General features: G+C 40.8%; 2 protein-coding genes across 2 annotated transcripts; both read left to right on the top strand.

The window, feature by feature from the left end:
- The first annotated feature begins 23,428 nt into the window (after nucleotides 1–23,428).
- colec10 (collectin sub-family member 10 (C-type lectin)) lies at nucleotides 23,429–30,586 on the top strand. The gene is made up of 6 exons (XM_048184692.1): nucleotides 23,429–23,613; nucleotides 25,151–25,222; nucleotides 27,451–27,522; nucleotides 27,947–28,000; nucleotides 28,137–28,232; nucleotides 28,729–30,586. Exons 1-6 carry the CDS (start codon nucleotides 23,499–23,501, stop codon nucleotides 29,133–29,135), a joined length of 816 nt encoding a protein of 271 aa, XP_048040649.1. The 5' UTR covers nucleotides 23,429–23,498; the 3' UTR covers nucleotides 29,136–30,586.
- Nucleotides 30,587–30,978: 392 nt separating this feature from the next.
- On the top strand, nucleotides 30,979–61,828 carry mal2 (mal, T cell differentiation protein 2). Its single transcript, XM_048184693.1, has 4 exons — nucleotides 30,979–31,121; nucleotides 31,400–31,570; nucleotides 33,765–33,938; nucleotides 61,591–61,828. The coding sequence occupies exons 1-4, from the start codon at nucleotides 31,002–31,004 to the stop codon at nucleotides 61,660–61,662; spliced, it is 537 nt and encodes a 178-aa protein (XP_048040650.1). The 5' UTR covers nucleotides 30,979–31,001; the 3' UTR covers nucleotides 61,663–61,828.
- The last annotated feature ends 10,261 nt before the right edge of the window (nucleotides 61,829–72,089 follow it).

Raw genomic sequence — 72,089 nt, 5'->3', positions numbered from 1 at the left:
TGTTGTAGTCCTGGTGTTGTCCCGTTGTTTCTCGTGTTTCTTGTTCCTGGACTGGATTCTCGTCGCTGTTTCCTGTTACCTGTCTGTCTCGTTGGATTACTCGTTCTGGATTTCATTCACGGATACTCACACGGACACACGGACTCACCATTCAGGACCATCATTCATCACGGACACTTCATCGCCCATCGAAGTCCCTGTGTTACCCCTCTCCTGCTGTCTGTGTTGCTGCTGTGTGTTTTGTGGTCTACTTACCTGGCGTGAAGCTCTATTAAAGAGATATTAACTTGCAATTGTATCCAGTCTTCTTTTCCGTGACAGAACGATCTGACCAACCATGGATGCAGCAAGTTCAGCAGCTATCACGGAGTTCATTAACCACAGTATTTCTCGCATGGATCAGCAGCAGGAGAGCATCTCTTCCACCGGACGCGCTGTTCAGGCATTGGTAACACAGGTGTCCGAGCTCTCCCAGCAGCTGCAACAACTTCGCGCTCCCACTGCGCCAGCCCCGCCGCCTGTTCCCCCACCATCACCGGAGCAGAGAGACCTGCCTGAGCCCCGCCTTCCCGTCCCACAGAGCTATGCTGGTGAGCCAGATTTTTGTCGAGCGTTTCTGAACAAGTGTTCTCTTCACTTTGCTCTGCAGCCACGCACCTTCGAGAAGGAAGAATCTAAGGTAGCGTTTGTTCTAACCCTCCTGACCGGAAAGGCGGCACTCTGGGGAACGGCGGTGTGGGAAAATCAAGATCAATGCTGCTCCTCGTTCCCGGCACTCTCCGCCGAGATGAGGAGGGTGTTCGACCGTGCGGTGGCAGGAAAGGAGGCCGCCCGTCAACTCACCGCCCTGAAACAGGGCAACCGCACGGTCGCCGACTATACCATTCAGTTCCGCACCCTCGCGGCGGAGTGCCGGTGGAACGAGGAGGCTCAGTGGGATGTGTTCCTGCATGGGCTGGCCGATCGTATCCACCGTGAAATCTACACACTGGACCTACCTAAGACCTTCAATGGACTGGTTGAACTCGCTCTACGTGTGGACTCTCGTTTAAAGAGGTTAGAGCTTTTAGAAGAATCTGGAGAGAAACACAGCGGAGGCGGCAGTCGTTTTTCCTCCGTGGTGGATACGGTCGGTCCTGTTTCCGATCCTGAGCCCATGCAGGTGGGGAGAGCTCGGCTTTCCCGGGAGGAGAGAGAGAGGCGGAGGTCCCAGGGTCTCTGTCTGTACTGCGGGGCGTCAGGACATATCATCAGGACCTGCCCGGTAAAAGACCAAGCCCGATAGTAAATTCGAGGCTACTATCGGGCGGGATCTCCGCCGAGAAGTCCTCGCCAGCCACCCTCCTCCCGGTAAGACTGAGATGGGCAACGCATAACATCACCTGCGACGCACTTCTGGACTCTGGGGCGGAGGGCAACTTCATGGACATTTCTTTCGCACGACAACACGGTTTACCCACATCACCTCTGACGCACTCCATATCAGTCAACGCTCTCAATGGACAGTCTCTTCCCAGTGTTTCCCATACTACGGACTTCATCACCCTCGTCACATCTGGTAATCACACTGACAAGTCCCAATTTCTGCTCATGGACTCACCTCATGCACCTGTTGTTCTTGGACATCCCTGGCTCACTAAACACAATCCCCGCATCGACTGGCAACAAGGAACCATCACTGAGTGGAGCACCCAGTGTCACAAGTCTTGTCTTTTGTCTGCTTGTCCCACGGTGTCTGTTTCTGTTTTGCAGGAGGAGGCGGAGGATTTGTCTAACGTGCCCATGGAGTACATCGATCTGAAGGAAGTGTTCAGTAAGTCCCGGGCTGCTTCTCTTCCTCCTCATCGTCCCTATGACTGTGCGATAGATTTAGTTCCCGGTAAGTCTCCGCCTAAAGGCAAACTTTACTCTCTGTCTGTTCCCGAGAGGGAGGCCATGGAGAAATATATTTCTGATTCTCTAGCGGCTAAGTTCATCTGCCCTTCCTCATCTCCAGCGGGGGCGGGGTTCTTTTTTGTGGGGAAGAAGGACGGATCTTTGCGACCTTGTATTGATTACCGAGGGCTGAACAACATCACGGTAAAGAATACCTACCCTTTGCCGTTGATGTCTTCAGCCTTCGAGAGGTTGCAAGGAGCGTCCGTTTTCACTAAATTGGACTTAAGGAACGCTTATCATTTGGTCCGCATCAGGAAGGGGGATGAGTGGAAGACCGCTTTTAACACCCCCAGAGGGCACTTTGAATACTTGGTCATGCCCTTCGGGCTGTCCAACTCGCCTGCGGTCTTCCAGGCACTCGTCAATGACGTGTTGAGAGACATGGTTGACCAGTTCATATATGTCTACCTGGACGACATATAGATTTTTTCGTCGTCTCTCCAGGAGCACGTTCAACACGTCAGACGAGTGCTTCAGCGGCTGCTAGAGAATGGGCTTTTTGTCAAGGCGGAGAAATGCGAATTTCATGCACAGTCTGTTTCTTTTCTAGGGTACATCGTCTCGTCTGAGGGAATTCGCATGGATCCTGACAAGGTTAAGGCTGTGGTGGATTGGCCAAACCCAGATTCCCGTAAGGCCCTACAGCGGTTTCTGGGTTTCGCTAATTTTTACCGGCGTTTTATTCGCAATTTCAGCCAACTAGCCGCGCCTCTGACCGCCTTGACCTCCCCCAGAACGACCTTCAGGTGGTCAGATGCAGCCCACGCTGCATTTGCCAAACTGAAGAGCCGCTTCGTTTCGGCTCCCATTTTGATTGCCCCTGATCCTTCGCGTCAGTTCGTGGTGGAGGTCGATGCGTCAGAGGTGGGGGTAGGTGCAGTTCTTTCCCAGCGATCTCCCTCAGACGACAAGATGCATCCATGCGCGTATTTTTCGCATCGTTTATCTCCCGCCGAACGCAATTACGACATTGGTAACAGAGAGTTGTTGGCAGTCAAATTAGCGTTGGAAGAATGGCGTCACTGGTTAGAGGGATCGGGGGTTCCCTTTATTGTTTGGACTGATCACAAGAATTTAGAGTATATACGATTGGCTAAAAGGCTCAACTCTAGGCAGGCTCGGTGGGCACTTTTTTTCGGACGTTTTGACTTTACTCTATCGTACCGCCCGGGCTCCAAAAACATCAAGCCCGATTCTCTTTCTCGTATTTTTGACCCTTCCGAACGCCCGTCCACTCCCGAGTGTATTCTTCCCGAGACGTTAGTGGTCTCCACTCTTACATGGGAGGTCGAATCGAAGGTCCTAGCGGCCTTAGAAGGGGTAACGCCTCCGCCCGTATGCCCACCGAACCGTTTGTTTGTGCCGGAGGGGCTAAGGTCCTGCGTTATCAAGTGGGGTCATTGTTCCAACGTGGCTTGCCATCCAGGGGTTAATCGAACTAGATTTTTGGTCAAGCAACGATTCTGGTGGCCAGCTATGGCTCGTGATATTCGCAGTTTTGTTTTGGCTTGTTCAGTTTGTGCCACTGGTAAGACTTCCAACCGACCTCCAGATGGGTTACTCCAACCTCTGTCTGTCCCTTCGAGACCCTGGTCCCATATCGCACTAGATTTTGTTACCGCCCTCCCACCCTCCCAAGGGTATACGGTTGTTTTGACCGTGGTGGACCGATTCTCGAAGGCGACCCATTTTATACCCTTAGCCAAATTACCCTCTGCTAAGGAGACAGCGGTTGCGGTCATTGATCACATCTTCCGGTTACATGGCCTCCCGGTGGATGTGGTTTCTGACAGGGGTCCCCAATTTGTGTCCAAATTCTGGCAGGAGTTTTGTAAGTTACTGGGGGCGACGGCTAGTCTTTCCTCTGGGTTCCATCCCCAGACCAATGGTCAGACTGAGAGGGCCAACCAAGATTTAGAGCGAATGTTGCGATGTTTGGCGTCCAAGAATCCTTCCTCCTGGAGTCAACAACTCTCTATGATTGAGTACGCTCACAATTCTTTGCCAGTGTCTTCTACGGGCCTTTCTCCATTTGAATGTAGTCTAGGTTACCAGCCACCTGTGTTTCCCAGTCTGGAGTCCGAGGTCGCGGTCCCCTCCGCTCACGCCTTCGTCCAGAGGTGCCGCCACACTTGGAACAGAGCCCGCGAGACTCTGCTGCAAGTGAGGGCGCGTACCAAGGCTAAGACCGACCGCCACCGGTCGAAGCCTCCCGTATACGTCGTGGGTCAAAAAGTGTGGCTTTCTACTAAGAACATTCCGCTCCGCTCCGTTGCCAATAAGCTTGCTCCCAAATTCATTGGCCCGTTTACTGTCACTAAAATTATTAGTCCAGTGGCAGTCCGCCTCAAATTGCCTCCGGCGTACAGGAGGATTCATCCCGCCTTTCATGTGTCCAAAATTAAACCTGTTTACCGTTCTCATCTTAATCCGCCTACTCCGGTTCCTCCTCCGCCGCGACTCGTAGACGGGGAACCAACCTATTCGGTTAATCGTATTCTGGACTCTAGGCGGAGGGGACGCGGATTCCAGTACTTGGTGGACTGGGAAGGTTACGGTCCGGAGGAGAGAAGTTGGGTTCCTGCTAGGGACATTCTGGATCACTCCCTTATTGATGATTACAATCAACAGGTAAGGAGTTAGGAGGGAGGGTACTGTCACGGTTCACTAATCCGCTGTCTCATACTGTTGTCTGTGTGTAGGTTTTGGGATGTGTCACTTGATTGTTCTGTGTGGGCGTCGCCGCTGATTGCTGATCAGCGGCAGCTGTGGATCATTACACCTGCCTATATAACGCCTTGTCTTTCGTCTCATGTTTGTCAGATCGTTTGTTGTAGTCCTGGTGTTGTCCCGTTGTTTCTCGTGTTTCTTGTTCCTGGACTGGATTCTCGTCGCTGTTTCCTGTTACCTGTCTGTCTCGTTGGATTACTCGTTCTGGATTTCATTCATGGATACTCACACGGACACACGGACTCACCATTCAGGACCATCATTCATCACGGACACTTCATCGCCCATCGAAGTCCCTGTGTTACCCCTCTCCTGCTGTCTGTGTTGCTGCTGTGTGTTTTGTGGTCTACTTACCTGGCGTGAAGCTCTATTAAAGAGATATTAACTTGCAATTGTATCCAGTCTTCTTTTCCGTGACAATAATGGGTTCTATTATCTTTTGACGCGTCGTGTCGCACCGCTCCGGGGGCGCCGGGGGCAGTGTTTATGTTAATAGCAAGGGTTTATGATGTCACCAACCCAGGAAGAAGCTTGTTGTAGTCCAAACTGGCCATTTTTGTAGGCAATAAACTGACATAACTTTAAAAGAGAATATCTCCGTTTGCATTAAACGTTCAGCGCTGTAACTTTGCAGATACTGTTTATGCTCAAGCAGCAACATTACACACTGACTAAAGTTAAAAAAGTGAAATCACATTGAACCATCCCTTTAAATCGTGTAAGTCAAATCGAAAACAAAAAATATCTGTTTATGTAATCTGTATGAAAAGAGATACAAGTCAGACGCCCGTGATTCAGCTCATTACCCGCTAATGTGGCCATGCCCACGGAGCCAGCACTATTCAGATGCAAATTCTGAGGCAACACATGCATAAATCGTCTCAATCGTGTATTTATTGTATTGAAAAGTATTTATCTGGATGTTAAAGCCATGGTTAGCGACCTCTAGAAGACATGCCGTTAGTTCCTGGTTCCTGTTCTTCTTTAGATGAATTTGTGGACTAAATATGCACAGAGCGCCCTCCGGCTGCAAGTATGAATTGAAAACACAGTATCCAGCGCTCATAGTAATGACAATAAATATTGAATAAATATTACTCCTCTGTATAGAAAATTGACATAAACATATGAGAATCCATCAATATTTCTCCAAATGTTCATGCTTTTAAGCTAAAAGCCTATATGAAATGCTATAGAGGTAACATAATTGTTCAGACACTTTGCATCACAGAAATACATTATATTTTAAAGTATATAATAGAATACCATTATTTTAAATTGTAATAATATTTCACAGTATTGCTGTTTTTTCTGTATGTTTGATATACACCATGATGAACTTGAGACATGATCACAGAGGGTTTTTTCATAGCCTACCTGACTGAAAGGCCTCATTATTATGCAGCTCATTAGAGGTTTTTTATGCGAATCTTTTGTCTTTTCAGGTGTAAATGACCCATTACTCATGGTGATTCACGCCTCCACGCATACTGTATTTCTTGACAAAAAGTGTCTTACACAAACTAAATCAATATATTGTTTTATATAGGAGTAGGCAGGATCATTTTTACATAATTTTGAAGCAAAAACTCTAGTCTACAGCCATCAATACCCAGAAGTCTTGTGAACACAGATTTAATATACTTTTTTTGGCCTTATTTCAGTGACTTAAGTTTTTTGTTTTTTCAATAACCACGCATAAACGTTATTCCTTCAAAAACACAAACATGTACATACAAGTTCCTCACATATTATGGTAGCCTAGTTTGTGCCGAATACAGTGTAATGACACTTGTGTCATTAATATGTTTATGAACAACTGAAAAAAGAACAAAATGTCAGGGCATGTCAAAACTTCTCCAGGCCCCAAATTAGCCTCAGACTCCAGAGGGTTAAAACCAGGGGCGGATCTACCGGGGTGGCACGGGGTGGCAACTGCCACCCTAAGAAAAAGCTTTGCCATCCCATCTGCCACCCCAAAATTATCAGAGAATAAAATATAAATGTTAGCAGTGTTTCAAGTTGTAGCGATAGACATCTCTGCAGCAGTCACTCGCGTGTCACAGTCACCAAAGTTATTAACTTATTCACGGGAGAAAAATCAGACAGACCACCATCGTCTCTTGAACTCACAGCATCAGCGCCTTTTTTTATTATGCGCATGCTCATAACATACACAGTGCACGGGACATGCACGTTTCAATGACATCACTGCGTAGACTATAACATGACTTTGCCACTTATACTTATTCAAATATGCTTAACACTCCCAAAGACATGTTTATAGCATTCTATAGTGACAAACAAAAACAAAACAATACATAACTCCAAAATAAAACATTTGGTATACTGGCAGTAATCTAAAAACCTCTCAAAAATAAAAACACCTGCCAGTTCACATTATTCTCCAAACAAATACCTCTTGAAGTTCTCAAACTTAGCTTTTGTCACCGGCTTGGTAAGGACATCAGCTATCATGTTCACAGTAGGGCAATATTCTATAGATATTTTCCCTTCTGTGTGTGCAGACCGTACAAAGTGATATTTTATATCAACGTGTTTACTTCTCTGTCTGCATACTGGGTTCTTAGACAAAGCTATCGCCCCCTGGTTGTCCTCATATATCTTGACTGGTACATGCTGGTTACTACTATCAATTCCTTTAAGTAGTTGTACAAGATACATACTCTCTTGAGTAGTGGCAGCTAGTGCCATATACTCGGCTTCACAGGTGGATAAAGCCACCGTTGGCTGTTTCCTACTCTTCCACGATATGACTGGACCATTCTCAGTTAAGCTGAAACAATATCCAGTTGTGCTCCTCCTATCATTTTTATCGGCTGCCCAATCAGCATCACTGTATCCCTCAAGCTGTAGGCTTTCCTCACATTTTCGGAAGTGTAGTTCTTGATCTATAGTACCCTTTAAGTACCTCAGTAGGTGTTTTGCTGTAGCCCAATGCTGTTGTTTTGGTTCTGCTAGGTGTTGTGAAAGTTTACTAACAACCCAGCTCAGGTCAGGTCGAGTACATGTCATAATGTATATCAAACTACCTACTATCTCTCTATATCCTGTTGAGTCAATGACTTCACCTTCATTGTCAAAGTTTAACTTTTGTTCACATGGGGTGGATCTCGGTTTACATTCGGACATTCCAAATTTTGCTAACATCTTCTTTGTGTCTCTTTTGGGTCATTTTGATCTCTCCATCACTCTGTATAAAATCAATACCCAGGAAGTGTTTAAGTGGACCCATATCTTTCATCTTAAACCTTCTCTTCAACATTTCTTTTACGTCACTGAGTAAGGTGTTGTTACTCACTGCTATGATTAAGTCATCTACCCATACTAACAAAATCACTTTCTCGTTCTCAAATTCTCTGCTGTAGACACAATGATCAGCATCATTTTGTATAAAACTATTCTCTGTAAGGTGATCATGCAGTAACTTGTTCCAGTTACGTCCGGACTGTTTTAAGCCATATAATGACTTATTGAGTTTACACACTAAGTGTTTTCCTGTTTTAGATTTGATCTCAAAACCTTCCGGTTGCTCCATATATACCTCACAGTCCATCGGAGCATGGAGGTAAGCAGTCTTTACATCCATTTGATGTAGGGTAAGATCCTCCTGTACAGCCACTTGCATTAATGCTCGGACAGAAGTCATGTTGACTGTCGGTGAAAAGGTCTCTTTATAGTCAATCCCTTCCACTTGACCATACCCTTTTGCAACATATCTGGCTTTACAAGTTTCAGATCCATCTGGGCTCTCTTTTACTGTATATACCCAGCGACCTCCCACTGCTTGTTTGCCTTTTGGCAGTGGCGTCAGAGTGAAAGTCTCATTCTCTGTCAAAGAGTTCATCTCCTCTTTCATCGCATCAGTCAACATTTTTGACTTCTTAGAGTCCATAGCCTCTCTAAATGTTTTAGGTACATCGTAAGCCACTCTGTAGAAATAATCTACATTTTCACTTTCATCATTATTACACTCAGCTTTACACTGGTAATCATTAAGGTATTCTGGAGCTTTTCTCTGTCTTGTAGGATACCTTCTTTCTCCCTGTTCATTCTGAGTACTATTTGTCTGGGTTGGACCCTCCTCAGTACTGGACTCTTTACTCTCTTTAGGCTGTTCCTGACCTTGGTTGACTATTTTTGGTGATGTATCTCCATAACTCTCAATTTCGTCCCCCATGTCATAATCTGTCTGAGTCTGGTTATCTGCGCTACCTTTGGTGATGAATTTGACCAGCCTATGTTTTAGGACTTTTCCTGTCTCGGGATAATACACATTATATGCTGGACTATATTTATCATAGCCTACAAAGATCCCTTTTTCGCATCTAGAATCCAGCTTCTTCTTATCCTGCTTATATACGTAGCATTCAGAGCCAAAAATCCTCATGTTAGACAGGTTAGGTGTTTTTCCTGTGAAAACATGGAAAGGTGTCTGCTCTAGCCGCTTACTGTAACACCTGTTGTGGATTTGAGCTGCTGTCTGTACAGCATAGATCCATAATTGCTTTGGGAGGTTACTCTCCAATAGCATGCATCGTGACATCTCAAATAAGGTTCTCCAACCTCTTTCGGCAGTTCCGTTCTGATGAGGTGAGTAGGGTGCACTGGTCTCGTGCCTTATCCCGTTACTCCTAATTAGAGACTGGAATTCCTGCCCGGTAAATTCTGTACCGTTATCAGATCTTATACACTTTATTTTTCCATATGGAGCTACGTCTGCTATGAATTTTTCTGTAGCCTTTGTCGTGTCACTCTTTGCTTTGATAAAGTATGGAAAAATCATTCCAGTGTAATCATCAGTAAATGCTATCGCATACTTGTATCCATCTTTATCTGCTGGTTCTATAGGGCCGCATAGGTCTGTGTGTACTAGCTCCAGTACGGTTGTAGCTTTAGCGTCTGCCTGTCTGTTTCTACTTTGTGTAAATTTGCCCTGTATGCATATTTCACAGTTTTGATTGGACCTGTCATGTTTCCCTCTTATCGTCATCCCTTCAACTACCTTTTCTAATTTTGCAACATCATCAAAATTACAGTGACCAAGTATCCTATGCCACGTTTGAATGTCATGACTACCATACACTTCATCAACATTTTCATTTTCTACTGTGTTAAGGTAATAAAGCCTACCATGCACGTCCATTTTAAATTTGGTACCGTCCTTGTGAATCAGCCAGTTATCGCCATCTTTAAAGTGCATCTCGGCTCCGTTAGCTGTAGCTGCTTTGACTGAAAAGATGTTTTGTGGAAACGATGGGATGTATAGTGCTTGCTTTAGCCTCGTTTTCACTTGTCGTCCCTCGCTGTCCAGCAAGTAGACTTTGGCTTCTCCCCTCATCTTCGCCATCCCGCTCACCTTGGTTCCGTCGGCAAGCTCGATCATGTGATCCTCGGGCCTGAAGCTCTTGTCAACTGTTATGAACTTTGTGGCGTCATTGATCATGTGTGATGTGGCGCCGCAGTCGACCATGAGACCCTTCTTGTTTCCTCTTTGAATAGGACAGTCACTCATCTTGAAGAAACAGAAAGATGTAGGCTCTGCCTCTGTCTCTCCATCTGCTTTCTTCACGTGATCACGGCCTCGTCCTCGGCCCTTTCCTCGCTGTGGTGTGTCCCATTTTCGATCATCTCTTCTCGCCTGGGATTCGTCGGGACATGTCCTGGCCATATGTCCCTTTTTACCGCAGGTGTAACACTCAATATCAGTCAAATCCAATTTCTTTCCTCTCCCTCTTCCACGTGATCTCGTTGTCCCGCTACTCTTCATCACGTTGTCTTCTTCTACATTCACGTCACTTTTCCCGTATTTTTCAGTACTCTCGTAACTTCGTAGTTTTGTTTTAAACTCGACGAACGTTACAGCGTCATTAGTCTGAGTGATGTGCACAACAAACGGCTTGTATGAATCAGGTAGCCCCTTTACTACCATAGCTATCTGAAGTTCATCACTAATATGCTCATCTGCTCTTCTCAATGATGTAAATATAGACTCTGCTCGAATAATGTAGTCAGTGACCGTTTCATTGCTAGCCTAATGGAGTGAGGAAAGTTCACAATACAAACTCACAACGCGGGGTTTGTCCTTTCCGGCGTAATGCTCGCGAAGAATCTCCAGTGCTTTTCTTCCATCACGTTTCGCGTCCCTCATTATCAACGACAAACTTTTGTTATCTAGGCATTGTACCAGCTCTGCATATGCCTCTCCTTCTTCGTCTCCCTCGTCTATCTGCGGGTCCTCCAAAATAACTTCTCTGAGGCCACGCAACTCCATGTGCGCAAGGAATCTCGTTTCCCAGAGTTCATAATTTTTCTCATCACCGTCGAATAAAAGTCTGAACCACCTTTGTCCTGAATGACTGGGCCCATAACCTGTAGCGATAGACATCTCTGCAGCAGTCACTCGCGTGTCACAGTCACCAAAGTGATTAACTTATTCATGGGAGAAAAATCAGACAGACCACCATCGTCTCTTGAACTCACAGCATCAGCACCTTTTTTTATTATGCGCATGCTCATAACATACACAGTGCGCGGGACATGCACGTTTCAATGGCGTCACTGCGTAGACTATAACATGACTTTGCCACTTATACTTATTCAAATATGCTTAACACAAGTACTACTGCTTTTCAGCAGCGGCGCTTCAATGTGATGACATAAAAAAGACAGCATATTGCAAATTAATGGCAAGAAAACACGTCTTTCAATAAGCTGCATGACGGTTGCACGTGCACGCAGCGCGCTCAATGTAGTCAGCTTCATTAACAAATGACTCTTATGAACCGGTTCTTTGGGAGTCAAAAGCACAGCGCAGCCAAGTTCACTTATGAATTGTTTTCCATTTGTTCATGAATCTGAAAATTACTGCCTCTCGGCTAACTCAGAAGTCCTCGAATTTTCGTATTTTTTTGCAAGCTGATTCACCGACCGCCCGCTCTAATTTCATCATGGATAAAGGTCTTTTTGCCATCCGACAAAACGGTAACATGAAATCAATAAGAAGATCCCGATCACAGAAACTAGTTAGGTAAGAATCTAAATGTAGTTTAGCTTTTCCCGATTGCTAACACATTATAAGTGATTCAGTTGGCCCAGTTTCCCAAACCATTCGCTCAGTTCTCAAAACAAAGACACATTTCTCAAAACGTTTAACAATGACTACATTAGGTAGCAAAACTGATGACACACCAGTCAAAATCTGAGAGAGAGCTGAATGAATAATTTACAGGGGTTTTAAACTTACACAGTACCCGTACTTTAGATGAGGGAAATTTCACTATGTACAGTAAACTGTAGCACGTTGTACACTCTCAAACTTGTGATTGTCAACTTTCTCTGTAGGATACTGTATTGTGGTCATAGATTGTGGTGCATACCAAGTTCATACATATCTACTGCCAAATCAATTTACAATAGTAAAATGAAAAAAAAAAAAAAAATCACTGCTGTATTTTACTGTATCTGTAAATTTATTTTTGTATAGTGTAGTAGACAGTGAGCTGCAAAATAATTCCTGAATCCCAGTAAGCGGTATTTTTGTTACAGTGTTATATGAATTGATCTCACTAGTGTTCACTGGGCAGTGCAGTAGTCTGTGTATTTGTTATATTTTGTGTGTCATCTGAGGCCAAAGTTTGATTTTGTCAGACAAGAATAAGTTTTTGACTAAAACATTTTATTTTGACCTGGAAGTTTGAGGTTTGTACAAGTTGGTGCATAGTTTTGAGATTGTGTTTATAGTAGTAAGAAAATGTTGAATTGTTTCATTTTAACTAGATTAAAGTTGCCCTAGATTCAAAAATTGAATTTACCTCGGCATAGTTAAATAACAAGTACATGGAAAAGACATACAGTGAGTGTCAAACTCCATTGTTTCCTCCTTCTTCCTCCTCCTCCCTCAGAAGAACAGGCGAATCTCAACATAACACCGACTGTTACGTAACAGTCGGGGTGTACGCCCCCAATATTTGCATATGCCAGCCCATGTTCCCAACATTATGAAAGCCATTAGACAAGGGCAGAACGTCTGGATGTGCACAGCTGAATCAACAGACTAGGTAAGCAAGCAAGGACAATAGCAAAAAATGGCAGATGGAGCAATAATAACTGACATGATTCATGATAACATAATATTTTTAGTGATATTTGTAAATTGTCTTTCTAGATGTTTCGTTAGCATGTTGCTAATGTACTGTTAAATGTGATTAAAGTTACCATCATTTCTTACTGTATTCACGGAGACAAGAGCCGTTGCCATTTTCATTTTTAAACACTTGCAGTCTGTATAATTCATAAACACAACTTCATTCTTTATAAATCTCTCCAACAGTGTAGCATTAGCCGTTAGCCACGTACCATAGCCTCAAACTCATTCAGAATCAATGTAAACATCAAAATAAACACTGTACTTACGCGATTAGACATGCTGCATGACGAACACTTTGTAAAGATCCATTTTGAGAGTTATATTAGCTGTTTGAACTTTTTTTATGTTGTTTAAGGCAAGTGCGAGCTCTTGGGGCATGGAGCATGAGATTTAAAGGGCCACACACCCTGAATCGGCTCATTTCTAATTATGCCCCAAAATAGGCAGTTAAAAAAATGAATAAAAAAATCTATGGGGTATTTTGAGCTGAAACTTCACAGACACATTCAGGGGACACCTTAGACTTATATTACATCTTTTAAAAAAAAGTTCTAGGGCACCTTTAAAAGTTTGAAAGACAAATCTATGCTAATCTATTTTATCGCATCAGTCAACATTTTTGACTTCTTAGAGTCCATAGCCTCTCTAAATGTTTTAGGTACATCGTAAGCCACTCTGTAGAAATAATCTACATTTTCACTTTCATCATTATTTCACTCAGCTTTACACTGGTAATCATTAAGGTATTCTGGAGCTTTTCTCTGTCTTGTAGGATACCTTCTTTCTCCCTGTTCATTCTGAGTACTATTTGTCTGGGTTGGACCCTCCTCAGTACTGGACTCTTTACTCTCTTTAGGCTGTTCCTGACCTTGGTTGACTATTTTTGGTGATGTATCTCCATAACTCTCAATTTCGTCCCCCATGTCATAATCTGTCTGAGTCTGGTTATCTGCGCTACCTTTGGTGATGAATTTGACCAGCCTATGTTTTAGGACTTTTCCTGTCTCGGGATAATACACATTATATGCTGGACTATATTTATCATAGCCTACAAAGATCCCTTTTTCGCATCTAGAATCCAGCTTCTTCTTAACCTGCTTATATATGTAGCATTCAGAGCCAAAAATCCTCATGTTAGACAGGTTAGGTGTTTTCCTGTGAAAACATGGAAAGGTGTCTGCTCTAGCCGCTTACTGTAACACCTGTTGTGGATTTGAGCTGCTGTCTGTACAGCATAGATCCATAATTGCTTTGGGAGGTTACTCTCCAATAGCATGCATCGTGACATCTCAAATAAGGTTCTCCAACCTCTTTCGGCAGTTCCGTTCTGATGAGGTGAGTAGGGTGCACTGGTCTCGTGCCTTATCCCGTTACTCCTAATTAGAGACTGGAATTCCTGCCCGGTAAATTCTGTACCGTTATCAGATCTTATACACTTTATTTTTCCATATGGAGCTACGTCTGCTATGAATTTTTCTGTAGCCTTTGTCGTGTCACTCTTTGCTTTGATAAAGTATGGAAAAATCATTCCAGTGTAATCATCAGTAAATGCTATCGCATACTTGTATCCATCTTTATCTGCTGGTTCTATAGGGCCGCATAGGTCTGTGTGTACTAGCTCTAGTACGGTTGTAGCTTTAGCGTCTGCCTGTCTGTTTCTACTTTGTGTAAATTTGCCCTGTATGCATATTTCACAGTTTTGATTGGACCTGTCATGTTTCCCTCTTATCGTCATCCCTTCAACTACCTTTTCTAATTTTGCAACATCATCAAAATTACAGTGACCAAGTATCCTATGCCACGTTTGAATGTCATGACTACCATACACTTCATCAACATTTTCATTTTCTACTGTGTTAAGGTAATAAAGCCTACCATGCACGTCCATTTTAAATTTGGTACCGTCCTTGTGAATCAGCCAGTTATCGCCATCTTTAAAGTGCATCTCGGTTCGCCTGGCTTGTCATAAAGCCAACTTAAAGTCTTGTTTAAAAAACATAAATAGTTTGGTCAGTTAAGCCAGAATATAGATGTTCTGGGTGATTGCTAAAGTGTTGCTAGGTGGTTGCTAGGAGATTCTGGGTGGTTGCTAGGCTCTTGCTGCAATTGCTGGGGTGTTGCTAGAGTATGTGGTTGATAGGGTGTTCTGGGTGAACACACATAGACATTCCCACCTCTGTTAATAACAGAAGCTCAAAAATTGTTTGCAAAAAAACAAGTTTTTGTTGTTCTTTAATTTGCACTAAAACATGTGATTTATGCCATCGAAGTAACCTGTGTAATATTAATAAAACTGCTCATCTCCTTTAGTGATACAAGGTCAGAGTCATTTTAAATCTGTTGATGTTTTTCATATAATGCCTTTACTTGGTGCCATAATGGATATTGAAATCTTGTTATTTATTTTGGTAATGCAATGTTTGTGAACACAATTGTGTATGTCAGGCCATAAATCTCCAAAAACTATGCGTGGGCACTTGCTTTGGTGTTGCCACCCCTTTGCCACCCTAGAAAATCATTTTCTAGATCCGCCCCTGGTTAAAACACCTGGTATCCTTTCCTCTTCAGTGCCCTCAGGGGGCCGTTCTGCCAACCCTGCCACCCAGCGTCAGGGCACAGCGGTCTCCACTGACCCTCCGAAGAGGGCCGGTCATCACTTGATTCGTTTGTTCTCCGCCAGTGTGCCCCGTCAGAGCAACGAGCCAAGTGCTCAAAAAAACACCAGAGGCCAGTCTCGAGAGACTGGTTCCCTTAGTAGATTTTCTGGCAGAATGGAAACTTCTCCCGAACATTTCGAAATGGGTGCTGCTCATTATAGAACAGGGTTACAAAATACAATTCAGCTCTCGCCCACCCAGGTTCGATGGGGTCCTTTCCACAGTGGTGACCCCACAGCAGTCTCTGGTTATGGCACAAGAGGTTTACGACGCTCTAGCAAAAAGGAGCTATAGAAAGGGTTCCTTCAAGCTGTCAGGGTTTTACAGCCGCTACTTCATTGTTCCAAAGAAGGATGGAGGGTTGCGTCCGATCATAGATTTACGTGTGCTAAATCGATCTGTAAAAAAGCTGAAGTTCAAGATGCTTACACTCAAACAGATTATCCTACATATCAGGTCCGAGGACTGGTTTGTGGCGATAGACCTGAAAGACGCATACTTTCATGTATCCATCCATCCTCATCACAGTAAGTTCCTCAGGTTTGCTTTCGGGGGCGAAGCTTACCAATACAAGGTTCTTCCCTTCGGCCTATCACTATCACCCCGCACATTCACAAAGTGCATGGATGCAGCTCTGGCTCCGCTGAGACTCCAGGGCATCCGCGTACTGAACTATATCGACGACTGGTTGATTTTAGCTCAAACAGAACACTTGGCAGTTCAACATCGAGATGTTGTTCTGTCACACATGAAGAGGCTTGGGCTGAGGCTCAATGTCAAGAAAAGTGTGCTGGTTCCGAGTCAAATTACCAACTACTTAGGGGTAGTTTGGGACTCCACCACGATGCAGACATATCTGTCCCCTGCTCGTGTGAGTTCCATTCTCGGAGCCATGAATGGGGTGAAGTTAGGCCAGTCACTTACTGTCAAACAGTTTCAGAGACTGTTGGGTCTCATGGCAGCTGCGTCCAACGTGATAACTTTTGGCCTTCTGCACATGAGACCCTTACAGTGGTAGCTCAGGACCAAGGGGTTTTCTCCGAGGGGAAATCCTTTTCGCATGATCAAAGTCACGCGGCGATGCCTTCATGCTCTGGTCATGTGGAAAAAGCCTTGGTTCCTGTCCCAGGGACCTGTGCTGGGGACTTCTCGTCGTCGCGTAATGCTTACTACGGATGCTTCCCTCACGGGCTGGGGAGCGATCATGAGTGGTCGCTCAGCTCAGGGTTTATGGGAGGACCATCAGCTCTCTGGCACATAAATCGGCTGGAGATGATGGCGGTATTTCTTGCACTGAAATATTTCCTCCCAGACCTGAGGGGCCATCACGTGTTGGTCTGCACAGACAACACGGTGGTGGTCTCATACATCAACCATCAGGGGGGTCTACGGTCTCGCCAACTTTGCAGCTTGGCCCGTCGGATCCTCCTGTGGACCCAGGGAAAGCTCCTCTCACTGAGATCAGCTTATATTCCAGGGCATCAAAATGTGGGAGCAGGCGCCCTGTCGAGGCAGGGGCTGAGGCCCGGGGAGTGGAGACTCCACCCCGAGGTGGCGGAGCTCATTTGGAAAAATTTCTGTCAAGCGGAAGTTGACCTATTTGCTTCGGGAGAGTCACGTACCCAGTGTCCACTGTGGTACTCCCTAATGCACCCAGCACCTCTGGGTCTGGATGCTATGGTATAGACATGGCCGAGGCTACGTCTGTACGCATTTCCCCTGTTCGCTCTGCTCCCGGGAGTTCTGGAAAAAGTACACCAGGAAGGGGTCAGCCTAATACTGGTGGCTCCGTACTGGCCGACCAGGATATGGTTTGCGGACCTAGTGTCTCTATTAGACGGCTCTCCGATGGAGCTTCCTCTCAGACAGGATCTCCTGTCTCAAGCGGGTGGCACGATATTCCATCCACGCCCAGAGCTATGGAAACTGTGGGCTTGGCCTCTGAGGGGGCCAGGCTCATAGATTCCGGTCTCCCAACCGAGGTTGTGGAGACCACCCTTAATTCCAGAGCTCCCTCCACGATGAAGTTATATGCATATAAATGGAAACTGTTTTCTACTTGGTGTAGTCTACGCAATATGGACCCTGTCCAGTCATCTATCAGCCTTGAGACCGTCCATACCGGCGTGATGAATACGATCCTCAACTGGATGGAACTGAAATAAATACTTTGAATGTTGCGATCCTATCAGATTTATGATAGCAACCTGATTCGTAACAAAGCACTGTTCGCCAGAGGAGAACTGGCCCCCCGACTAAGCCTGGTTTCTCCCAAGGTTTTTTTTTCTCCATTTTAACACCTATTTGCCACTTGTTTGCCACCTGATGTCACCTGCTGGAGTTTGGGTTCCTTGCCACTGTCGCCTTTGGCTTGCTTAGTTGGGGACACTTGACATTTGACTTGACATTTGATATTCAACAGTATTCTTGACATTTATTCAACAGTGCTTTGATCTGCCTGCATTGACACTATTCTTGAAGAGCTGCTGTGCAGCAAAAATTATGTACCAGTTATCAATGTAAAGCTGCTTTGATACAATCTACATATATAAATAAAGGTAACTTGACTTGACTTGAGCTTCAGTTCCTCCAAGAAAAGTTCTCAGAAGAGTTATCTCCTTCAACTCTGAAGGTCTATGTGGCGGCCAAATCGGCCTATCATGCTCCTTTGGGGGATTCCTCGGTGGGTCAAGACCCCCTTGTCATACGCTTCCTTCGTGGCACACTGAGGCTGAGGCCTGCAGTGCGTTCAAAATCTCCGGAATGGGACTTGGCTATAGTGCTAGAAGGGTTAGCTGAGGCTCCCTTTGAACCACTAGAGGAAGTTCCAGAGAAATTCCTCACTTTAATGACCATATTTTTATTGGCAATCTCATCTCTTAAAAGAATAGGAGATTTACAAGCACTTTCGGTTGCTCCTTCGTGTCTGGAATTTGCGCCTGGTATGGATAAGGCTTTCCTACACACTAGACCCGGCTATGTGCCTAAGGTCCCCACCAATGTCCCGGGTCCTATCGTACTCCAGGCTTTCTGTCCTCCTCCCTTCACAAGTTCTGACCAGGAGAAACTCAATCTGCTTTGCCCAGTTAGGGCTTTAGATACATATGTTCACAGAGCTGCCCTGTGGCGAAAAATAGACCAACTGTTCGTATGTTATGGGTCACCAAAAAAAAGGGGGCCTGGCATCTAAGCAGAGGATGAGCAAGTGGGTGGTCAAGGCCATTTCACTTGCTTACGAGGCAACCGGACAGCCATCTCCATTAGCTGTCCGTGCTCATTCAACCAGGGGTATGGTGGCCTCGAAGGCTTTATTGTCAGGAGTAACAATTAACTCCCTCGGGTCGCGGCGATACCACCGCGTTTTTTTTCTTAACAGTGTGAAAGAGACTCAAAATACTCTGTCAAAGAGCTGACTGAAAGAGCTCATTATTTATGCAGGTCATTAGAGCTCTTTATGCGATTCTTTTGTCTTCTCAGGTGAGAATCACCCATTATTCATGATGATTCACGCCTCCACGCATACTGTGTTTCTTGACCAAAGATGTTTTAGAAAATTTAAATCTCTCTATTGTTTTATATGAACAAGCAGGCAGCATAATTTTTACCTAATTTTGAAGCAAAAACTCTAGTCTACAACTTCCAATGCCCCGAAGTCTTGTGAACACAGATTTAATATATATTTTTTTGGCTTTATTTCAGTGACTTACGTTTTTTGTTTTTTCAATAAGTTATTCCTTCAAAAACACATACATACATGTTCCTCACATATTATTGTAGCCTAGTTTGTGCTGAATACAGTGTAATGACACTTTTTCCATTAATATGTTTATGAACAACTGAAAAAAGCACAAATGTTAGGGCATGTCAAAACTTCTCCAGGGCCCCAAAAATCCTCAGAACCCTCAGGGTTAATGATATATGTGATGCAGCTGGATGGTCATCCCAGCACACATTCATTAGGTTCTATAACCTGGATGTAGGCTCCACTCCTGGGTCGTCAGTCCTGTCTACAAGATGACAGATAGGTATTTGGTTCTACGGTGTAGTTGGGACAGCGTTCCCATAACGTCCTATGACGTAGCGTCGATAGTTCCCATGAAAGGGAACGTCTCGGGTTACTTATGTAACCCTGGTTCCCTGAATAAGGGAACGAGACACTACGTCCTTTGCCGTACCCCCAGTATACCTGTGAGCGTCTTGCTTTAGCCATAATCCAGAAGCTAGCGTTCTTTGTTCTGTGTATGCTTTAAAGTAGCGTCTCGTTCCCTTATTCAGGGAACCAGGGTTACATAAGTAACCCGAGACGTTTTCATTGTTACGCTGATGATACTCAGCTCTATATTTCATCGCGCCCTGACGAAACTTACCAAAATCAACCGCAGGCGGTGGATTCTTCTCCTATTTGGCACCTAAACTGTGGAACCACCTTCCTAGCATTGTTCGGGAAGCAGACACACTCTGTCAGTTTAAATCTAGACTAAAAACACATCTCTTCAACCTGGCATACACATAACACATTATCAATTTATATTTTCAAATCCATTAAAGGATTATTAGGCTGCATAAATTAGGTCAGCCGGAACCGGAACACTTGATTATAACACCAGATGTACTCATTACATGAGAAGAAGAATGGCATCTACGCTAATATGAATCTTTCTGTTTATCCCGAGGTTTACCCTAGTCAACCGGATCTGGGGTCTCATTTATAAAGCGTGCATACGCACAAAACGGGGCTGGAAACGTGTGTACGCCAGTTTCCACGCAAAGGTTGTGATCTATAAAAAACAAACTTGACGGGAGAATGTGCGCACGTTTAAGCAAACTTTGAGCCGTGCGTACGCACATTCTGGAGACAAAGGGAATTGGCGACACAGATGAGCTGAGGGACTGACGGCAGATGAAGGAAAACCACTTTAAATCTTCATTATGAGTCATAATCATAAATACAGTTTATGTTCTCAATAACAGTTTAAATAAATAAAAGAATGATTTAAACTTGCATGGAAACTCACGTTTTCATTTTGATATACACATTTACATTAATATTACACTTTCACTAATGGCGATAAGCACTGAAATTACATTACGCAGTCATTACGGAGAAGTTAATCAAACGTGATATGAATTCAGATAGTAGATGTGCTATTTTCGATCACTTTTCGTGTGACACGCTGCTTTAATGACAGCAAGGAGCACTAGGAGCACAATAATTTCTCTTTAAACTAAACTGCAGATGTTATGATAAAATATTTTAGTGAGAACGATGATCAGTGATGCACACTTAACTTAGATATTATGGAAGAAACTGCCGGATTTGATGGTCGAACAGTCTGTTGTCCTGTTTGAATAGTTCCAATGATAATATCTTACTGTATAACCGCAGCTGCACAGAGTGTTGATGTCGTGTGAAGGATCTGCAAACAATTACCACTGTATATGAAGGATATAATTAGAGGAAAACGGTAAGATTTGCACGTTTACTTTTTAAAATACTTCACTGAAGCGCCAAGAAAGACAATTGTATTTACACTGCAATAAATAAGTAGGCCTGTCTGTTTCCACTAAAAAATATAGCCTATAAACTTCCTAAAAGATATGTTCACCTTATCAGCAAAACTGCATAAATTAGATTTGAATTGTTTAAATCAATTAAAATACTATTTGGCCAGTGGAAATGAATGACTCAACTCTATTCTAAAACCTTTATCTTAAGTATTTAATACAATTTTGTTTTTATGCATATTTTGATATATTTATTCTAAAACATAAGAATATTGGATGATTTTTAGCAATGTAATGTGTATGGCACAAATGTTAACCATGGTGTCACGTGGATGGGAATATGTATGGAAATGATATGTAGATGAGGTTATGCATAGTAAAACTAGGCATCATAAGTGCCATATATGGTGATTTTGGGGAGGAGACAGGGTGTAGATGCATGTACGCACAATCTTCCGCTGACTGGGATTTATAAAGGGATTTGTGCGCAGGAGCTGGCGTACGCATGGTTTTATAAATCCGATTTTTTTGTGCGTACGCAGAATCTAGCTTTTGCGCGTACGTACACTTTTAGGATGAAATCTACGCAAAGTTTTATAAATGAGACCCCAGGGCTGTATCCAGGTGAGACCGAGGACCGGCGCCTTGACATGACCACAACGCAGCCCTGAGGTAACAGCAGAGATTGAGTCAACTAGATCATCCATTGTGAAGGCCTCATCGACACGACAACCAGTGACACAGCTCCTCAACAAACCGTCCATACCAGCGTGATGAATATGATCCTTAATTGGATGGAACTGAAATAAATACTTTGAATGTTGCGATCCTATCGGACTTATGATAGAAACCTGAATCGTAACAAAGCACTGTTCGCCAGAGGAGAACTGGCCCCCCGACTAAGCCTGGTTTCTCCCAAGGTTTTTTTCTCCATTTTAACACCTATTTGCCACCTGTTTGCCACCTGATGTCACCTGTTGGAGTTTGGGTTCCTTGCCGCTGTCGCCTTTGGCTTGCTTAGTTGGGGACACTTGACATTTAACTTGATATTTGATATTCAACAGTGCTTTGATCTGCCTGCATTGACACTATTCTTTTAGAACTGCTGTGCAGCCAAAATTATATGCCAGTTATCACTGTAAAGCTGCTTTGTCTGTCCTGCAAGTAATTAGTGGCATGACATAACTGCCATCCCCTTAAACCCTTTGCTCTTGTGGTGTGAATCATAATGTACTTAACCAGCTAAATGAGAGGGTTATCATTAAACCACATGTAAACAATTAGTCCTTACAATAATAACTATACACAGAGTCATACCCAAGCCACAAGCAAGATAGCCACTGTAATAAAAAAAAGTTGGGGGTTCTAGGCCTTGACATGTTCAAGATTAGCAAGATTTGCAAGATTATTTGTGGTTTACATGATATGATATAACAGTATTGTTTTCAAAAACTTGCACTTTGAAACCTGTTTTCAAAAGTTTCTGTTTTCAAGTCAAGTCATCTTCATTTATAGAGTGCTTTTCACAATACATATTGTTTCAAATCAGCTTCACAGTGACAATAGGAACATTCTTATCGAGCTAAAGTTGGTTTTAGATTGAATCACTTCTGTTGTAAAAATTCTTAATTATTACTTTAGGGGCCACTTTTCGAGCCCTCAAAACGCGATGTCATGTAAATGAACAGCCAAAACGCATAAAAAAGTTTTTAGTTTTCAGTGTTGTGAAAACGGCCCCTAAATATGAAGGGGGAATAACAATTAATGAAGAAAATCTGCCAGGTCAAGACATTTTTCCTCTTGCTGTGTGTTACCTCACAGGGAATTAAAACCCACAGTAAAAAACACAGTACTAGCTTATTTTTCACAGATCACAGGTCAAAAGACTGGATACAGTAATCAACATCCTAAAATGTGCTGTTTGATTATAATTTGACATTAAGTGGTATGTGTTTTAAAATATTGTCATTAACATATGAAAAAAACAGTATGATTAATTCAAATATCCAGAAAGTATTTGGGTGAAATATGGAAGGCAATTCTTCAAAATAAACAAAAAGGCAAACTCCAAAACATATGTACTAAGTACGAGGATTTGACAAATTTGCTTCACGGTACATATAGCTTGGAGTGAGAACCAACCATTTGTAAAAAAAATTGGTGGAAGCTTAAAGCATAAATGTAATCAATAAATGAAAATAATACACTTCTATTTTGACTACTAGTAAAGCATTTCTTAACATTTCTAAACATATAATAAACAAGCCATCTTCTTTCATACAGTATGTATATTTGCCATATTCTATCAGAAATTATCTTCAGGATGGCAACATTTCTTCACACAACCAAATTCCTCACTTGTAGTGCAAGGAGATAGTCTGCGTTCTGGACAGTGTTGTTTGAAAGCTAAACACAGATATGATAAGGTCTGGTAAACATATGTAAAACTCCCTTTTCACTCTCCTCTTGAGAACAGAGCAAAGTTTCCAATTCAAGTCATGGATGTACAAACGTTTAGCAGGAAACCTTTTTTATTTCTATTTCTTTGTAATTTATACCTTTATTGTACAACAACCGAAATTTGCTCCAACAGCATTCTCCCTGGATCAAAAGGTATTTGTTTTATTTTTTATTTTTTTATGAAAATGTTTTTTATCACCTTTTTTAATCATCATTTAACCTTTTTTACTATTACAGATTTCAGAAAAGCCAGTTTGTAACTAATTATTATTATTATTTGCTCTGGTCAAACATTATCATTAAATATTAGTGTGGATAAATAACATTCACTTTGCGAAAATAATCGCTATGAAATTGCTATGATAATTCATGTGGTAACATCTAAATTTATTTTATTCAAAACATTTATTCTCCAAACTGCTTGTCCTAAGCAGGATGCTGGAGCCTATTTCAGTGCCTCAGGCCAAAGGCAGGGAAACACCCTGGATGAATGGCCTGTCTATTGGAGGGCATTACTGTATATACCTAAATAATGTAGAAATAGCTCTTTAAGCTAACTCTTACAGATTACAACTTTTTACATTGTTGGCTCACTGCTGGTTGGTTGTTGTCATACTGGATATACAGATGAATCATCAATTTAATGTGTTACAGTAACTTCTCGTATTACAGGAACCCTGCTGGTAAAACCCAACAATGTGTCTTTGTTAAAATGTTGATTCTGTCACTGAAAGGATCACAGTGTCAGCAAAGGAAATAGCATGGAATATTAACGTGTTAGTGATCATTCCATTACGTTAAACAGTACGCATATAAGAACAGATGCTATTTCTGGATATGAGATGTGGAGATATGTGTGCGTGTGTGTGTGTGTGTGTGTATATATATATATATATATATATATATATATATCCTGAAAAAAGCTGTGTTGCCAAAATGCGTAGATCTATTTTTAACTTGTTGTAATGATTTAAGCCCAGTTCATCAAAGGCTTTTTACTTTACCATGTGAGTGCCTTTGGAAGTATTTCATCTATATATATATATATATATATATATATATATATATATATATATATATATATATAGTCAAACCAAAAATTATTCAGACATTTTTCATTTTTTATATATTTTTACTAGTGGGTGCAGGACACTATAGTTCATTTATGTAAGTGAGGATAGCAAAATAAAGTAAACTGTGACATATTATACTTAAAAATTCTTCATACAGTGGACTACTAGTAAAAATAATAAAAAATTTGGAACACTTTGACCTGACCATGTTTTGCTTAAGTGTTATCTGACATAATTAAGATTTTTTTTGACAGTTTCACTCTGAGATCTTGTCATATTTGATTTTTTTTAACTATAGTGAATAAACTGAATTAATGAATAAAATGTTCAAGATGTCTGAATAAATTTTGGTTTGACTGTATATATATTATACACACACACGCACACACATATATAGGTTTGTTTGTTTCATAAACAAACAAAAAACTGTTAAGAGGAAATGTCTCTCCCCATGGCTCATAGTTTTGGCAATGCCAATAAACTCACCATTCTTGATATTGAATAACTGTCTGTATTTAAACAGCTGCAATGTAATGGAGAAGAGTGTTTGGGTAAGACCTGTCTGTACATTTTCTGTTTGAGAGGCCCCAATCTCTAACTTTGTCTTCATCTAACAGGCGATCCAGGTGAGGTGGGAGCAGACGGTGAAGAGGGAAGAATGGGGAAAACCGGCCCACCTGGCCAGCGAGGTCTCTGAGACGTTGTTGGTTTGTTATTTAATGAATCAGTGATAGATTATAGGGAAGTTGGTTAAGCATGTCTGTTTACTGTTCATAGCCAAAAATATCCAGTAAACTCAAATCAGCTGCTTTAATAAAGCTTTCTAATGCAGTTGCTTTTTCTGTGCTGTTGAAAAAAAAAAAAAAATCAGTTAAATTCATATTTATTTTGTATAGCTCTTTTCACAAAACTGATTGTTTCAGGTAAATGCATGCTGGCCATAATGAACAGGGAATCTAGTATTAAATAATAATAATAAAAATACTTTTATCCTCATCCTCCTCTGACAACAAAATAATGTCATTTAATAATACATATTCTAAGATGCAAGTCACATGTTCAGTTAAACAGATGTAAAATTTTGCTGCCATTCAACATGTTATTAAGGCAGTAAATACAGCTTCTGAACATAGTGATTTCAATATAAGGAAAATATTATGGAGTCTTGCAAATCCATATGTTTTTGGTATCATCTGCAGTGAGGGCCTGCATCTGGATCCAGTGGTCTAGTATCATTGATATGGGCATCCCAAGACAGAAATAGGAAAGCACAGAAGAAGGATTAGCGTAGCTAATCATATTATTTCAGATGCAGATGATCATTTGCAATTGTTAAACTTTCATCAGACATAACTGTAAGACTGTTATGAGATTTGTTATGTAAATGCTTGGTTGAAGAGTTGTGTCTTTAATCTAGATTTAAACTGAGACAGTATTATCTGAGCTCCACATATTTTCAGGAAGGCCTTTCCAGATTTAGGAGCCAAATGCGAAAAGAGCTTTCCTTTTTGACTTTGAAATCTTAGGTACAATAAGTAGTCCAGAGTTTTGTGAACTTTTGGGAGTTGTGTGGAATAAACCATGTATTTTTATAAAATTAAGCAGTAATGCTGCTCAGACAACAAGATTCTTGAGGTGTATTACACTGATCAAGCTGTCGGAATTTCCTAAATGTTAGACAGTAGCCTCTTCTGTAACACTCTGAAGAAGTGGTAGCATAGCATGTGTACTACTGTACTAAGTTTGACCTGAAGTTAGCTGTTTGATGTGTCCTTGCCCTTACTGGCCATCAGAGTGTAGCTGGAAGACAGTCAGCTTCTGCCAGACCACATCTTCCCTTGAGGGAAGTCACGTCAGTGGCAGGCAGACATGTTAATTGAGGCCAGGGGCAGCGGTGTCGCCATGTGTTCAAAGATGGAAGTGTAATCTGTAGAGCTCTGCAGCAGACAAGCCTCTTCCAGGCAAGCTGTTAATCGAACCAGTACAAGAACGCCTGGAATTGCAATCAAAACATGCCCTCTCTTCCAAACATAAATGTACTTTACTAAAAAAAAAGAAAAAAAAAAGAAAAAATGCCAGGAAGGCTGTTAGCCTGTTTTTTCACTCTACAGAGTGACCACAGAGGCATTAAGTTTTAGAATGGCTGTTTACTGCAAATTTTAGTTGTATTTTTATCTATGCATCTAAATGTGACATATCAGCAAAATGTTATACATGGCAACTAAATGTTAATCTGAAAAGAGGGACTCTGAGAACTAGTGGGTTTGACTGGCAAAACCATGCTTTAATTCATTTTAAACAAGTACATGACATTATCATTCCAGTTTTCCAACATAGTTTGCACTATAAATTAAATATTTTAATAAATGGAGCAATCAGTGCAGATGGCAAACAGCAACTGAAACACTTTCTTCTGTTTAAAAAAAGAAGAAGAAGAAGAAAAAAGATGCATACAGTATGAGAAAATACTAGTGAGAATGTCAGTGCCACTCAGCCAAAATGAGTAATCACAGAGATGATATTGAATGACAGTACAGAAATGAAAGCAATTGTATTCTATTATTGCTTTGGCAGTTGTATGCTATTATTGCTTTTCAAAACTCAGGAATGCCTATTACCCATTTCCAGATGGATATTTAATTAGGAACTTTGGTCCAAGGCTGTCACTAGCAGTACCAAAAACAGCTGTCTCAAACCTTTTAATGAGCTGGAAAATGTAATTTAACCAGTTTTATATCAAAGACTACTGACACAATATAATTTTGCCACACACAAAATGCAACGATTGAGGCTAAAAGAGTATGCATGTAACAAGACTTATTTTGCTTTGATAGTGTGCTTGATTCCTTTGGAAAAGCATTATGAGACAATTTTGGCAGAGTCAGATAACCAGTAACCTTGTTTTCTTCTTCCATAGGCCTGACCGGTGAATATGGAGAAAAAGGAGAAATGGGCCAAATGGGAAAGATGGGCTCTAGAGGAACGAGAGGTTAGAGACTAAATGGAGACTGAATGCTTTTAGTTTATGTATGCTATGTTGATAACACCGTATCTGATATATTGATACATAATTTGAAATGATTCTCTGCTTGCTCTGAAAATAATTGCATAATTGAAAAAGAAAAAAAAGAATAAAGAAAAGAAAAGACTTAGATTTATTTTCATAAACACTAATGTTTCAAAACGAAAATCATGGTTAGTTGGAGACTGACATGATTTGCTCTGCAGATAAGGGAGAAGTATGTGCACTGCTGCCATCTACTGGTTATTCACTGTTATTACTGGATTCTATAAATAATTGATTGGAGCTTGTAATATTAATAATTAGTGGCTAATGTTTAATTAAATTAGACTGTATGTTTTAATGAAATGTGAGAGGTTAAACTGTAACTGTTAATCTGTTACTGTGACAGGTGACAAGGGACAAAAAGGAGTTGATGGTCTCCCAGGGTTAAAAGGAAAGCCTGGTACTGAATGCATTTTATATAATAAATACTTCTGTCAGATCTCTGAATAAAGCAGTTAGGCATTAGATTTTCTTCATATTTATTATTTTTGATGAATGATGATAACTACCTAAAGGCTGCACAATTTGTGTGACAGGAACAACCTGTGACTGTGGAAGGTACAGAAAGGTTGTCAGACAGATGGACATCAATATAAGCAAACTGAGAAATGCTGTCAGGTTTCTTAAGAATGGTGAGACTTGTTTTCCATTGTGATAATCATGCCATTTCCATGATATTAGTCAACATAAGAAACCATACACAAACCTAAAGTTTTAACTCTCTTAGACCTTTACACAAATGGTGCAATAAAAAAACCCCACTGATTTCATTATTGACTAATTACTCTTTAACAAATGCATTACAATTTGTTGATTAACCTAACTGCATGAATAAATTTTAAATCACAACAAATGCCAAATAGTGTTAGAAATGCTTAATGAATATATTTATTGACTCAAAAAAACATAAAAGTTTTAAAAAGTTATAAAAGTCTATTTTTGCTGCATGATGATATGAATTATGAGGTTTTGTGTTTTTTAGAGCTTTGCTCCCATGCAAAATTAATACTAGTTGAGCTGAGACAACAGCCCCATTCCGTATTGCATGTCATAATTATTTTCCCCGAAAACAAAGACAAATGTTTACAAGACACTAACCAGTACTATGTTTTGTCAATTTCATTAAAGTGGTTCTAGGTATCAGAGAGACTGAGAACAAGTTTTACCTGCTGGTGACAGAGGCACGGAGGTATGAAGACTCACTTCTAAACTGCAAGTTGCGTGGGGGGTCTCTTGCTATGCCCAGATCTACAGAGACAAACACCTTGCTGGCCAACTATATCAGAGAAGCTGATCTTACTCATGTATTCATAGGACTACAGGTAGGGGTGACAGAGGTGGGGTACATGTATGCTGATGGTAAGCCCCTCTTGAATCCCACAGTCTGGGCTCTGCAGGGGTCTCACAGCGGTAAAGGTGGCTGTATGCAGCTTGGTAGTACCGGAGGCTGGAGTCAGGTAGATTGTGGAGCTGCACAGTACTACATATGTGAGTTTGTCAAAAACAAAAACACTTCAGCAACTTTAGTCTTGTGATGGTTTAATGGCCACAGAGGGAAAGACTTTTATTTTTATATTATTATTTTTAATATGCTAAGCTAATGTATGAGTAAATGTCATATATCTTGTCTCATATACCACTGTATTTTGAATTTTTGTAAAAATGTTTTGATGTTTTTGATTTTATGAAAATTACCCACCACCCTTTTAATCACTTAAATTAAATAAAAAGTAAATAAGATAACAAGGGTTCTGTAAGTGTCAATGCCATTTTCTTTAGATTGGCACTGGTTGCCAATTGCCACTCGAAACAAACTCAAGGCACTGATGTTTGCCTACAGAACAACCACTGGCTCGGCACCCCTATACCTAAACTCATTATTTCAGACCTATGTGCCATCCAGAAGCTTGTGTTCTGCAAGTTGCGTCCTTGTGGTGCCATTGCAAAGAGGCATAATATCACTTTCACAGACCATTACCTGGACTGTTCCCTGCTGGTGGAATGACCTGCCTAACTCAACCCGAGCTGCTGAGTCTTCAGTCATTTTCAAGAAACTGCTGAAGATGCATCAGTTTTTTCAGAAACACTTGACCCATTAACACTTACTTACTATTATATATATATATAATATATATATATATAGCTTCTATTGCTCTCCTCATTTGTAAGTCGCTTTAGATAAAAGCACCTGCTAAAAGTTTAAATGTAAATGTAGAAAACTTTTCACTCTAAATCCTTCCTTGTTAGATCTTGTCATGTTTTTTTTTAATGACAAAATACTGGCAAAACTAATTTAAAAAAATAAATTACAATAAGCTACTGCAGTCTATTTTTTTCTGATTACTGTAAATGGTTCCTTGAGTACAATATAAATTAACAGCTGTTTTATTATTCATCTGCAGACTCAAGTCTCACTTCTTATAATTCAATAATACTTTTGCTTTATCATTAACAAAATATAATAAAAGCCAAAGGAGTTATTATGGATATAAGGTAATTCTTATCAGTAGGTAATACTTATCAGTATCTGAACAGATAGTACTTCTTTTCCCAGCAGATAACTAGAATGCTTGCTATCTGTTAATCATGGCGATGTCACATGTGAATCTAAAGTACTTCTTATAAGTAGCTCTGATAAATGCTAAATACCTAATCAAACTTCCTAATCAAATTTCTGCACACATTAATGACAGTGTTCAGCATAGCCCTCATCATTTTACAAAGAGTCACTAAAACAGTGGTCTTATCCACAAAACTAGGCAATAATTTATGAATAGGCCTGTGCACTTCACCTCTATTCACAGATGAATGCTTTCTATTGAAAATCACCTTTTCAGAAAGCCTTCTACCCCTTTCATTATGATTCCACTTCAGCTGTTAGGATATTTATTTCATTCAGGACCTTAAATCAAACCAAACAAATCCTTTTAAACTCCATACACGAATTCTATAACTCCACAAACACTGGAAGAAATATACATTATCTGGGCTTTTCTTTAAAATCATTTTGGGGTGTAACATAATATTTACTCAGGTATGTTGAACCTAAGCATATGCATTAATCATTAACTAAAGTTGTGAAACTGTTCTGTTATTTTTGTACATGGCCAAACAGAAGAAGGAAAATCATATGGTGCAAGGAAAATAAAAACTGAGAAGCATGTTTTAAATACCTCCTTTTAAACAGGTATTTAAATATCTACTTTTTAAAGTAGGTATTTATTCACAGTAAATGAAACTGAATGCCCTTAGTCCCAGGGGATTGGCAGAACTGTGGGAGTGAGAAAGGACAGAACAAAATGGGAGTGGCCGCACACCTGTCAGACCTGTTCCTGATACATGACTCCAGCAGGATTCTCCTATGCATTAGTCTTTTGTTCAACCTGTGCTTGTTGAGCTGAATGAGGATGGCGGAAACACCAAACCCAGCCACTACCTCCTTCCCAGCACCGACTATTTCTCTACCCCTCGGAGTGGAAATACTGAGGACGTATTCCGGGGCCCTGATTTGTTTGGAAATTGTAAGTGTTGTTGTTTATAGCTATTTCAATACATATTAGGTTAAACTTTTAGGTTTAAACTTTTTTGCCCCTTTTAGTATTATGGCAGTATACATCTCAATAACTAAAAACATGGCCAAAAATGGAAGTCAAAATAATAAGGCTGTTATGATGATTTGTACTTGATAGTCTGATAGAGAATACAGTAAAACTATATTTATTATGTCTGTACACACCAATTATATTACACAAACTTTGAGGTCTTTGAATTCAATTTTATTTATTTTTTTAAACACTAGGTGTTTGGAGGATTGGTGTGGATATTAGTAGCATCGACGAATGTGTCCGTGCCATTGTTGCAGGGATGGGTGATGTTTGTGTCGGTAACCATGTTCATCTGTTCATCTGTATACCTCGCCCTGTTTCTGCTGGGCCTGGCTGACAAAATTAACACTGACTGGAATTTCATGGTGAGTATGTATTACTTTACAAATGCACAGTTCTCAGACTAGCTCTGACACATACATGGAGTTGAAACTTTAGTGTAGATTACTAATTGCCAGGACAAGTAGAGTTTGGTGTTAAGCACCTGGATCAAGGTCACAGGGTTGGTAGAACAGGAAATACAAGTGCTTGCAAGATTTGTTTAAAGTCATTTTTTTCAGGATATTTTATATGCTAGCAGTTCACTTTAAAATTACAAAAACTACTAAAACTAGATCTTTATTTGTGTAATGTAAAGGTAATTTTAAAAACATATTAGAAACTATGCCTTTTACTATGCCTTTATTATTTAACCCCACCCCCCACCCCCCCACTTCCCACACACACACACGTGTTAGTGTATTTTATTGTTCTACCCATGGCCCAGACCCAGACTCTTGAACATGAAATATATGTAAATATTAAAATATATTAAATATGAAAATCCATTATATGAATCACTATGTTAGTTATTACATAGCTATTACACTTCATTAAAATGATGATTTGATCTAACATATGGTGTCATTTCCACCACAACTAACAAATTTGGGTCCCAAAAAGTGGCCTTAACTACTATGTACTTACATCAAAAAATAAGTACAATGTACTTATTGGGTTCATATTGAATTGCAAAACACATTTTCAGCTATTGAGGTGGGGTACGGGTAAGGTTAGGGAAAGCTTTGGTGGTATGGGTAGGTTTAAGGGTAGGGGTAAGGGTTAAGGGATGGGTAAACAGTGTAATTATAAATGTAATTACAGAAATTAATTACAGATGTAATTACATGCAGGTGTTTTTAAAATATAAGTACAATGTAAAAACATGTATGTACACAATAAGTGCATTGTATCAAATGATTAATTTAAATGTAAGTACATAGTAGTTAAGGCCACTTAATATAAAGTGGGTCCCAAATTTGCCCTAATTAAGTTTTTTTTTGTTATGTGAAAAATGTAAATCAGTGGGGGATTTTCAAACTCTAATCTTACATTAAGCGTTTTAAGCTGGCCCCCAGAAATGCGGAGGACAAGAAGGAAGAAACATAAGAAGATACAGCCAAGCTGTAGAATAGGCCTTTGGCTCAGATCGATCTAATAACAAGACTTGGGTGTCATAGAATAAACACAGTGTCAGTTTTCAATAGTGGCCATGGCCTCAACTCCAGTGCTAGTAATGTCTACTGTATAACCATGATTAATGTTCATGGTCTACCCACACTTATGTAACAATTAGTCCACTGAAGGAAGATGGATGTGGAACCCATGTGCAGTTTATTAAACAAAACGAGCCAAAAAAACTAAACTAAACCATGAAATAAACAATAAAAACTTGTCTAGAACTTGGCATAAACAAACTTGACAAACTTATACCGACAGAGGGATTACAAGAACACGAGGGCTATAAATACACATGGATTTATCACATAACACCTGAGAGTATTCAAACAATCAGCCAATGACCAAACAGAACAGAGATTGTAGCTGAAGAAGTGGATGCAATTCCCATGTTTTGAATATCAGATATTCAATATCAAGACTGGTTAAATACGGGAACTTGTCTAAGAAAAAACACGCAACATACGTGGTCCTTGTCATCGCAGAATCTGACCAATGAGAATAAAGTGCTTTCACAGCCTATTTTGAGCAACTGCAGCACCTGACCTAGGTGGCTGGTCTCGTTTTGCTCTCACAGTACTTTGATGGCACATGTGATCGTAAGGCGGCTGCAGCGCCGATCAAAGTCAGACAAATTTTCTAACCAGAATGCATTGCTTTTGTCAGACCGATTGGCAAGATTCGCTGCATGAAGTTGAACAAGCATAATGACCCAACAATCAAATAGAACAGAGAAAAACATGACTATAGAATAAACCAAAAACAACATGACACGTAGAGCAAAGGAATCACATGACATAACCAAGAACATGACAAAACTAGGAACATAGCTATGACAATTACAAAATAAAAGACATGAAAACCTAAAAGTGATTCAAGGTCCAAAACCAAACGTGACAACATTAATAGTGCAGTGAAGTATATATAATTATATTGCTCATATGTAAATAAATTAAAACAGATTTTAAAAAAGCTATTATAAGTTATTATTATAAGTTATCCATCCTTTGATTTGTTGATCTGTACACATCATAAACATTATAAATTGTCTTCCATTTACAGGATATGTTCTACCATTTCATCGCTTTGCTGTTTTATTTTGGTGCATTTTTGCTGGAGGCTACAGTTTCATCTGCAGGTACATATGCAAACAGCACCACCTGTATACGCAGACCCCGGGGCAATATAATGACATTTCTGGACTATCGGGAATACAGCATTAATGTTGCTGCAGCGGTGAGTTGTTAACCCTACCTTTTTTTTCCCTTGCTTTTTTTTGTACCCCCTTAGCATAATTTTTCAATGAGCAGGGTACAGCATTGATTTCAGTTGTTTACCTAATGCATCCAGTGCCCAAGGAAGTCGACCGGAAGTTGAAGTCGGCTGGGTGCCGCCATCTTGTAGCAGAACTTCACTTGCGTTAGCATCCCCATTGACTCCCATTCATTTTGGCGTCACTTTGACAGTGAATAACTTTCCATCTGAGGCGTTTAAAGACTCCATTTGTCCATTATTTATTTCTAAAGATACACGACAATGTATAAAGGGCTCCATTACCTTCTATGTTACATTATGGCCCCGTAGATACAGTTTTTGTAAAAATAGGCTAACGATTGCATCATAACCACTCGACTCTCTGTCGCACAGTAGAGAAATTACCGTACAGACAGGAGGAGAAGCTCGCAGGCAATAGTATGCATTAACTTAATATGGCGTACTGGCGTTACATTTTAAAATACTATACAAAATAATTAATCAGAATACTTACTCCTGCTCACTCACGCCAAAGAACTCCCCGCTCAAGCTCGCCGTCTCTGCAAGATTAACGATGGCAGTTTGGACGCACAGCTACTAGAAGATTTACATCTGTCAGACAGGTTGCTGACGTCATCAAGCTTAGTTTGAGTCTGCGCGTCAGAAACAGAAGTGCTAAAAATCGCTAAAAATGGGCTTCACTTGTCTCAATTGAGTTCCAATGGGGTCGCTGTGTCCATTTCTTTTACTGTCTATGAATGCATCAGGTCAAGACACATTTAATTCTTTGCTTCTATTTGTAAAAGAATAAATTATTTTATAAACATTTACACTTTCATAGATATTTTGATATTTATATTTCATACCTTACCCCACACCTACCCTAAACCTAACCACTTTTCAACAATATAAAACACGTAACAGGCAAATAAAAGTACAGTCACAAGTATTTATTGCAAAAACAGACCATATATAGGATAAATTTGTGTTGCATTCCAAGTATTCTGAAGCCATATGGTATTTATATGTGAAGAACGGAGTGGAACTAAAGGTTTTAATCATTAAATATAGCTGCGAGCAGCGATGATGGGCCAAAGCCCGGTGGCACCGCCACCCCGGTGGCTTCAGGGCACCTGTGCACGGCGGGCAATGGGCATTTAAAACAGTTAAAAATAAAAGGACTATGTCAATTTCACACCACATTTACTGAAGCAGCTGATGCTCCTATGATGACAAACCACAAAAGCCACATGCATGAGATCATTTAAATTGTGATGACTTTCATGTCACAGAATGTTATAAGTCAATTTCAAATGAGTGCAGAATATCATCCTAATCTGCCATGTCAGTGCTTTTTTCTCAGACAACCCCTATAAAAATTCTAGAGCAAATTCTATACTATTATTTGCTCAAACTCCACAGTGCTCTGAGAAATCTAATCCAGCTTTAATGCGAATGTCTGTGATTGCTGATGTCATATAATCCGAACACTTCTCTTCATGTGTTTTTTGACCTCCCTGAGCTGTTGTTTGTGCACCAATCTTATGCACCAAAAGCATGCTTTCATTTAATTTTAATATGTGTGGTACAAGATAAAAAATAAAATGAAAAAATTAATAAATAGAGCCAAATCACAGAACCTGCAAAGACAATTTTAATGTCAGTCTCAGGTAATAATAAGGTACATGTCTAGATTTTTCTGCTCACTTATGCAAGTTTATTTTAAACAGCCACTTTTATAAATATGAAATTTACTGAAACAGGGGTTTTTAATAAATCTGAATTATATTATTACATAATTAATTAAAAAATTCTTACTGTTATTGTAAAAAATAATAATTGTAACTCAAACAACATGCAAACAGAAAACTAGTCCTGTCCAAATATTTATATAGTGTCATGATTTAATTTCAAATGAGTTTGAAGTTATCATTTGCAGTTCAAAATTTTTAAAAGTTCATCAATAAAGGGGTAATCAGTAAAAGACCACTAACCAACATTGTAACACACATACACACACACACACACACAGGGAGGGGACAGAAAGAAAGAGAGAGAGAGAGAGAGAGAGAGAGAGACATAGACAGTGACACAGACAGAGACCCACAAACAGATTCCAATGTGTGTGCCAGTTTTCAAGAGTTTTTGAGCATGTTAAGGCCCTCAAAAAGCCCCGGAAGACGGGAAAAAAATAAAAATAAAAACAATAAATATAGCTGCGAGCAGCGATGGTGGGCCCAAGCCCGGTGGCACCGCTACCCCAGTGGCTTCAGGGCATCTGTGCACAGTGGGCAAAAGGCAGTTAAAACGGTTAAACGTTGAAGGACTATGTCAAATTCACTCTATATTTACTGCACTATAAGATGGCGTTATTGAGCCCCTCCTCCCTGCCCGTTTCTGGCTTTGCCCATGTCTACTGGCTAACAATCCTGATGTGTCTGTGGAGTTTCAAACAATTTGAAGCATGCTAAGAGTCTCAAAAGCATCTAAAACGAATATTAAGGTTTGATGTGTTGCAAATGCAACTGTGTTTGAGATATCACGATTCTTTTCAAAGGTCTACATCTGCCATGTTTTGACATTATTCAAATGAAGTTTGAAGCAAATCGGGTAAAAAAATAAGAGGGTGATCTCAAAGCATGCTGAAAGTAACATTTCCTGCTGCCAGTTGGTGGTGCTATAACTTTGACTCACAATAGTCACATCTATGTGATCAGCCTTGTACAGCGAAGACACAGCCGAAGTTTCATCAAAATCAATTAATGTATGCAGAAATTATAACACTTTGTTTCCCTTTTCTTGATATAAATTCGTTGCCTCTCCATGGCCAAACCGTTTGAGATATCCAACATCTCTTTGCAATTAAACAACTTCAGTGTATTAGCACCAAGTTAAAATATAGCTGCGAGCAGCGATGACGGGCCAAAGCCCAGTGGCACCGCCACCCCGGTGGCTTCAGGGCAACTGTGCACGGCGGGCAATAGACAGTTAAAACGGTTAAACATCGAAGGACTATGTCAAATTCACTCTACATTTACTGCACTATAAGGTGGTGCTATTAAGCCCCTCCTCCCTGCCTGTTTCTAAGGCTTTGCCCATGTCTACTGGCTAAGAATCCTGATGTGTGTATGGAGTTTCAAACAATTTGAAGCATGCTAAGAGTCTCAAAAGTATCCAAAATGAATATTAAAGTTTGATGCGTTGCCAAGGTAATTGTGTTTGAGATATCACAATTCTTTTCAAAGGTCTACATCTGCCATGTTTTGACATTATTCAAAAGAAGTTTGAAGAAAATCGGGTAAAAATAAGATGTTGATCTCAAAGGCATGCTTAAAGTAACACATTTCCTGCTGCCAGTTGGTGGCACTATAACTTTGACTCACAATAGTCACATCTATGTGATCAGCCTTGTACAACGAACACACAGCCGAAGATTAATCAAAATCAATGAATGTATGCAGAAGTTATAACACTTTGTTTCCCTTTCCCTTTCCCTTTCCAAAATCCGTTTGCAATTTAACAACTTCAATGTGTTAGCACCAAGTTAAAAATGCTTGGTGTAAATTGTATAAACCCTATAGGAGTAGTAGTATAAAATTCATAGCCTGTTTTTTCAAAAAAATTATATTCAAACCAAAATAGCTGACTTCCTGTTGGTCGGAGCTGATGAGTGTAAATTAGAAAATTGTCCGGCTTGATGAGAACAATATGTGTACTAAGTTTGGTGACTGTAGGAAAAACTAACCCCCCCACTTTTGTCAAAAGGTGGCGCTACTGAGCCCCTCCACCATGGCCATTTCTATGGCTTTGTCCATGTCTACTGGTTGACAATATTGATGTGTGTGTCGAGATTCATGCAATTTGAAGCATGTTAAGAGCCTCAAAACACGCAAGTATATTATTAACTCTCTGAGGTCTGAAAACGCGCCGGCGCGTTTTGCAGGGTTTTTTTCACATTGCAGCAAAACAGACTTAAAATACTCCGTCATTTCTTGTCATAGAGACATAAGTAATATATCAATTGAAACTATAGAATATCTTCTTTTATTTGTGTACACTCAGAGTAAAAACACGTTGTGCTTTTTGTAAAATAAAGAAAACTAACATGATGCGTGATCTCTCCTCTCCCTCTGAACGAAGTCCAATCTGATAGTTCTCAGAAAATGAACTGTAACTTATGAATACTAATGACAAAAAAATGACACTTACGTCTAAAGAAATGTTGAAATGTCAGGTTTTAAATCGTTCAAGTCAAATCGAAAACAAACATTCTGTGTTTATGTAATCTGTATGAAAAGAGAGCCATGTCAGAAGTCTGTGATTCAGCTCATTATCCGCTAATGTGGCCACACCCACGGAGCCAGCGCTTTTCAGACGCAAATTCAGAGGCAATACATGCATTCATCGTCTCAATCGTGTATTTATTGTCTTGAAAAGTGTTTATTTGGATGTTAAAGCAATGGTTAGCGCTCTCTAGAAGACATGCCGTTAGTTCCTAGTTCCTTTTCTTCTTTATATTATGAATTTGTGGACTAAAGGTGTAAAGAGGGTTTTTTTTCACAGCCTACCTGACGGATAGGCCTCATTAATATGCAAGTCATTTCAGATCATTACTATGTGATTCCTTTGTCTTCTCAGGTGTAAATGGCCCATTATTCATGCAGATTCACGCCCCCACGCATACTGTGTTTCTTGACAAAAAGTGTCTTACAAAAACTAAATCAATATATTGTTTTATATGAAGGAGTAGGCAGCATAATTTTTACATAATTCTGAAGCAAAAACTCTAGTCTACAACCTCCAATACCCAAAAGTCTTGTGAACATAGATTTAATATACTTTTTTTGGCCTTATTTCAGTGACTTAAGTTTTTGTTTTTTCAATAACCACGCATAAACATTATTCCTTCAAAAATACAAACATGTACATACATGTTCCTCACATATTATTGTAGCCTAGTTTGTGCTGAATACAGTGTAATGACACTTTTGTCATTTATATGTTTATGAACAACTGAAAAAAGCACAAATGTCAGGGCATGTCAAAACTTCTCCAAGCCCCAAATCAGCCTCAGACTCCAGAGGGTTAAAGTTTGATGCGTTGCCATGGCAACAATATTTAAAATATCAAAAATCCTGTCACAGGTCTACATCTGCTGTGTATTGACATTACACTGATGAAGTTTGAAGCAAATCAGGTAAAAATAACAGAGTAAACTCAATGCATTTTGAAAGTGACACACTTCTTGCTGCCAGTTGGTGGCGCTATAACTTTGACTCACAATAGTCACATACATGTGATCAGACTCCTATAACGAACACACAGCTGAAGTTTCATAAACATCAATCAGTGTATGCAGACATTATAACACATTTCCTGTTTCTCTTTTCTCACCATAAATTCGTTGCCACGCCACGGCCAAACCGTTCGAGATATCAAAAATCCGCTGGCAATTTTTCATCATCAGTGTCTTGACTTCATGCTGACCGAGTTTGGTGGTGATCGGATTAATCACCTAGGAGGAGTATATCAAATTCCAGAGCATGCGTTTTTCAAACAACCCTTAATAGCTGACTTCCTGTTGGGGTGGCGTTTAACTTAGAGCATGAAAGTTGTTCGGCCCGATGAGGTCTATATGTGTACCGAGTTTCATACTAATACATGCAAGTGTGTTCAATATATGGATGAAGTTTTCAGACTTTTTTCAAGGGGACGCTGTCGAGCCCCCCTGCCATGCCCAGGTACCAGCCTCTGCGGCGTCCTAATGGCTGCAGATTCCAATGTGTGTGCCAATTTTCAGGAGTTTTTGAGCATGTTAAGGCCCCCAAAAAGCCCCGGAAGACGGAAAAAATTTGTAAAAAAATAATTCAATAATATAGCTGCGAGCAGCAATGGCGGGCCCAAACCCAGTGGCACCGCCACCCCGGTGGCTTCAGGGCAACTGTGCACAGCGGGCAATAGGCACTTAAAACGGTTAAACATCAAAGGACTATGTCAAATTCACTCCACATTTACTGCACTACAAGGTGCCACTATAGAGCCCCTCCTCCCTGCCCATTTTCAAAGGATTACATGTGCCAAGTTTTAACATTATTCTGATGAATTTTGAAGCAAATCAGGTAAAAATAAGAGGGTGATCTCAATGTATGCTGAAAGTGACACATTTTCTGCTTCCAGTTGGTGGCGCTATGACTTTGAATCACAATAGTCACATCCATGTGATCAGCCTTGTACAACGAAGACTAAGCCGAAGTTTCATCAAAATCAATTAATGTATGCAGAAGTTATAACACTTTGTTTCCCTTTTCTTGCCATAAATTCGTTGCCTCGCCACGGCCAAACCGTTTGAGATATCCAAAATCCGTTTGCAATTAAACAACTTCAATGTGTTAGCAACAAGTTAAAAAAAGCTTGGTGTAAATTGGATAAACCCTGTAGGAGTAGTAGTATAAAATTCATAGCCTGTTTTTTCAAAAAATTAACGTTCAAACCAAAATAGCTGACTTCCTGTTGGTCGGAGCTAATGAATGTAAATTAGAAAATTGTCCGGCTTGATGAGAACAATATGTGTACTGAGATTGGTGACTGTAGGAAAAACTAACCCCCCACTTTTGTCAAAAGGTGGCGCTACTGAGCCCCTCCACCATGCCCATTTCTATGGCTTTGTCCATGTCTACTGGTTGACAATATTGATGTGTGTGTCGAGTTTCATGCAATTTGAAGCATGTTAAGAGCCTCAAAAACACTCAACAATATTATTACAATTTGACCTGTTGCCATGGCAACAATATTTCAAATATGAAAAATCCTGTCATAGGTCTACATCTGCTGTGTATTGACATTACACTGATGAAGTTTGAAGCAAATCAGGTAAAAATAAGAGGGTGATCTCAAAGCATTTCAAAAAGTGATACACTTCCTGCTGCCAGTTGGTGGCGCTATAACTTTGACTCACAATAGTTACATCCATGTGATCGGACTACTACAACCAACACACTCGTGAAGTTTCATAAAGATCAATATATGTATGCAGACGTTATAACACATTTCCTGTTTCCTTTTTCTCGCCATAAATTCGTTGCCTCGCCACGGCCAAACCGTTCGAGATATCAAAAATCCCCTGGCAATTTTTAATCATCAGTGTCTTGACTTCATGCTGACCGAGTTTGGTGGCGATCGGATTAATCGTCTAGGAGGAGTATATCAAATTCCAGAGCATGCGTTTTTCAAACAACCCTTAATAGCTGACTTCCTGTTGGGGTGGCGTTTAACTTAGAGCATGAAAGTTGTTCGGCCCGATGAGGTCTATATGTGTACCGAGTTTCATACTAATACGTGCAAGCGTGTTTAATATATGGACCAAATTTTCAGATTTTTTTCAAGGGGGCGCTGTCGAGCCCCCCTGCCACGCCCGGGTACCAGCCTCTGCGGCGTCCTAATGGCCGCGGATTCCAATGTGTGTGCCAATTTTCAAGAGTTTTTGAGTATGTTAAGGCCCCCAAAAAGCCCCGGAACACGAAAAAAAAAAAAAAAAAAATAAAAAAATAATAATAATCCTTAGAAGAACAAGAGGGCCCTGCTCGCTAATTCGCTTGGGCCCTAATAACTGCGAGCAGTGATGGCGGGCCCAAGCCCGGTGGCACCGACACCCTGGTGGCTTCAGGGCAACTGTGCACAGCTGGCAATAGGCATTTGAAATGGTTAAACATCAAAGGACTATGTCAAATTCACTCCACATTTACTGCACTGCAAGGTGGCGCTATAGAGCCCCTGTTCCCTGCCAGTTTTCAAAGGACTACATGACCCATGTTTTAACATTATTCTGAAGAAGTTTGAAGCAAATCGGGTAAAAATAAGAGGATGATCTCAAAGCATGCTGAAAGTGACACTTTCTACTGCCAGTTGGTGGCGCTATAACTTTGAATCACAATAGTCACATCTATGTGATCAGCCTTGTACAACGAACACACAGCCAGATATTCATTAAAATCAATTAATGTATGCACAAGTTATAACACTATGTTTCCCTTTTCTTGCCATAAATTCATTGCCTCGTTACAGCCAAAACGTTTGAGATATCCAACAACCGTTTGCAATTAAACAACTTCAATGTGTTAGCACCAAGTTAAAAAAGTTTGGTGTAAATTGTATAAACCCAGTAGGAATAGTAGTATAAAATTCATAACCTGTTTTTTCAAAAAATCCACATTCAAACCAAAATAGCTGACTTCCTGTTGGTCGGAGATAATGAGTGTAAATTAGAAAATTGCCCGGCTTGATGAGCTCAATAAGTGTACCGAGTTTGGTGACTGTAGGAAAAACGAACCCCCCCACTTTTGTCAAAAGGTGGTGCTACTAAGCCCGTCCACCACGCCCATTTCTATGGCTTTGTCCATGTCTACTGGTTGACAATATTGATGTGTGTGTCGAGTTTCATGCAATTTGAAGCATGTTAAAAGCCTCAAAAACTCTCAAGAATATTATTAAAGTTTGACATGTTACCATGGCAACAATATTTAAAATATCAAAAATCCTGTCACAGGTCTGCTGTGTATTGACATTATACTGATGAAGTTTTAAGCAAATCAGGTAAAATTAACAGAATGAACACAGTGCATTTTGAAAGTGACACACTTCTTGCTGCCAGTTGGTAGCGCTATAACTTTGACTCACAATAGTCACATCCATGTGATCAGACTCCTATAATGAACACACAGCTGAAGTTTCATAAACATCAATGAATGTATGCAGACATTATAACACATTTCCTGTTTCCCTTTTCTCGCCATAAATTCGTTGCCTCGCCACGCCAAACCGTTCGAGATATCAAAAATCCGCTGGCAATTTTTCATCATCAATGTCTTGACTTCATGCTGACCGAGTTTGGTTGCAATCGGATTAATCGCCTAGGAGGAGTATATCAAATTCCAGAGCATGCGTTTTTCAAACAACCCATAATAGCCGACTTCCTGTTGAGGTGACGTATAACTTAGAGTACAAAAGTTGTTTGGCCCGATGAGGTCTATAATGTGTACTGAGTTTTATATTTGTATGTGCAAGTGTGCTTGATATATAGACCACGTTTTCGGACCCCATTTAAGGGGGCGCTGTCGAGCCCCGCTGCCACGCCCGGGTACCAGCTTCTGCCCGGCCCTGATGGCCGCGGGTTCCGATGAATGTGCAAAGTTTCATGAGTTTTCGAGCATGGTAAGGGCCCCAAAAATGCCCAAATAGTTGAAAAATAAATAAATAAATAAATATAGCTGCGAGCAGCGATGACGGGCCAAAGCCCGATGCCAGAATAGTCGGAAAAAAAATAAATAAATAATAATAATAATAATAATAATCCTAAAGAAAACAATAGGGCCTTCAGCCCCTTGGGCTTTGGCCCTAAATATAGCTGCGAGCAGCGATGACGGGCCAAAGCCCGGTAGCACCGCCACCCCAGTGGCCAGTGCAACTGTGCACGGCGGGCAATGGGCATTTAAAACGATTTAACATAAAAGGACTATGTCAATTTCACACCACATTTACTGCAGCAGCTTTTACTTCAAACTTCAGCCATGTTTTTAGTGTTTTTGGTCCAAACAGCATATGTCATGGAAATCACAAAGTCCAGGAAACAAGATACATTTGCAGCATTTTATTGGGGAAATCCAGAAACGTAATCCACAGACAGGCAAGGGTCAGAATCCATAAAGGCAGTCCATACAAAAAACACGAAACATGAAAACCAAAAACCAAAATGGAGAACCGGGAAACCATACATGAAAACACCATAACAAGAGTAGAGACAAACCAGGTATAAATAGACAGACACTAATGAACAAACACAAAACAGCTGGTTGCAATGACAAGGTTTAATGAGTCTGGGAAGTGAGTATGGGTAATGTAGTCCAATGGGTGAAAACAAGAGTCCGGGATGGAGTGCCCTCTAGTGGCTGATTAGGGCACTCTCACTAGTGATCATGACATTACCCCACCTCAAAGGAGCGGCTACCAGACGCTCCACCAGACAAAAAAGAAGAAAAAAAACAAAAACACAAAAACTCAGGAGGGAGGTGGACAGGAGGAGGATCAGGGGGAGGGATGGCGGGCCAGGTCTAGAGTCCCCAACTGAGGGCCAAGGGGGAGCCAGAGGAACAGACCAGGCGGGTTCCATCTTGTCTGGAGTCCTGACTGATTGCCAGGGCAGCGCTGGAGGAACTAACCAAGCAGGCACCGGCAGGTCTGGAGTCCTGGCTGATTGCCAGGGCGGCGCTGGAGGAACTGACCCGGCAGGTTCCAGCGGTTCAGACGGCCTGGGCAGTGGCGACAGGGCAGAAAGTCTGGATGGCAACGGCAGGGCAGAAGGCTTGAATGGCGGCGGCAGGGCAGAAGACCTGGGCGGCGGCAGGGCTGACCAAGGGCAGCTCGGTGACGGCCTCCGTGGCCGTACCAGGGAGAGCGGGCAGCTCGGTGACGGCAGCAGGCTTAGGCTGCTCTGGAACGGCAGCGGGCTCGGGCTGCTCTGGCAGGGCAAGGCGCTTAGTTGGCGCCGGCAGGGCAAGGCGCTTAGTTGGCGGCGGCAGTGCAAGGCGCTTAGTTGGCACCGGCAGGGCAAGGCGCTTAGTTGGCGCCAGCAGGGCAAGGCGCTTAGTTGGTGCCGGCAGGGCAAGGCGCTTGGGAAAACAGAGAACAACATCTGGAGTGGACTCACTGACTGGAGCGGGCTCTGGAGTGGACTCAGTGGCTGGAGCCGACTCACTGGCTGGAGCAGACTCACTGACTGAAGCGGACTCTGGAGTGGACTCACTTACTGGAGCGGGCTCTGGAGTGGACTCACTGGCTGGAGCGGACTCACTGGCTGGAGCGGATTCACTGGCTGGAGCGGACTCACTGGCTGGAGCGGACTCACTGGCTGGAGCGTGCTCTGGAGTGGACTCACTGATTTGAGCGGCCTCACTGGCTGGAGCGGCCTCACTGGCTGGAGCGGACTCACTGGATGGAGCGGACTCCGGGAAGGCCTCCAGGCCTTGAGAAATGACTGAAGCCTTTCTCCTCCTCTTCCTCCTTTTACGTGAGTTAGGCGGTGAACCTGTGCCCACCTCCTCTGTGGACTCTGGAGTGAACTCACAGGCTGGAGTGGATTCACAGGCTGGAGCGGACTCTGGCTGAGCATGTGTTGCCCAATGACTTCTGTGGGAGAGATAGCTGACAAAGCCCCAAAAATCCAGGGTCTGGAGCCCCTCCAACGCACACTGAGGCAGAGGGTCATCGAGGCATCCATTGAAAATCCCTTTTAGCGCCTCATTATAGCGCAGCCCTCTCGCCATAGTCCAGAAAAACTGGGCAAAACACCCTACCTCTCCTCGCAGAGCCACCACTGCCCGAAATAGAGCCATCCGCTCTCCAATGGAGGCTGGGGGACGAATCCGAATGCTCATGCTGCTGGATCTAGAAATGTTGGTGTTTTCTGTCACAGAAATCACAAAGTCCAGGAAACAAGATCCATTTGCAGAATTTTATTGGGGAAATCCAGAAACGTAATCCACAGACAGGCAAGGGTCAGGGCAAGGCGCTTAGTTGGCGGTGGCAGTGCAAGGCACTTAGTTGGCGCCGGCAGGGCAAGGCGCTTAGTTGGCGCCGGCAGGGCAAGGCGCTTGGGAAAACAGAGAACAACATCTGGAGTGGACTCACTGACTGGAGCGGGCTCTGGAGTGGACTCAGTGGCTGGAGCAGACTCACTGGCTGGAGCAGACTCACTGACTGGAGTGGGCTCTGGGGTGGACTCACTGGCTGGAGCGGACTCACTGGCTGGAGCGAGCTCTGGAGTGGACTCACTGGCTGGAGCGGGCTCTGAAGTGGACTCACTTACTGGAGCGGGCTCTGGAGTGGACTCACTGGCTGGAGCGGGCTCTGGGGTGGACTCACTGGCTGGAGCGGACTCACTGGCTGGAGCGAGCTCTGGAGTGGACTCACTGGCTGGAACGGGCTCTGAAGTGGACTCACTTACTGGAGCGGGCTCTGGAGTGGACTCACTGGCTGGAGCGGACTCACTGGCTGGAGCGGATTCACTGGCTGGAGCGGACTCACTGGCTGGAGCGGACTCACTGGCTGGAGCAGACTCTGGAGTGGACTCACTGGCTGGAGCGGACTCACTGACTGGAGCGTGCTCTGGAATGGACTCACTGATTTGAGCGGCCTCACTGGTTGGAGCGGCCTCACTGGCTGGAGCGGCCTCACTGGCTGGAGCGGACTCCGGGAAGGCCTCCAGGCCTTGAGAAATGACTGAAGCCTTTCTCCTCCTCTTCCTCCTTTTACGTGAGTTAGGTGGTGAACCTGTGCCCACCTCCTCTGTGGACTCTGGAGTGAACTCACAGGCTGGAGCGGATTCATGGGCTGGAGTGGACTCTGGCTGAGCATGTGTTGCCCAATGAGTTCTGTGGGAGAGATAGCTGACAAAGCCCCAAAAATCCAGGGTCTGGAGCCCCTCCAACTCACACTGAGGCAGAGGGTCATCGAGGCATCCACTGAAAATCCCTTTTAGCGCCTCATCATTATAGCGCAGCCCTCTCGCCATAGTCCAGAAAAACTGGGCAAAACACCCTACCTCTCCTCCCTCCTGTCGCAGAGCCACCACTGCCCGAAATAGAGCCATCCGCTCTCCAATGGAGGCTGGGGGACGAATCCGAATGCTCATGTTGCTGGATCTAGAAATGTTGGTGTTTTCTGTCACAAAAATCACAAAGTCCAGGAAACAAGATACATTTGCAGCATTTTATTGGGGAAATCCAGAAACGTAATCCACAGACAGGCCAGTTGTATTTACCTGTAAAACAAACCTGGAAAGAGACGTGAGGCTTTGAGGAGATTCTTTGTGCATTCCAGTGAATTATTAATGGGATGTATTGTAAATTATATAGAGAGAACAGACCACAAATGTGCAGTATATGCTGTCCTTTTTCATACTATTACAGCGGTATGCAAAGAGACAAAATAAAATAATCGGGAGGATAGAAAGCAGCTGCTGAAAAGAGCTCTTGCCATAGATATTTTTGTTATAACATGTTATGTTAAATACCAAGCGTTATGTAATCCTCATGATGTCTGAAAATAAAACACGAAAGAAAAATTGACAGCTGATTCAGCCAAACTGACAGATAAGCTTTAATTGTAGGGCAACCTTATGATTTGAAATGATAAGTTTCAGTCTTTTTGAATGGAAGTTCACCAAACCGGAAGTGGAACCTGTAATTCGAAACGCAGTAGGCTAGTCAAGAATAAGGTTAGTCAATAATCCTCACACTTCATGTTTTTGACCTCCCTGAGCTGTTGTTTATGCACCAGTCTTATGCACCAAAAGCATGCTTTTGCGGTGTGTTTTTATATTTGAATTAACCCTAATTATCAAACTAATAATGTAATGCTATGTTGTCAGTGGCCTACAAATGAACTGTCCTGATTAGCTGCTTCAGATGTGTTTGATTAAGGGTTGGGAATAAACTCTTAAGCACAGTGAGTCTGCAATAAAAGGGTTAAATAACTGATCAAGGCTGTAAAACTATCTCTCTCTCTTTCACTCACACACACACACACACACACACAGGGGGGGGGGGGGGGGGGGGACAGACAGCCTACGTCTATGTGTGTGTGAAAAATCCACATTTAAACCAAAATATCTGACTTCCTGTTGGTCAGAGCTAATGACTGTAAATAAGAAAGTTGTCCAGTTTAATGAGAACAAAAAGTGTACCGAGTTTGGTGACTGTAGGTTAAACTAAACCTCCCACTTTTGTCAAAAGGTGGCGCTGCAGAGCCCCTTCTCCCCGCCCGTTTCTAAGACTTTGCCCATATCTACTGTATGACAATATTGATGTGTGTGTCGAGTTTCATCCAATTTGAAGAATGTTAAGGGCTTCAAAAATGCCCAAGAATATTATAAAAGTTTGACGTGTTGCCAAGGCAACTATGTTTGAGATATCACGATTCTTTTCAAAGGTCTACATCTGCCATGTTTTGACATTATTGTGGTGAAGTTTGAAGCAAATCAGATAAAAATAAGATGGTGATCTCAAAGCATTTTGAAAGTGACACTTCCTGCTGCCAGTTGGTGGCGGTATAACTTTGACTCACAGTAGCCACATCCATGTGATCAGACTCCTATAACGAACACACTGCCCAAGAGAGGGGCTGTACGTTAGATGGCGCTATCGAGCCATTTTGCCACGTCTAATGCTGCGACCCATAACAGACGTAAATTTTCACCACTTCTGACTCGTGTGCAAAGTTTCATGAGTTTTCGAGCACGTTTAGGCCCTCAAAAATGCGATTTACTTTGGAGAAGAAGAAGAAGAAGAAATATAGCTGCGAGCAGCGATGGCGGGCCCAAGCCGGTGGCACCGCCACCACGGTGGCTTCAGGACAACTGTGCACAGCAGGCAATAGGCAGCTAAAATGGTTAAACATCAAAAGACTATGTCAAATTCACTCTACATTTACTGCAATATAAGGTGGCGCTCCTCCGTTACGCCTGTTTCTAAGGCTTTGTCCATGTCTACTGGCTAACAATCCTGACATGTGTGTGGAGTTTCAAACAATTTGAAGCATGCAAAGAGTCTCAAAAGCACCTAAAATAAATATTAAATTTGAATGCTTTGCCAGGACAACTGTGTTTGAGATATCACGATTCTTTCAAGATCTACATGTGCCATGTTTTGACATTATTCAAATGAAGTTTGAAGCAAATCGGGTAAAAATAAGATGGTGATCTCAAAGCATGCTGAAAGTGACACATTTCCTGCTGCCAGTTGGTGGCGCTATAACTTTAACTCACAATAGACACATCCATATGATCAGCCTTGTACAACGAACACACAGCCAAAGATTAATCAAAATCAATTAAATATATGCAGATGTTATAACACTTTGTTTCCCTTTTCTCGCCATAAATTCGTTCCTCGCCATCCAAAATCCGTTTGCAATTAAACAACTTCAATGTATTAGCACCAAGTTAAAAAACTTTGGTGTTATTGTATAAACCCTGTAGGAGTAGTAGTATAAAATTCATAGCTTGTTTTTTCAAAAAATTAACATTCAAACCAAAATAGCTGACTTCCTGTTGGTCGGAGCTAATAAGTGTAAATTAGAAAATTGTCCGGCTTGATGAGAACAATATGTGTACCGAGTTTTGTGACTGTAGGAAAAACTAACCCCCCAACTTTTGTCAAAAGGTGGCGCTACTGAGCCCCTCCACCACGCCCATATCTATGGCTTTGTCCATGTCTACTGATTGACAATATTGATGTGTGTGTCGAGTTTCATGCAATTTGAAGCATGTTAAAAGCCTCAAAAACACTCAAGAATATTATTAAAGTTTGACATGTTGCCATGGCAACAATATTTAAAATATCAAAAATCCTGTCACAGGTCTACATCTGCTGTGTATTGACATTACACTGATGAAGTTTGAAGAAAATCAGGTAAAAATAACAATGCATTTTGAAAGTGACACACTTCTTGCTGCCAGTTGGTGGCGCTATAACTTTGACTCACATTAGTCACATCCATGTGATCAGACTCCTATAACGAACACACCGCTGAAGTTTCATAAACATCAATCAATGTATGCAGACATTATAACACATTTCCTGTTTCCCTTTTCTCGCCATCAATTCGTTGCCTCGCCACAGCCAAACCGTTTGAGATATCAAAAAGCTGGCAATTTTTCATCATCAAAGTCATGACTTCATGCTGACCGAGTTTGGTGGTGATCGGATTATTCGCCTAGGAGGAGTATATCAAATTCCAGAGCATGCGTTTTTCGAACAACCCTTAATAGCTGACTTCCTGTTGGGGTGGCGTTTAACTTAGAGCATGAAAGTTGTTCGGCCCGATGAGGTCTATATGTGTACCAAGTTTCATACTAATACGTGCAAGCGTGTTTAATATATGGACCAAGTTTTCGGACTTTTTTCAAGGGGGCGCTGTCGAGCCCCCCTGCCACGCCCGGGTACCAGCTTCTGCCCGGCCCTGATGGCCGCAGATTCCAATGTGTGTGCCAATTTTCAAGAGTTTTTGAGCATGTTAAGGCCCTCAAAAAGCCCCGGAAGACGGAAAAAAAATAAAAATAATAATAATAATTAAAGCTGCAAGTAGCGATGAAAGGGCCCTCGCACCCGGGCTCACCGCCAGCCGTTGGCCTTAGGAAAACAGTGAACAGTGGGCGACATGCATGTAAGCAAGTGAATACAGGAGAATTATGCCAAAGTCAAGTTTCGAAATGCCACACTTCCTGTGGCCAACAGGTGGCGCTTTGACCGTAACTGAATATTGCCATGTTGATGTCTTCAGGCCAGGACTATTATCGAACATGTGAAGTTTGGAGCAGATCAGACATTGTATGCCTGAGTTACAACAACTTCCTGTTTCTTTCGTGGTGTTAATCGCAAACATTAGCACTCAGCCAAATGTTGCATGGTTTAACGTGTTTTTAGCATTTTTGGCACTGCGTTGCATAAAGAAATGTGAATCTGGTAGTGAATTACAGTGTAAAGCATGCCGTTTCCTGTTGCCAGCAGGTGGCGCTATGGCTTACTGAATATTGTCATATAGATGTCTTTAGGCCAGGACTCTTATCACACATGTGAAGTTTGGAGCAGATCAGACATAGTATGCCTCAGTAACAACAGCTTCCTCTTTCATGGCGAAACATCAGACTTTGTCGGTCACCACGGACACGCCCTTCAACGAAAACTCAAGATCTTTGACGTTTATCATTGCTAAGGTCTTAAGATTAGACTGATAACATTTGATGTTGATCTGATTAAATCTCTATGAGGAGTTAATCACAGTGTAAAACATGTCATTTCCTGTTGCCCCCAGGTGGCGCTATGACTGTTACTGAATATTGCCATATAGATGTATTCAGGTCAGGACTCTAATAAAACATGTGAAGTTTGGGGCAGATCAGACATTGTATGCCCGAGTTACAACAACTTCCTGTTTCATGGCGAAACATTGAACTTTGCCAGGCCGCCACGGACACGCCCTTCAGCGAAAACTCTAGATCTTCGCAATTTTACGTCTCAAAGGCCTTTAGATTAGACTGACCAAATATGATGTTGATCTGATTAAAGCTCTAGGAGGAGTTCGTTAAAGTACAACAACTGGAAATGGCAAAAACTGAACAAATTTTGCAAAGAAAATTCAAAATATCTGACTTCCTGTTGGTTTTCAGATTTCACTCCACTTTTTTGTAGGTATTGGGCTGTTAGATGTGTGTACCAAATTTCATACCTGTACGTGAAATGTAGTGTCTCAGGGGCACTTCGTTGAAATTTTTTAGGTGGCGCTATCGAGCCATTTTGCCACACTTAATTCTGAAACCCATATCAGACGTAAATTTTCACCACTTCTGACGCATCTGCAAAGTATCATGAGTTTTCGAGTATGTTTCGGCCCTCAAAAAAGTGATTCACCTTACATGGCGAAACATCAGACTTTGTCGGTCACCACGGACACGCCCTTCAACGAAAACTCAAGATCTTTGACGTTTATCATCACTAATGTCTTAAGATTAGACTGACAACATATGATGTTGATCTGGTTTAATCTCTATGAGGAGTTAATCACAGTGTAAAACATGTCATTTCCTGTTGCCCCCAGGTGGCGCTATGACTGTAACTGAATATTGTCATATAGATGTCTTCAGGTTAGGACTCTAATAAAACATGTGAAGTTTGGGGCAGATCAGACATTGTATGCCCGAGTTACAACAACTTCCTGTTTCATGGCGAAACATCGAACTTTGCCAGGCCGCCACGGACACGCCCTTCAGTGAAAACTCTAGATCTTCGCAATTTAACGTCTCAAAGGCCTTTAGATTAGACTGACCAAATATGATGTTGATCTGATTAAAGCTCTAGGAGGAGTTTGTTAAAGTACAACATGTGGAAATGGCAAAAACTGCCAAAATTTTGTAGAGAAAATTCTAAATATCTCACTTCCTGTTGGGTTTACAAACTTTTAACCCGGGGCTTTTTTGTAGGTATTTGGCTGTTACATCTGTCTACCGAATTTCATAACTGTACGTGAAACGTAGCACGAAGGGTGCTTAATTGAAATTTTGTAGGTGGCGCTATTGAGCCATTTTGCCACACCTAATTCTGAAACCCATATCAGATGTAAATTTTCACCACTTCTGATGCGTGTGCAAAGTTTCATGAGTTTTTGAGAACGTTTAGGCCCTCAAAAATGCGATTCATTTTGGAGAAGAAGAATAATTGGCTGATCTGATAAAATCTCTAGGAGGAGTTAATCACAGAGTAAAACATGTCCTTTCCTGTTGCCCCCAGGTGGCGCTATGACTGTAACTGAATATTGTCATGAAGATGTCTTCAGGTTACTACTCTAATAAAACATGTGAAGTTTGGGGCAGATCGGGCATTGTTTGTCTGAGTTACAACAACTTCCTTTTTCATGGCAAAACATCAGACTTTAGCCCTATTCGGACGGGACTAGTTTTCCAAACGACGTTTGAGTAACAATTCTTATCAACCTACGTCTGTGATTTTATGTACGGATTCGGACGGGACTAACATCTCCGTGTTTATTACCAAGGTAGGAGTGTCTGTGTTTTACATGTGGGCATTTCAGAAGATCACGTGTTCAGAATGCACTTTGAAATATAAAGTAAAACGTCCTAACACATTTAGTGTTTTGTAAACATTTTATAAAAATTGTAGTGTGAAAAAACTAAACATACATTTATCATCATGATTTAATAGAACTGGGTTCTTATAATAAACCCACTGGAATAAAAAGTTTTAACTTATATAATTTACACGTTATGTAATTAAGTGCAGAAATGAAAGTAATCTTACCTGAAACTGATATTACAGTAGCCAGTCTTAACAGTTTACGTGATTTGGCTCTTCTTGTTGATTTATTTTTTTTATTTCTTCGCAGTGTACCAAACACATCTACATCCATTATCAGTGCGCAAAAAGCAGAAACTTGAATACCGGCGCTATAGCGAGAGATTGTACGGTAGTTCACGTTGACCAAAACACTTTTTTGTTTTGGAAAAAACATTTTCGGAAATCACAGACATTCGCATTCGGACAGGATTAGATTTCTCTGAGGACCGCCGAGTTTGACGAAAAACAGTAGGTAATTTGCTCTGGAATTTTTACAGAGGTCATGTGAGAAAAAGACAGACATGGCAGATTCGGACGGGATTAAAATCTCAAAGTACGTCTGTGAAACTAGTCCCGTCTGAATAGGGCTTTTGTCATGCCGCCATGGATACGCCCTTCAGTGAAAACTCTAGATCTTCGCAATTTAATGTCACAAAGGCCTTTAGATTAGACTGACCAAAAATGACATTGATCTGGTTAAATCTCTATGAGGAGTTAATCACAGTGTAAAACATGTCATTTCCTGTTGCCTACAGGTGGCGCTATGACTGTAACTGAATATTGTTATGAAGATGTCTTCAGGTCAGGTCTCTAATAAAACATGTGAAGCTTGGGGCAGACCAGACATTGTTTGTCTGAATTACAACAACTTTCCACTTTTAATCGAACCGACCCAAATGGAAAATAGCCTACATATTCTCAGATTATGTCCACTACTAGCGGACATGACGAATCAGCATCGTAGACTTCATCTTTGCAGCCGAAAACAGAAAACATTAACATTAAATTATTAAAATGTATAGAAAGTCTGCTTGCTGCTTTTTCACCACACACTCATAATAATTACATTTACCAGGCCCTGTGGCAAGTTTTATGTGTGTGCTTGAGTGCTGATTAGGCTATAGGTGGAGCGTGTATAAGGGTAGCCTTCCCCTGGCAATGGGTCAAAAATTAGAGTGGGCTTGGCCAAAAATGCAGCTGCACATTTAAACAAAATCTAGTTATAAAGTGAAAATTAAATGAAAAGTGTTGGTTGCGGTATTTAATATAGATCTGCTCATGTTGCGTTATACTTTTTACGCGTTTTACAGCGTTGCGCACTATAACCAATCACACATGATTCTGTTGAGCTTACAATTGCAATGGCCAATCAGAGGCGTTCAGATTAGTCATCGCTGAAACACCGGAGTTTTGTTCCGTGTGCAAGCTGAACTAGGAATTCTAACTGAATTCTGCACTCTCGCGAATGCTCTCTGTGTCATCATAAACAGATTTGGTGATTGTGCTCTTGAGACTAAGTGACTAATATAAACAGGTTTTTTATTTACTATTTACAACGTATATTTTTGAGCAATGTAGTCAATCACAAAACTTAGGCTACTTGATTTCTTGAACGCATGAGTTTAAGTCCAGTGCTGAGATATGCACACTCAAATCCTCTCGTTATAATTTAACTTTTAACAAAAAAGTATATTTATTATGTAGGCCAAATAAGATATTCATAGTACAGTCAGCTTAATCGATTATCAGAACCTTGTGAGATCGCAATGAATTAAGATGAGTGACAGCTTAGGTTATAAAGGAAGCGCTTTTATGCACGCTTTCTAGACTTTATAGTATGGAAGCTCGTTTTCGCCACTATAAAATAAAAACCATAATTGCGACTTTATCTCAAAATTCTGACTCTTTTTCTCTCGCAATTGCGAGTTATAAAGTTAGAATTGCCAGATATAAACTCGCAATTATAGTAACAATTCTGACTTTTTTTCTCGCAATTGCGAGTTTATATCAGAATTGTGACTTTATAACTTGTAATTCTGAGGAAAAAAGAGTCAGTCAGAATTGCAAGAAAAAAGTCACAATACTGAGATAAAAAGTCGTAATTACGGTTTTTAATTTTTGATTTAGTGGTGGAAATGGGCTTCCATAATATAGGCCTAATTCATTCAGAATTTGAAAATCACATTTTTTGCATTTATGTTGGGATGTGTACAGGTTGCTGATAGGCAACACGTAGCCTAATTATTTCATGACATAGACTATGTGTTTTCATGGAGGAATCCCATCTAGCCTAGAGTTGGTTCACCCTCCGCCTATGCTATGTATTCTATATTGGTTTATATTATTTATTATTATTTTCAATTTCACATTTTTCCTAGCCTATGTGATGTGGTGGTAATTGTCTTACTGTGGAACGTAGAAGAAAATCTGTATTATTGTCTGATTAACTTTAATATTTGCGTGTGGACCATGTATGTCACTAAATACATTTTTTCAAGAAAGCATAATGATTACGGGGGGCCTCACACAAAGAGCAGTCTAGGGGCCCCTGACCACCTTAATCCGCCCCTGCCCATCTCCATGAAATTGCTTATTTAGAGTCATGTCACGGGTCCTTGCTTATTTTCAGAAAGATCTGAGCATTCCTTGGAGAGATATATGGCTTTCAGGGACACTTGGTGAAGGCCACATTTTGAAATGACCCTTTTATATCCACTAATGCAAAAGTTCAACTTTTTTTTGATTATTATTAAACAACAGAGTCCAGAGAATTATACTGCATTGGTTTTATTCAGATTGAGCAAAAAACCTGATTAGTATGCAAAAGTAGGTTTTTAAAATATTCTTGAATGAACGATGTGATTGACATAATAAATGATGGGTAACGAAATGTTTACTGCAAGTCTCCTTAAAGTTTCACATAATATGGCACAATTGTCATTAATACTTCAACCGAAATTAAGTGATGCATTTTGACAAAATGTGATTGTAATCATTAATAGTGATTTTATCAAGTCTAAATATGCATTTTAGAACAATATGACAAAATGACTACTTTAACCAGCAGGTGGCAGCAAAGGACCAGTCATTATAGCCTACTTTCATTTTAAAAATGGTCTGTTTTTGGTTTTGTAATTTTTCCATGACTGCATTAAACATGCTTACACACACATTTTGTTGTAGATATTTGAAATACATGATAGGTAAGAAAATCTTAGTGCAAGTCTCGTCTTTCTGACAGCAGAATAATGAATGAATGAATGATGAATGGGAATTTGGTTTTTCGCTTATATCTCGGGAACAGGACATCGAAAAATTCTGAAACTCAGAGCGTAGATAGAGCTCAAAAGTCCCTGTGGAACAGATCATCACAGGGGCAGTGAGTGATGAGTTACGCCTGATCAAATGCGTATCTTTTTGTGCTTATATCTCAAGAATGCCCAGGCCAAATCGCACCAATCTCGAACTGAATCTAGTCGGGGAAAGGGCCTTTCCAACGAGCCCTTCCCCGAGGTCCTAGGAGGTAGGGCTCGGGAGTTACAGCCGTTTAAAATCAGGGGTCCCACGAACTAGCGATCTAATCATAAAGTTCAATTTTTTTTCTATAATTATTGATCTAGAGAGTCCAGAGAATTGTCCTGCATTGGTTTAGTTCCAAACGGGTGAAAAACCTAGGACTAGTTCGCAAAAGTAGGTTTTTCACATAATCATGAATATTTAATGAAATCGTTCATTAAATATTCATGATTATGTGAAAAACCTACTTTTGCGAATTGAACAATTGACAGCATTGGTTCTTGAGGCAAAGTTGTTCAGAATGAGGAGATCTATAAAATGATATGCATATTGTCTGTATATGTAAAACGCCACATGATTACAGAGGCGTAAAACTCGTTAGCGCCAACTAGTGGCCGATTTCTTTCAAAATTCTTACAGACCTCTAGGACCATGAGTCGAACATGCCCACAGAGTTTTGTTCCGATCGGCCTCCGACGCTAATAGCGTCTACGCTAATATCAGTCTCTCTGCTTATCCTGAGGTTTGCCGGGTGCTGGATCCAGGCCGTATCCAGATCAAATGGAGAACCTGTGTCTGGACCTGACTACAACGTAGCCCAGGAGACAATGGGCCTACAGATCCAGTTCTGGCTGCATCTATAATTCAGATTTTTAAATCTCCGTATCCGCTTACATATACTTATATATAATCTATTTTTAATCTCTATAATAAAAATGTATAATTCAGATTTTGATCTCCATATCCATTTACATATATTATATATATCTTCCAAGGGGTTTTTTCCCTCCTAGGACTTTTTTCCCAGTGTTAGCACGCTGGGTTTTTCTCCTAGGGGGTTTTTTCCACCCCTGGGAGTCAGCCGACATTGGCTTAATGTAGCACCATCTTGTATATGTTACATATTACCACGCTTGCTTGTACAGCTTATTTTTAACCACTTCTCTTTTTTCTGTGCTTCTAATATGTAAAGCTGCTTTGAAACAATTACCAATTGTAAAAAGCGCTATATAAATAAATTTGACTTGACTTGACTCCGTTAACCTTGTCTAATAGGTGCTTAAATTTCATTGGCCGATGGCGGCCATATATTTTGAGATACACCAATGTCCTCATAGACCATTATGCCCCCTTGGACCAAGACACTCCATGCCAAAGTCGATCGGACTAACGGTTGCGTAGTTACGGCTGTTTTCACGTTTTTTCCAAGTTATAGCTCCACCTAGAGGCCAATCGACGCGATTTTTTTTTTGACCAAAGAATGAACCCCTACACGTGTACCGAGTTTGGTGCAAATATCTCATTTCGTTCTTGAGTTATAGCCATTTTAGTAAAAAGTGGCTCTGCCCACATCGTACATTATGACGCCTCTTAACGACCGTGGATCAAACTTCAACTTTTTTTTCAATAATTATTGATATTCAGACTCCAGAGAACATTCCTGCACTGGTTTGGTTCCGATTGGGTGAAAAACCTAGGACTAGTTTGTAAAAGTAGGTTTTGGACAAAATTCTAAATGGTGGAAAATTTTTCCAGGCGCAAATAAAATCAGATATATGCATTTTGTCCGTCTTGAGCCAAGGATTACAATGATATAAGACAATTGATTCTAGGACAAACGGTCTAGGAGTTACTAGCGATTTTCTACTTTTGGTCACTGTAGCGCCACCTATTGGCCGATTGGGGTCATACTCTGTCATCCTCTCCTCGATTTTTGTACTATCATCTGACAAAGTTTCAAGTCTCTAGCACTTATGGTTTGGGTTGCACAATCAGTTTTACGGCAGAAGAAAAATAATAAAAATCTGAGCAATTACAATAGAGTTTCAGCACTACGTGCTTGAATCCCTAATAATAATAATCCTAAAGAAAACAATAGGGCCTTCAGCCATTCGGCTTTGGCCCTAATAATAATAATCCTTAGGGGATCAAGAGGGCCCTTCGCCATTACATTGGCTTGGGCCCTAATAATAATCCTAAAGAAAACAAAAGGGCCTTCAGCCCTTTACAGGGCTTTGGCCCTAATAATAATCCTAAAGAAAACAAAAGGGCCTTCAGCCCTTTACAGGGCTTTGGCCCTAATAATCCTAAAGAAAACAATAGGGCCTTCAGCCCTTTGGGCTTTGGCCCTAAATATAGCTGTGAGCAGCGATGACGGGCCATAGCACGGTGGCATTGCCACCCCGGTGGCTTCAGGTCAACTGTGCACGGTGGGCAATGGGCATTTAAAACGGTTAAACATAAAAGGACTATGTCAATTTCACACCACATTTACTGCAGCGGCTGATGCTCCTATGATCACAAACCACAAGAGCCACATGCATGAGATTGTTTAAATTGAGATGATTTTTGTGCAAACTCCACAGTGCTCTGAAAAAACTAATCCAGACTTAATGCGAATGTCTGTGATTGCTGATGTTGTATAATCCTCACACTTCTCTTCATGTGTTTTTTGACCTCCCTGAGCTGTTGTTTGTGCACCAATCTTATGCACCAAAAGCATGCTTTCATTTAATTTTAATATGTGTGGTATAAGAAATAGATATGTCTATGTAAACGTTATCTCTGAACTGTGAACTACTATAATAGCAAACATACGAATCTCCATAAACTCCTGGCATCTGAGCCACTAAGGATGCAGTGGTGCAATTTTATTTATGAAGGGAATGTGGCTAGATACATTCATAAACCAGTATGTGTAAGTCATTAACACTAGAATGCTTCACACGATCGTCAGTAAAACACAGGATTTGCACAGAAATTGATTCTCAAAGATGGATCGATACCAACTGATCCAATTTCATATATATTTATTTCATGATGTTTGCAAATTGTCTTCCTGAATATGTTTAGTTAGGACATTGCTAAAGTTACCATTGTTTCTTACTGTATTCACGGAGACCAGAGCCATGTCGTTATTTTCATTTTTAACCCCAAAACATGTGTAGTCTGTATAATTCATAAACGCATCTTCATTCTTATTAAGTGTCTCTAATAGTGATGTTACGTTCTGTGCCGAGGCTTCGGAGCGTGTGTCGAGAAATCCCGGAAGCTTTTAGTGAAGCGTGTATCGAGGCTTTAGATCAATGACATCACTGATGATGTTCGAAGCCTCAGAAGCCTTGCTTCTGCCTGACTGGTTCATGATGCGGTTCAAATCTTGGCGCGACATTTTGACAGATATACAAACCATGGGATCCCCTCAGAATTTGTGGTTTTAGAATAATAATATCGCCCCTCCTGCCTGTTATGACCAAAGAATTTATTTACACACATTTGATAGCCCCATTCATTTGAAGCCAATATGTTTATTACACAGTTATGTTAAACAGTAATTATATATAACCAGAAAATACACATTACATTCAAATAAATATATTAGTCTATGTGTAAATTGCTATTTTTCTTCACCGTTATTTCTAAGCCTTAACTGGTGCAAAATAAAGTGTATCAGATCACATCAGGTCATCTGTAATGTATCTGCTTGTTTTACACTCTTTGACCACCAGGTGGTATTGTGAGCAAATGAAGCCTCGAGCAAAGAACCCTTTTGTGAACCACTTGGCTGAAAAGCTTCAATGCTTCATGAGTCTTCATCTCGCCATCACTAGTCTCTAACAATGTGTAGCTTTAGCCACATTAGCCGTGCATCACGCTATCAAAATCATTCAGAATCGAATTTTTGCAAACATCCACAAAATACATGCCATACCTATGTTATATGCTGCATCAGGAACAGTTTGTAACGATCCATTTTGCAAGTTATATTTGCTGTGTGAGCTGTATTATTTATGTATGCCTCAGTGTATAGACCACTTTGGAGCAGACGTCACAATTACGTCACTTGCAGCTGCGCGCGCATACTGGTTGCAGAATAATAGTGGTAGCAATTGAAGGAAAATGTGCAAAATCCACAGAAAAAGAGAAAAATGTTTTGTTGTGCCTCTGGATGTTGGAATCGGAATGCAAAAAATATAGTCTTCATTTTTAAAGAAAACCATCGTTAAAAACGTCCTTTGAAGATAAACAGAGACGTTTCACAGACTGGACTGATGACATCTGTAAGGATTAGTCTACTATTAAAGCAGGAATTTGATGTAAACAGTAAGTGTACATAATATTCACATATGCAGTTCAGAGGACATACATACATAGCAGTTACATCATGAAATAATTATAATTAAAATAATTTAAACCTATTTTAAACCTAGTATTTTACATAGATAACTTTTAAACATAATAATTTTTATTTCACAATTCTGACTTTTTTTTCTTGCATTTGCGTGTTTATTACTCCCAGTTCGGACTTTATAACTCGCAATTGTGAGTTTATTTCACAATTCTGAGGGGGAAAAAGTCAGAATTGCGGGATTTGCAATTGCGGAATTGCAATTCAGAAAAGACAGAATAACGAGTATATCTGACAATTCTGTTTTTCTTTGTAAGAAATGTGAGATGTAAACTCAGATTTGCGAGAAATAAAAGTCAGAATTGTGAGATATAAACTCGAAATTAACTTTTTTTATTCTTTTATTTCGTGGCTTCCATAGACTTCTACTGCTCAACTGTCATTTTCTGCAACCAGCTAGGCTCCGCCCACAAAAAACGTCATCGCTGTTTGCAAACACCAAATTGGTCTATTGGAATGATGAGTGAGCTTGGGGGTGGGGAGCACGAGCTCATTTGCATTTAAAGCAACCCACCCACAAAAAAGGCTTGATTTTGCTCACACCCAAATCATGGCAAATTTGACAAGCTATAATAAATGATCTGTTTGGATATTTTGAGCTGAAAGTTCACAGACATTCTGGGGACACCAGAGACTTATATTGCATCTTGTCAAAAGGGGCACATCTTGTCAAAAGGTCACCTTTAAAATACCTAAAATACTTGCTTTTTATTGCCGTGATCAGGATTTTACCACCTCCATCTCATTTTGAGCCAAGAAAAACCCTGTATCCAATAATTTATATATCCATAAGCATTTTTTTTTATCTAACATTTTGCAACAAGTTCAGGTTGGAATTAATCACTGGAGTGACAGGTGATCTAAAATGTTTTTGATTCAAAAGCAGGCTATTGTTTTGTCCTTGGGTTAAGCACTGTTGTATTATTCCTCCTCCACTTCCTCTTATTTTGTTTAAAGAAGGCTTAAAGTAGATTATCCAAAAAAGTTTTGTTTTTTTTGTTTTTTTTCTGAACAGTTTTTAATTTTGAAGTCAATCAGCTATAAAACTATGTGCTGAACATTTAATACTCTACCTGTTTGAGTATGAATAGTGTTCAAAAAGGTCCATAACTATGCAACCTTCACCATTCACATTTTAAAGCAGAAACAAAATTATATTTATGTGAGCCATGCATGCATTTGCTTTCAAGCAATTAAAATACTAAACACTTACAGTATGTAAATAATTCTGTTATTTCTCTCTCCACAGATATTTGCTTTTATAGTGACTTTATGTTATGGCTGTAGTATGTTCATGGGCTTCAGGAGATGGAGAAAATAGCACACAAAAAATGGACCATATGTGACCCATTCATAAGACGAATGTCTTCAAACGCCAACTGTACTATTATGGACATTAGACAAGGTGATAATGTCACCACTGGTTTACCACAATGTCAAGGTCTTTCTTCACATTAAAGTAAAGAGTCATTTTAACAGCTATAAAATGTTTTTTGTGATTTGTCCAAAAATTATAAACAATCATATTTAAATGTTACTTGTTTTACTTGGTTATCCTTAAACTTCACTGGTGGTCAGAGAGGTACAATATTTCACCAGTAGGTGCTAGATTTTGATTTGACCTTATTTGTAATATTTTTAGATATATTATCAGTTCCAGAAACAAATTGTAAATCAATTTTTTCACCTGTATTAGCCATTTCTCTAACAAAACCAAGGCAAAAACTATTTTTATGACAATTGTGCTTACACATCTTAAGTTAGATGCAACTGTGTATGTAATAAGCATTATATATTTAATACAACTTTTTTCCTAACTCGTGTTACATTTTATATTAAACCATTTTTTTTTTTTTTTTTTGGTAATAGCCTGTGGAATTTTCTATTTTGGTGAAATGTGGCTACTAGAGTTCATACTTTTCATGAATTACAAAAACTAAAATGGACCTACCTGGTTCCTTTATTGTTTTTTTTTTTATTTTTAATTTTTTTTTTTTTTTTTTAAGAGCAAGCTCGGTGTAGATACTAACAATACCCACAATATACTGTTAAAAACACTGCAAAATGCCAGTTACAGAGGAGTCAATTAAATGGATTAGAGTGATGATGAATCATTTACCCCGTTGATGAAGATTTGTTTGTATTAATGTCTCATTTCATATGCAAATATTAAACAATGTTTTACTTTTTTATTATTATTATGAATTGCAAGTTTTTAAACCTTTTATATGTTTTAAAAGTCTGTCATTTCCCCACATCAGTAAATCACGACAGCCAAGGGTTATCTGTCATGCTGGTCTAAAGTATTGCAACATGACAAAAATTTGGTTGACCTAAGAATTGTTTTTTTTTGACAGGAGAGTAAGATTGAACAAACATGGGAAATTGTTGAAGAGGAAACTCCTAGGAAAAAAGTGTAGTTTATACATTTGTATGGAATTTAAAAATATAAATATATCCAGGTAATATACTGATCACAGAGATTTCACAGAGGTTATTTTGAAATGTTATGCAAGTGTTTAACAGCTTAATCAAATTGTTGGTGGTAGTTGGGTCAGTACCTGTTGAATCTTAATAAAACCTGGTCATGTTTCACTCTTTAACACATATTGCCTTTAATTGATACTGATTTAAATATAAGTGTATAAAACTCTGATCATATTATTATAATCTCTACCTAGCCTAAAGTATTCCAGTACTGTCCAGAGGTATTGCCACTTCAGCCTGTCAATGGCTTTTTCAGCATCTAAAGACAGTGTAGCACATGGTGAACTAATTCCAGCAGTGTGAATATGTAGTAAACGGCTTACATTATTAGCTGCCAGGCGTAACCTGTCTGATCACTGTGCACCAGCTTAGACATAAAAAAGGCTAAATGGGAAGCTAAAACTTTAGCATACAATTTAATTCCACTATTTAAAAGAGACAGATGTGGTGAGGAATAATTTTAAAAGGATTTGCCTCAGAGGATGAGCCTGACTGGATTCAATTCAGTTTCGAGGATCAATTAGATCAAGCCGATGATTGTGAGGTAAGATTTTTTATTCTTAAATTCTTTATTCTAATCGCGATATAGTGTATGTGAATATTAAACTGCGAAAAGACTGTTTAAATATGAATCCTGCAAGTTTTGTGTGTCTTGGTGTGAATTAATGTGGCAGATCGATGCGCAGATTTGTTTACTACACAACAGAAAACAACCACTGCAACCACTGTGTTCGACTCAGTCCAGATGAGGGCCTGGCTCTCACCAGAGCACACCCTGTCTATTCAACAGTTTGCGGTGTCATTCAGAGTAGGAACCTCTCCCCCTCTCTGTTTCAGAGGATGCTGGGCCTGATGGCCTCTGCATTGGCAGTGCTTCAGCAGGGTCTGCTGCACATGTGCCCCCTGCAGTACTGGCTGAAACCCTGAGTTCCAGCATGCATTTGGCGCTCAGGTCTCCTTTGTGTCAAGGTGGACCATGGCTGCATCAAAGCCCTGGCCTCTTGGAAGGACCCCGGCTGGTACCAGACTGGTGTGGATATGGGGTTAGTCTCAAGGAGGAAGGTGGTCACGACAGATGACTCCAACTGGGGTTGGGGAGCTCTGTGCAAGGGCAGACCAGCCTCTGACTCTTGGTCAAGCACAGAGCAGCGGCTTCATATCAACTGCCTAGAAATGATGGCACTTTTTTGGGCCTCAAAACCTTCCTTCCGGACCTGACAGGGCACCATGTTTTAGTCCGATGGAACAACACAGTGGTGGTGTCCTATTTGGTGTCTCAGGTCGAGGCCTCTGCATGAGCTGTCCAGACACCTCCTCTTATGGACACATTGCAGCCTGCGCTGTCTGCGTGTCTCCTCGACGGGAACCTGTGGAACTCCCATCTAGAGCAGGGAACACCATTTCTAGGGCTAGAGCCCCATCCACCAGATGCCTCTACACCCTCAAATGGTCTGTCTTCCGCAGCTGGTGTGCTACCCACGTGGGGTCTACAGTTCATAGGGCCCTCAAGGGACCTCCCTTCGAACCACCTCAGTCGGCCAGGCTCTCTCGCTTAACCCTCTACTGCAAGCATTATGATAGACCTATAGAAAAAATATTTGACTCTTTTTCTTTTCTTAGAATGGTTTAACTTGAAGTGCTGTTAAAAAAAAAAAAAAACCTGAAGGTCCTTTATGATATGTTGCCATACGGCAACAACACTATTTCCAATAGTGTAAATAACTTAGAATAAGTGTAAGTGTATATAGTTAATATTTTTCCTCAGAAATGTTACCTGAGATGATGTTACCTTTTTGGGCTGGTCCTTGTTCGTTACTGACGTTTTAGTTTGCTTTCAGCAACTACCGACAAGAGACAGCAGTCTGTCAGAAATCACTCCACAGAAAAAATTGCATGTTATGTGACTTAACCAAAGCACATCATTGGCTAAACTAAGGTCTTCTCTTACCAACAAAAAAACGAGAATGTACTCTTCAAGAGACAGGCAAGGAAATGAACACAAAGAGTGTGCTGCCATATGGCAACACCATGCTGTAGAGAGATGGCCCTCCTGCTAGCCCTAGCATCGGTCAAGTGAGTCAGTGACTTGCAAGTGCTTTCTGTAAGTGCATCTTGCCCTGAGTTTGGGCCTAATGACTATAAGGTTGTCCTAAAGCCAAAGCTCTGCTATGTGTCGAAGGTGCTCTCTACTCCTTTCAGAGCACAGGTCATATTGCTCTCGGCTCTTCACAATTCGGAAGACGAACAGGACCTCCACATACTCTGTACTGTTAGGGCCTTAAGTGTATATGTCGTGCGCTCTGCCCATTTCACAGTGGTGTGTCTATTGGCAACATTTGTGCAGTGGCAGGCTGGTCCTCTCCGTCCACCTTTGCCAGATTCTACAGCCTGGGCATCCCCGCACTACAGACACAGATACTCTCTGATTAGTAGGCGTCGACCTTTATGTGTGCTTGACCCACTGTTATTCCCCAATGGCTCCGGCCCACGGCCAGAGCCCTGGTTTGGGGCAACCCTGCCCTTTTCTACCCATGCTCTCAGGGCCCTTAACGAAATGTCTTAAGTTTGGGTCAATCTGCCTTAGCACGGCATTGTTGGACTAGTTTATCATAGCGTCTTCGATGCAATACGAGTGAACCATATCGAAAGGGAACGATACTTGGTTACTAACGTAACCTCAGTTCCCTGAGATAACGGGAACGAGTATTGCATAGATGGCCATGCTAGCAGGCTCCACAACTGGGTGATCGTCGCTTCAGTCAATTAAACCTGATTCCTATGGCGAAGTGAGCCGCTTATATAAGCAGATGCCCTGCCCATTCTGGCGGGCACCGTGCCCACTACTGCAGGAAATGCACCCATTAGTTTGTGCACTTATGCTGCATCGCCACTAGTCAAATCAAGTCACCTTTATTTATATAGCGCTTTTTACAATGCAGATTGTGTCAAAGCAGCAGTGATAACTGGTATATAATTTTGGCTGCACAGCATCTCTTAAAGAAAATGGTGTCAATGCAGGCAGATCAAAACACTGTTGAATATCAAAGGTCAAGGTGTCCCCAACTAAGCAAGCCAAAGGCAACAGCGGCAAGGAACCCAAACTCCAACAGGTGACATCAGGTGGCAAACAGGTGTTAAAATGGAGAAAAAAATGTTGGGAGAAACCAGGCTTAGTCGGGGAGCCATTTCTCCTCTGGCAAACAGTGCTTTGTTACGATTCAGGTAACTATCATAAGTCCGATGGGATCGCAACATTCAAAGTATTTATTCCAGTTCCATCCAATAGAGCATTGTATTCATCACACTGGTATGGATGGTTTGTTGAGGAACTGTGCCACTGGCTGTCGTGTCGATGAGGCTTTCACAGTGGATGATCTAGTTGACACAATCTCTGCTGATACTTCAGGGCTGTGTTGTGGTTGTGTCAAGGCGCAGGTCCTTGATCTCACCTTGATACGGCCTGGATCCGGTTGACTACGGTAAACCTCGGGATAAACAGAGAGACTAATATTAGCGTAGATGGCATTCTTCTTCTGATGTAATAAGTACATCTAGTGTTATAGGAAGTGTTCCTGGTTCCGGCTGACCTAATTTATGCAGCCTAACAATCCTTTAATGGATTTGAAAATATAAATTGATAATGTGTTATGTGTATGCAAGGTTAAAGAGATGCGTTTTTAGTCTAGATTTAAACTGACAGAGTGTGTCTGCTTCCCAAACAATGCTAGGAAGATTGTTCCACAGTTTAGGTGCCAAATAGGAGAAGGATCTACCGCCTGGGGTTGATTTTGATATTCTAGGTATTATTATTATCAGCTGGCCTGAATTCTGAGATCGCAATAGACGTGAAGGACTATAATGCTCCCCATGGTACTGGGGAGCTAAACCATTTAGTGCTTTGTAAGTAATTAGCAATATTTTAAAATCTATACAATGTTTAACAGGAAGCCAATGCAGTGTTGACAGAACTGGGCTAATATGGTCATACTTCCTAGTTCTAGTAAGAACTCTAGCTGCTGCATTTTGTACAAGCTGTAGTTTATTTATCAAGCGAGCGGAACAACCACCCAGTAGCGTGTTACAGTAATCTAGCCTTGAGGTCATGAACGCATGAACTAACTGTTCTGCATTTGTGATTGAGAGCATATGTCATAGTTTAGATATATTTTTAACATGGAAGAATGCGGTTTTACAGATGCTAGAAACATGGCCTTCAAATGAAAGATTGGTATCAAAGAGCACACCCAGGTTCCTAACTGATGACGAAGACTTAACAGAGCAGCCATCAAGTGTTAGACAGTATTCTAGGTTATTATGTGAAGAAGTTTTTGGTCCAAAAAATAGAATCTCTGTTTTTTCTATTTAGTAGTGGGAAATTACTGGTCATCCAATTTTTTATATCAGCTATGCATTCTGTAGGGTTTCACCTATTTATTAGCTCAATTAATTAGAAAGAGGGGTAATTAAAGGTGCGCTAAGTGATCCTGTGTGGAGTAACTTTTTGTTGACGTTCAAAGTGTTGTCAAACAAACAGAGGCTAGCTAGACCCTCCCTCCTCCTCCTCCTCCTCCTCCTCCCCTCCGTGCTTCCTGAAACAGTCATGAACACGCATTTAAAATCATTCTTGTCGGTTATTGGCTGGAGCATGTTTATTATGTTTTGTGGTCCAGGCTGGACCAGTTTGTTTTTATTGCCGTTTTTGGAGCTTGTGGCGACTACAGGGGCCGAGTTTTTTTACAGTGTGTTTTATTATGATTATTATAAGCAAAAAGGTAGCTTAGCAGATCTTTAAGTTTAAGACATTAATTTGACACACAGCACAAGAAACCTGTATATGTGAAAATCAAAACAAGGCTTTATTGACTACTTCTAATGATTACAAGAAACTAAGGCTAAACACACACACATACATACATACATACCAGTGGTGTGCGGTGGTGTTCTGAAATGAGGAGGCACATTTTTTATGAATCAATGTAAATTCATGTGCATTACTCTTAAAGTTGACACATCTTCCTTGTTAAATGAACATTACTTTACAGAACATCAAAAAAGAAAAAAAGAAACAAAATACAATTCTATTTTGTAATTTTATATTAACAATGTAATGTTCTATTTATCAGAACCAAGTCAGTCTCATCAAGTTAGTGTTTTAAGCATTTCTACATTCATTCCAAAATAATAACTAAAGGCAATATAATTTAAACAATATATTTTATTAGTGTGTTGCGGTTTTTCTTTTTAATTGTCAACCTAGGATATTTTGGATCATCAGTCATGCTCCGTAAACACCGTCTGTCACAGACACGAATTGTATTTTTAATTTCACCAAACTGATTGCACTAAAAAAAAACCGCAGTCATCATGCTTTCAGTCCATTTCAAGTTTGATTTTGAAGTGACATAAAGCAGTGATATCTAAGTAGGTGATCTGTTTACTTACTTTTCAATTAGTCTTCCCATTGACGCCATCATTTGTTCAGTCAAACTGACGCGCGGAGCGTGCACGTCAACAAGAGGCGGGATTTATCGCACAAGCCAATCATATCCAATCACAACCAATTACATCCAATCATAGCGCAATGGAGACATTGCCTCCTCTCACGTGACTTTCCTCCATTCATTCTCAATTACCCCCCACAAAACCCACCGCACGCCGGGGGTCTGATGATTTTAAGATGAGATGAAAGGGAAGCACGACTACATAGACTGTAAAGCATGACTCCTCTGTGTAACTTTACCTGCGGGCAGGGCCGCATTAATACTACAAGGGGCCCCTGGGCTTTACCTCTTGAGGGGGCCCTTCGTCCACCAGCACTATTACCTACATTCAGGGGTTAAATTGGGCTGTGCCCCGGCACATAGGCTTACAAGGGCTCGACATACGCTTGTCCGGGACTGCGGGACAAGTGGATTTTTTGAAGTGAAAGAGAATTTTACTTGCCTGACCAGATAAGTAGCTTGATTAAAATGTCAATAACAACCAAAACGCGAGAATGATTAATCTAGCTTAAGTGGCGACTGATAGTGGATGTACTGGCGGTGATATTGCGCTGTTGAGGATCACGTAACCTCTTGAGGAGAATTCAAAACAAATGAGCTCTGCTCACACAAAGAAACTCAGTTATCATGTTGCAATAAAAATTCAATGGGGTTTAGCTTGCTATTTACGACATATGATAAAGTTAAGCATCACACGACCGAAAGTGCTTAATTCCTGAATATCACCTCGGTTGAAATTGACACTAATTTCATACAACAGTTCAATAAACAAGTAGTTAATATCAATCACTTACGTTTAAGATGCAATATGCCTGTTTTTGTTCTATTGTAGCAGCGAAAATAGTTCCAAACAAAGCAGAAGCAGCGCATCTCGCAGCTGCGCTCAGCCGTTTTGAACGAATCGGTTGAGTGAAGATTCAATCGCCCATTCATAAACAACTGCTTCATTCTTGATTTAGAGTGAATCGTTTGAATAAATGACTCAGTGGCTCACTCATTAAGATGGTCACTTGCCGCCATCTACTGGCGGTTTAATTTCATGTTTAAAAGTATAAATTTCCCAGCATTTGTTATTTGTTTATTCAAAAATATTTAAAGAATCTCATAACATTATTAAACGCAGTTTTACTTTTTCAGTGTAAATTATTTAATTTGGTAACAGCCCTATAGTGTCTTACTATTTTAATTTATCAAATGTAAGAATATGAAATAAAAGATTTGAATAATAATAAATAGCCTATTTTTTTTTCCAGGCAAGCTACTTTTTTACTCTGTTACTCTGTTTTTTACTTAGTTGTCCAAAGGACAAGCACAAAACCAGGCTTAATGTCGAGCACTGTATTTTGTATTTATATTCTGTCCTTTAATGGTAGCATCACTCTTAAATTTGATACTGACACAAAGGAGAAGGCAAGGCCTACAGAAATATTTTATTGTCATCAGATGTAGCTTTGCACACTACCAGCATCTATAGAATGATTTTGATCAACATTTTATTGTTCATAGCAGAGGGCTCTGTATACTTCATTGAGGCCGGCTCATTTAAGAAAAACAACGTTGAAAGAAAGAAAAAACAGCATTTTCAAATGCCTTCAAATGCGAGCTCCGGAGGAGGCAGCCTCTGAAATGAGACGCAGATTCGAACAGTAACAAAGCCGTCAGTTTTACCGTATCAATTCCAGCGTGAGTCCTTGTCTTTTGGAAGTGCATGCAAAGTGGATTTGCTTTCACACTGTAAAGATGTCATGTCAACATGTCAACAACACAAACCAAACTCTTCCAGTCTCAGTGTTTGAAGGCGGGTCAAAATAGATGCTGTTCGCGAGCAACCGGCTGCCATTACGCAAATTTTGATATTGTTATTTAGGTTTGTAACAGAAAGTGAGACTGGAATTGCTGAAGACTCATTTCGGCAGTTCAGAATCAATTCATTCTTTAAGGCAAAAATTACTTGTTTTATCCTGCACTTTGATCTTTAAAACAATGTGACAAAAACACACGCAAGTTCGACCCAAATGTTTAATGTCATGATTGTTACCATCGATTTGCATTAGTTTATATCCAGCTGGTCGCTTTTATCAATTCGCTATGCAGCAAAGTTTCATAATTAAAACTAGTGTCATGAGAAAGCAAACTGTATCGTTATGCAGCAGACGTATATAAACAAATCAGAAATGCATTTGATTTCAGTTCTCTTTTATCATCACTGTAATACAATACAAATCTTATTTAAATAATAATCAGTGTTCTAAAATGGAAGCAAATAATGTATACATACAATATGTGTCTAATGTCAATGCTATGGCCTTTGTGTAGATATTTAAAGATGGTCCTCTTTGAGCATGACTGTTTGGATTTATATGAAATGGTAAGACTTTATAATACGATTCCATCTGTAGGGTTAATAAAAGTATTGTTCATTGTTAATTTCAACATTTTACCTCATTTAACGTTTTCAGAAACTGTATTTTTGCATGATTTGTATTTTTATTGGACTACTGACGACTGCAGGGTTCAGTGAGTGAAGGGTCGCCATTGGTCGATAAGTGTAGCGCCGCACCACGTCTTTAAAATTCGAACACATTGTTTTCTTTGGGGCTGTTCACACAGAACGCGCTTTTCTGCGCTACTTTTTCTTTGTTTTTCTATGTAAACATGCGCTAGAAGGACGTGCAGAACCGTTGCGCTCGTGTCTTGATGCAAGACATGGTGTTCTAAAGCCATGAATCAGTTCAGCTAAGTTAAAAAAAAGTTTATAAAAAAAGTTTTGTACGCACACCGGCAGCGCCACTGGGTCTGTCCGCGTTGTCCAGATACTGATACTTTTGCTTGCTGCTAGACGCGGCGCGTCGTAATGAACTTCACGCGCAGAACAGCAAATGTAGCCTATTCAAAGCAAAGCGATGTTAAAGGGACAGTCATCACATTATAAAATGCGGTTATATTTTTTCCGGCATCACCGGGGCCCTCCCTCAGCCCGGGGCCCTGGGCTTAAGCCCAGGTAAGCCCGTGCATTAATGCGGCCCAGCCTGCGGGTGTCACTGTTTGGCAGTGTTCCTTAAGAAATACGTGTGACTTGCGCTCTTTTTAATGTCATAATTTGTAATATTTGTGTTGTTTTATATGTAATATGGATTATTTTCTCATCCAGTTTTTTTTGAGGAGGCACTGCCTCCCTTGCCTACTCGGAGGAAACGCCCCTGATACATACATACATATGCACACACACACATTCGCGGAGTTGATATGAGTTATGGAGAAAGTCCCAAGTTCAGTGCTAACTGAAATCGTAACCTGAGAAAAATCACAAAAGCAGAGCTTTGGCTTGATTCTTTCTGTTTAAAGGAGTTTCACCAGTTACCAGCAAGAGAGAGAGAGGTTTTGCTTGTACCTGTGTTCACTCTGACAGCTGAGGTAGTTGGGTGTTCCGTGACTCGGGTGCAGCGGAATCCCGGCCTGGATTGGCTATCGGCCCAGTGTTGGGTAGCGCGGAAGCTTTGAAGTTGTTGCCGGCTGGTGAAACGCGCTGTTCTGAGCAGCTCTCTTCTTTGGAGACTTTGGTCAATTAGTTCACGGAGTGTTTCAGAGTTCTGGATGTGACGGCTGTTGGGTGGTCAGGTGCGCGGCTCGTGGATGAAGATAGTCAGCGACTGTTAGATGGAAAATCAGCCCCGATGTAAGATGTAGGTGACTTTGTTTCTTCAGTAGAACACAAATGATGATTTTTAACTCCAACCGTTGCCGTCTGTCAGTCAAATAA

The sequence above is a fragment of the Megalobrama amblycephala genome, linkage group LG3, assembly GCF_018812025.1.
Source record: "Megalobrama amblycephala isolate DHTTF-2021 linkage group LG3, ASM1881202v1, whole genome shotgun sequence".
Taxonomy (NCBI): Eukaryota; Metazoa; Chordata; class Actinopteri; order Cypriniformes; family Xenocyprididae; genus Megalobrama; species Megalobrama amblycephala.
Note: the sequence above shows the minus strand (reverse complement) of the source record. Positions and strands in the feature narration are given on the sequence as shown.

Excerpts from the sequence above, each read along its gene's own strand:
- colec10 (XM_048184692.1), top strand. The coding sequence starts at position 23,499 with ATGGATGTACAAACGTTTAGCAGGAAACCTTTTTTATTTCTATTTCTT. Across the intron at positions 27,523-27,946 it reads GGGCTCTAGAGGAACGAGAG|GTGACAAGGGACAAAAAGGA; the intron begins GTTAGAGACTAA and ends TTACTGTGACAG. Across the intron at positions 28,233-28,728 it reads TGTCAGGTTTCTTAAGAATG|TGGTTCTAGGTATCAGAGAG; the intron begins GTGAGACTTGTT and ends ATTTCATTAAAG.
- mal2 (XM_048184693.1), top strand. The coding sequence starts at position 31,002 with ATGAGGATGGCGGAAACACCAAACCCAGCCACTACCTCCTTCCCAGCA. Across the intron at positions 31,122-31,399 it reads CCCTGATTTGTTTGGAAATT|GTGTTTGGAGGATTGGTGTG; the intron begins GTAAGTGTTGTT and ends TTTAAACACTAG. Across the intron at positions 33,939-61,590 it reads GCATTAATGTTGCTGCAGCG|ATATTTGCTTTTATAGTGAC; the intron begins GTGAGTTGTTAA and ends CTCTCTCCACAG.